The sequence below is a fragment of the Argopecten irradians genome, chromosome 1 (genome assembly GCF_041381155.1).
Source record: "Argopecten irradians isolate NY chromosome 1, Ai_NY, whole genome shotgun sequence".
Taxonomy (NCBI): domain Eukaryota; kingdom Metazoa; phylum Mollusca; class Bivalvia; order Pectinida; family Pectinidae; genus Argopecten; species Argopecten irradians.
In genome coordinates this window covers 54,883,686-54,945,836 of record NC_091134.1, presented here as the reverse complement: position 1 = coordinate 54,945,836, position 62,151 = coordinate 54,883,686, and the positions used below count along the sequence as shown (strand labels likewise).

The 62,151-nt window shown below is 33.2% G+C and overlaps 2 protein-coding genes and 2 long non-coding RNA genes across 4 annotated transcripts in view; 2 read left to right on the top strand and 2 right to left on the bottom strand.

Annotated features, from left to right (window-relative positions):
* Positions 1 to 1,995: 1,995 nt before the first annotated feature.
* On the bottom strand, positions 1,996 to 9,516 carry LOC138333835 (glutamate receptor ionotropic, kainate 2-like). The gene is made up of 6 exons (XM_069282458.1): positions 9,419 to 9,516; positions 8,851 to 8,941; positions 8,106 to 8,433; positions 6,031 to 6,248; positions 5,329 to 5,594; positions 1,996 to 4,837 (listed from the first exon to the last, which is right to left on the bottom strand). The coding sequence occupies exons 1-6, from the start codon at positions 9,514 to 9,516 to the stop codon at positions 4,579 to 4,581; spliced, it is 1,260 nt and encodes a 419-aa protein (XP_069138559.1). The 3' UTR covers positions 1,996 to 4,578.
* Positions 9,517 to 23,363: 13,847 nt separating this feature from the next.
* On the top strand, positions 23,364 to 27,028 carry LOC138333820 (uncharacterized). The gene is made up of 3 exons (XR_011210034.1): positions 23,364 to 23,517; positions 25,313 to 25,516; positions 25,951 to 27,028. It is a non-coding gene; the product is annotated as an uncharacterized lncRNA (long non-coding RNA).
* A 5,322-nt stretch (positions 27,029 to 32,350) lies between these two features.
* Positions 32,351 to 34,275, top strand: LOC138333842 (uncharacterized). The gene is made up of 3 exons (XR_011210036.1): positions 32,351 to 32,506; positions 32,656 to 32,853; positions 33,344 to 34,275. It is a non-coding gene; the product is annotated as an uncharacterized lncRNA (long non-coding RNA).
* A 25,341-nt stretch (positions 34,276 to 59,616) lies between these two features.
* Positions 59,617 to 62,151, bottom strand: part of LOC138333827 (uncharacterized) — an 11,733-nt gene continuing 9,198 nt past the window's right edge. Inside the window, exon 5 of the mRNA XM_069282445.1 lies at positions 59,617 to 62,151. This exon is cut by the window's right edge and continues 4,775 nt beyond it. The gene's annotated coding sequence lies outside the window, so the exon portion shown is untranslated.

Sequence of the window (62,151 nt, the reverse complement as noted above, 5' to 3'; positions counted from 1 at the left end):
TATTTATAACCAATTAACATTTGAATTATTACACTGTTTTGCCTGCAACCATGCATAGTGTAAATCAAGCAATATATGTTGAAATAATGCAATGCAATAGTGTCATCTATGTAAATGTACGAGTCGACGTACACACAAAGAACAATCGTTATACTTTAATTTTGCTCCATTAATTGACACAAATCTTGCATACGTCGGCTTTACACTGGTTCAGTCTCAATATCCTACTCGAATCAACAGGTGTCGTCTCAATTGTTAGGTATAAATTAATCAATGACCGTGTATCACTTCATTTTGCATTCGATAGAGTCCAATGATATCAAGTAAGCAATCAATATCCACAATAGTCTATAGCGAACTAGTGACTGATCCTTTCTGGTATTGTTTCGCTGGCACAAATTAACAATTATATCTTGCTTAGACGCCGCTTACTAGTCATTATTTTTCAATCCATCGTCTTTAATATGTTGGCATTGTGATATCTTGTTTGAACAATTGCTTTTAACCACAATGAAAATGAATAATATCTTAGCAATATTCATATGGCCACCATGCATAAAAATATGCAAAGAAATTCAAAATTATTTGACTTATTATCGATTTATCAAAAAAGACAAAAATAGGTATAGATATTCTGTACCCATTACATTCTTGATTCTTCTCGTTTGATATCCGCTTATTAAAACATATTCTGATTTTGTACTTCTGTGTATCGTTGAGGTTGTTCAGAACACTTACTCTTGAGGAACACCTGGCTCGATTTTTTTCCCTTCATACTGGTCTCTGTATTGATTATATTGTTAATGTTTAATTGGAGTTGTACATATTTCTATTATTATTTCGGTATGTTTCGGATTAATTGTGCATACAAACACTTTAACACTAAATCACGTGATGTTTTATCTGTCAGGGACGTTACTGGGCTGAGGCACGTTTGACAGACCCAATCACAGACGAGTTGAAAGGTTGTCATTCCATGGAATTCTATCTGTCTAGCCACTGAGTCCGGATTTTGGGAGATCTGCACACATCATTTAACCGAGTAAGGATGTGCTATTTTTTATAAAAAATAAAATCAATTGGATTTTAAGCCGGTAATAGCTATCATTTGTAATTATCTTTTTTATCTTAAAGAGCAATAAATCAGCCAAATCCATAAAGGATACCCGTCTTCAAAGACGAATTGAGAATCAACACAATGAAATCATCTCAGACAAGTACACTCTGGTGAAAATAAATAAATTAATAGGAGCTGACTTTAAATACTTTTAGACCAAGGGAGAATAAAATTATATACAGACGTTCGAATGCGCAATAAGACATAAACAATGTCTTTAAAAAGTTCCATGAGAAAAGGACCAAATTAAAAGCATTTTAGTTATTCTACTGTGAATTGATTATTGCATTGCCTGAATCATTTAGAGTAGAGCTATGATATAGATTTATCACTGAACGCTATGTCTCTGGAATCGTATACATGTATATATAATGTATAATATTTCTACCGTTTATAACATCATTCCATCCATAATTTCAGTTTTAACTAAATCATCTTTTCTAATAAAGACTTACTGGTTCTTTTTATTCCTTAGATCCTTATTGTTTAGGAGTTCACAATAAATGTTATTGGTATATGAGGTACAGTCAATAGGATCGAAAAGGAGTTAACATGTCAGAATTGTTTTAATATTCTAAGGATTGATATTATTTTGAGTCGACCTTACCCTTTGTGAAACAAGTACGACTCATTTAATCAGACACATTTCACCACAGGGGTATAATGGGTGTCGTCGTCGATACTCAGAGAGCGCTTTCTCTTCAGAACACATAGAGCTTATTTCTCAATGAATAACAGTTATATAAAATTTCCACTTCAAGAGATGAAATACGATGTAACAGTTATTCATCATGATACAAGAAATGTTATATATTTATCTCTATTCTATGTATAAACTAGGTCAATTGATACCAGTACAATGAATGAATGATCTTTATTTCCTTCATCATGCATGAAGATTAGTTTATAATATGATATATTGAACATTTATAACACAAATATATATATAAAACACATATACATATTCATATAAAAATAAAATGACTAACACAAAATCACTTGCATGCCATACTCCTGGTACATATCTCAAACATACATCTATAGGCATTTGCTAAAGGTCAATTCAGACATTTGGACATTTTCCCTCATTGTTATTTTTGATGGGTTTTAATTTTTTTATTTTAATTTTGCGACGTTCAAATTATTTTTCCCAGTTTTCACTCTATATATATGTAGAAAAAACAAAACTAAAACAAATCTGCCATCGATCTCTAACGTTTTCCCAGCTGCCGCTGTTTTTCAGGAGAACAGCGGCAGCTGGGAAAACGTTAGAGATCGATGGCAGATTTGTTTTAGTTTTGTTTTTTCTATTTAAGTTCCATCACAAGGATATTCAACATTTATATATATATTTATATATATATATATATTGATATTATTTCACCCTCCTTACCAGTAAAAACAAAAGTATTTTGTTGCCGTTTTGATTAAAATCAAAGAACCATGTACATTCTACAGGCAAAATATCGACTTTCATACAAAACAATTGTATTTCTTTCTTTATAAGTAATCTTAGCAGTTCGTTATCAAATGTTTAATGATATCAGCAGATACCATTCCACACAGACGACAAATACCTGGTGTAATGGCCATACAACCAAATACGCATAATAATGTTTCCTAAGATTATCCTGTTTGGATAGCAATACAATCAAACAATGTTCTTTTAATTATGTATGAATTAAACAAAAAAGTTACAAGTCATATCTATGTTTAACTTTGTTTTTCCACGTATTTTCTTCGTTTGTAAATATAACTTACGTTGTTTACAATATTTATATTTTTCCGTGGAAGTTTTGATGGGAAGTATCCATCTTTAATGAATTGTTCTATAAAAAAAGAATCGAGTTTATATTTTATAACAATATACATTAAATTACATGTTATTGAATTTGAATAGGCAGTATGCATTTAGTCCATGACAATGGACCCACAAAGAATATCAATGAGAATATAACAGGATCTGGCATTACATAGTCATTGAAGAAATTGCCCAGAGAACACGAGATAAAATTATAAAATATACTGTGATAGTTGAATGTAAAGTAAGAATAAATCTTCCAAAACACCTTTGTGCAGTTTCTAACTTTATAAATTAGCATTTATTTTCTATGTTTAAAATAACAATCAAAATTATTGTGACGTGATGCTAAATATACTTGATAGTATACCTATTTGGTAATATTGGTTCTTTCGCAAATCAGATACAGGCAGATCTTTTTAAATCTTATCAAGTCAATTAAAAACAATATTTATACATTCGTTACATTTTCTGCAGAGGTATCATAGTTATAATAGACTAATAACTTAGATAAAGAAACGTATTAAGGCGTTAAACAAATAAAAAATCCATGAAAATAAACCCCTTTCATGATTTTTTTTGTAATAAGCACAATTTGATTTTTTCTCTATATTATGCATAAATTTATATTGTGCATACGTTCATACATATTGTGCTTTTCGTTACCAGTTCGGATAAAAGTAAAGTGCAAAGCTTCTGAGGCCAGATGTTAATACACAGAACATACGCTGTACATACATTATCACTGACCGAGATACTCACCCTAAGCCAGAAATAATTAAGGGAACGGCAGAAGTAAGGATTAATCATCCGCATATTAAAAAACCAAACAATATCAGTGACCCAAAGTCACGACAAAGAAGATGTTGTTTGAGATTGCACTAAAGTACCATTAGTAGGCGTTTTTTGGGATCTCGGAGTCTAAGCATTTTAACTCGTGTCTTTAATATTGTTTTACTGATAAACCAAAAATATAGACAATATATATGGAGAACATTAATTAAAGCAGAAAAGTGATACTAATTAAATAAATTTCTTGTGTTTAAGGCTCGGTCGCAAGCCGAAAATATTTGATTTATTTTAAATTCGTTATTATTTTTGAAGGTTGAGACATTATTCAATTAGGATAGGTTTAATATCGGAAAATTTGGATCATATTTGAAAGTGTTTCTGTTTTATAGTTGTCCATGATGGTCTTCTTTTATATTTCTATAACATACGAAAAATTCATTAATAGAAAGATATACAGTAAACCCCCTTTATCTCGAACTGCAGGATACAAGGACAATACTTCGAGAAATACGGGGTATTCGATTCATACGCGGTTGGTCATCGAGAGTCAGAAATAGGCATATGTACTGATTACAATAACTGACCCAACCTGCATAACGTTCTAAGTATTGTTTTTTCGGCATAACGAATATTTATGAGGGAGATTTTCAATTGTAATGTTAATGAACAGAGTGTTTCATGACAGTTAACGTCGTCAAATACTGAAGAGAATATGTATGTACTATTATGATGTACAAGTAAGACACATACACAATCTTACACCTTCCGCCATAAGAGAATATAACATTATTTATGAATACTGTTTATAACGAAATATTTTGACTAATTAATAACGAACGTAAAAAGTTATGTAAAATGAAACTTGACATCATACAGGTAATGCTGAAGGCCCAGAAGTATGCGAGTCTGTAGGTCTAGTACTTAGTATCCTGTAGATGATCCACTCTAGTCCGATTACTACAACAGCCAACACGATGCCTATACCTATCAGGTAAAAGGCACTTTGGACGTCTATCAGGCTGATTACCTTCCGCTGGTCCCATGTCAACTCGTAACATAGTTTCTGACGTGCCCACCATTTTCTTTCCCAAATATTCATCAACCCACTCTCTAAAATCTTTAAGATTCTGAAACACATAACAAAAAAACATTTACGGCTAAAAGACATCACAGCATCCTAATTGTTTCCATTAGCTTTATATAATCACACCTTTGTAATTCAATTGATCGAAAATCGAACGGTTAATAGATAACCGCGATTTAAATACTTTAACATTTATCATTCATTTACATAATGCATATTGATGTTCAGTTATCGATAATGACAAAAAGGATCATTTAAATGCAGGAATTCATCAGTAATCAAGCATCGTTCAAGGACTATTCAAAAGTATACCTCATTAATAGGCTAACAGGTTAGGCATCCAGTAACTTTGGATGCACATTCATCGACATGATTATCAATAGAATAAACAATATGTCTGAAAAGTTTGTATTTTATTTTGTAGCTAAACTTTAGTGTGTCAATCAAAGGTATTGTTTTGTTTCATCAGCTGATCATTATTTCAATTGGCATATGGAAAGGAAAACGTAACAATACAAATTAGTAAAAACATACTTAAGAGAGAAAATATCTGTATATGGTGAATTATTGGGAACGCCAAAAGCATACTGCATATGTAGGAACTTCTCGTCAATGGTAGCCAGGCCACACTGTTTGGCCATCTGCGTGTCCACCTCGGTTTTAGCCGCTATGTAGGCGTAATGACCTCCCAGGACTTTCTGCATGTGCTGGTCAGGGTTCTTGTTAAGGACGGATGGGTCAGTCGAGTTAAACCGGACCATTCCTTGCCATATCGCTTTGTAATCCGGTATCACAGAATCCTGTAATCAAGATCAAAAATAGAAGTAAACACTACATGTTCAATAGTTATCAGGTGTAAACACTATTTTTCTCTCTTATTATTCGGTTAATAATATAGTTCACTGACATTGTCAAATTATATAGTTCACTGACAATGTCAAATTATATAGTTCACTGACAATGTCAAATTATATAGTTCACTGACAATGTCAAAGTAACAAAATTCTTTTAACATAATTGTATATGGAAACTGAAATAAAATACATGTAGTAGCAGCTCAGGCCTTCTTTTTTGTCAAATGAACATATTATATCCTCCAATGATCAGTTATTTTCATGTTCTATTGTTTCTTTCAGTAATTAGATGTTTTGCAATCAATTGAATTATCTGCAAGACAAGTAAAATGCAATATATTCCAGACGGGATTTTGTTATAAATGCGCCGAAATCCATTTACCTTAAACATGGTGACAAACACAGTGCCGCCATATGTCCCCCATTTGAAATTATCCTGAGACACCATCTCTTTGAGAGACGTAAATGGCAGTTTCTCTTTTGAGACAGTTAGCGAGGCGATGAGGTTCCCGCTGTATGTCGCCAGAGAAATGATACAAAACAGCCACCACATACCAACAAACAGTCGGCTAGAGAGCGCATGGGGGGTGTACTTCCCACCTGGAACAGCAACAGGTATTGGGGATAAGACAGGAACACGTGAAAAGGCAAGTAAACAAAAGTAATTCAAAACAAAGGTAAAACTGCAGTATTCAAATTGAACTAAGCTATGATTCTTTTTAAAACAGTTCTACAGACGTGAAAAACATATCTTTGGAAATTATGTTTTATTTGATTTCATACATGTATTTTGTCATTTGTCTCACGTTGTTTCACATTGTTTTCTTAAAACTTACTATAAGATTAATGATTGCAAAATATACTAACACAGTGACTTTTTTTAAATACTCTTTAAATATGTGCTAGTATTATATTATGTCTGTTTGTCCTCTTTAAAAATAAACATGTTTAAGTTTACCAATTCAATATATATTCAGTATACGATTGCAACCATATATGTATGCATTGATACCGGTAAGTACATTAACTAGTACTGAATAATATCTCTTTATAGTAATCAGTCTATATCTTTTTATGTTTGTTTTAATGCTTGGACAAACAGTGTATATAATAATATACCACATATTTCATGTAGACAATAGATATGTACGTATTACTGCATCGAAGAATATCAAAAGATGCGTTGTCACTGTGCATTCCTGAAGACCAAGGGATATAACTCCTGCCTTCTTATAATCATATTAATACAATTTGCTGTCAGAATCAAGTGTGCGAGGAAAGTAAGTATTACTACTTCCTTTTATGTTTTTTTTTGTTTGTTTGTTTGTTTTTTCTTTTTCTTTAGGTATATGATACCAATTTATAACGACATTAATCCTAATGAAATTACGTGCCCAAATTAAATGAAACGTGTTACAATTTAATTATTTGATCTTACTCTCTCGACTATTTGCATTTGCCATGTTTACAAAACCATTATGCGTTCCCCGTCATTTTATTCTTACAATACCTAGTTATCCCGTATACGGAGTTCATATTAAGCAGCATTTTATATTCAAATTACTTTAAAAAGGATGTGAAAATTGTGAGCTGCCGCTTTTATAGTTTAGTAATACATCCTCATGCAATTTTAATTTCCTGTCAGGTTTGCATCAGACCATTTGATAATTGACGTGGGGCAAGTCTAATACCGGAAAATAATCCTCTTATCTAAAGCAGTAAAAACATTATAACCACGCATCTGTGTCGCTTGATGATGCTAATGAACGTACATACATGATTATAATTCAATATAATGTTCCAATGGATGATAATAGAGTAAATAACACCGGAAATTCATATATAGAAAATTCGGTCTAACTTGAATTTTAAGCTAATTGAAATAAAAGTAATAAAGAGTGTATGTTTAGACTGCTAAATGATTCTTAGAAAGACAATATTAAGCTTTCATGGCTCTGTTTATGTTTTTTATGTCAGAACTTTATATCCTACCACAGCAATTATGCTGCGCGGATCACATACATTCAACGTTACTTTACCGTTTATAATTTACATGTATGTGCTGCTATCCGACATGTCTTAAGGATAGTCTCTTAAAGAAAAGTCAAGATCAAGGATTTCTGTATCACCCACTATTTCCCCGTTATTTTGATCTACCATCATAACATTTTTACCATATACCATTTATATATGATTGCCTGCTTTTGAGGGCACTATAGTGTTGTCTTATGATGGCATAGTACCATCGCCTCCGGCTCGGGTACTATGCCATCGATAGACAACACTATAAGACCATAGTGCACTGAAAAAAAGGTAACAATATTTCATTACATAACGGATTGAAGAAAATAATTTAATGATCAGACAAACAATTATGTAATTACACATATATGTCATATATGTATATCTGGCGTTTTGACCGAACAGCGAACAAAAGGAAAAGGATAAGGACTTTACCTTGCGTTAGCAAAGCTCCAAACAGATACCAGAAAGATCCCAGGAAGGAGTTCAGATCACTGTCGTTTAGTTCCCTCTCCTCTCTCGTGTAGACGGGGCTGACGTTTTCCAGGACAACAAGCACAAGTGACGCCAGTGGCAAGGAGATCCCTATACTGATTATAACAGTGTCACTATAGGGGTCGATCAAAGTCCGCCATTTTGTTTCTTGTGGGTCCGGTTTTTGAATTAAAACTACAGAATGGTCGTGGAAAAATGGGTGAATGAAATCCATGACGTGTTCTCGTTGAATAGTTATCGACAAGGGAGCTGCTACAAGATCTACTTCCTAAAGACAAAACCGAAAACAAGGGTAATCTCGTACTTCTTTTCTCATGAACTTCACTACTCAAAGCTTCTGTCATCACAATTGTTATTCTGATACATTTTGTCGCCAACTCGTTGGATGAAGTAATAATTAAAAAATGGATTAATGATGTTTTTAATTTCCAAACTTAATAAAACAAAACAATATCTAAGCAAAAACTCCCCCAAAAGGTGCAAAAGGAGTGACCGTTCTCTGCTTAGTTGACAGCAATCGCAATACTAAGGTAGGTAAAATCAACAAATTATTACATGAGAATAGAATGACAACAGCTGGACCATAAGATAATTTATATAATAAGTAATTTCAGATATTATGATTTTTCCGACATTTATGAAAAAATAATAAAACAATGGTCAATAGTGTACAATACAAAAGAACCTGTCTTTGTAACTGTCCGATAAGTCCTGTCCAGTTACCACTATCCAACATTACTCCGAAATCTCCATCCGGAGGTAGTATCACTTCAAACCTGATTGAACAGAATAAAGATGTAAAAAACCCACCATAAACCTTTACTTTAAAAAAATAATAGCAATCATCCTAAAATATCATATTGCTGCTATTATTCAGGAAACATTTATGCGAGCAAATGTTGCTTGGATAAAATTACTTCCATAACATCTTAATTTGCGTTTCTGTGACCATAAACTTTTTCTCTCGACGATTTAGTTATATGCACTTCAAATTTTTGCAGTAAATAATATTAGCGATTTCTCATCAACAGCGAAATATTCGAAAAGAACAATTGTGAATTGGTATCTTGCAGCCACTAACTGCTAAAATTAATATTTAAATGAAACAAACATGTGTTAGGTGGAAAATAGGTAATGAAGACCAAGGTATTTCGAAATAATTGCCTAAAACACAAATTAAATTTGATAATTTCATTAGGATACCAAAAAGCCATATACATTGTTAGTTTCGATCGATACTGTCATTGACTTACGTAAAATTTAGTTCCACTGCCAACTGAGCCAACAGATCAATACATAGACCTTCGAAGGAAGTGTTGGTTCTGAATTCAAACGGATACACCTGCAGCATATATCTGTCATCGTTAAAGTTGTAGGTTACTTAGTACATGTATATGATGTGGTTTTGACTGTATTACTTTATCCATAATGTCAAGTAAGATAAACCTGTCGTCCATAACTTTGTGATCACTTAAACCATTTATTTACACACATATACAGATATTGAAATATCTTGGAGATTATAAATATCTGAAAACACTAAAAAACAATTAATGTAAACATGTTGATTTTTAATACATCGCTGTAGACCCATGGATAAAACTTTGTAACCAGGTAACATGAAAACATGATTTTTCGTAAGCATGAGGTGAAGTGACGTCATACATAGATTCACTTACTGGCTGCGTAGAAACAATGAATCTTCTTTGATTAAAACCGAAATCTACATTTGGAAATATTTTTGAGTGTAAAATTAGTTTTCCGTTTACGTTGATAGCGCCGACCCGTGACAGTTCTCGTCCGTCGTCTCGCCACATCAGAGTTTGTACAGGAAAAGTGCGACACAAGTTGTTATTCTGAAATTAATAATAATCTTAATGAATTGGTACTAACTAAATGCTTAACTTTTAGCGCATAACAAAATGGTAGGTCATGATGTTAGACCACTAACCACAGGGCTTTAACCCTTAACAAATTATTTAAATAAATAAATACAATAACTAAATTGAAAAAAACGCCATTGAACAGTAGAGCTGTGAGCGAACAGGACATGGAACTAATCGACCTAATGGATTGTGATTTAAAGATATTTTGTTCAGAAAATCAAACAGTGATTGTTATATATTATTATCATAAAGGGAAACGAATCTGTTTGAGTTGAATAGGTCCGATTGTCGAACTCATCCGAGATATTACTTAAATTTTAATTTGCACAAAAGGTTTCATTAAGCTCGGTTAATATCTACTAAAGTTATTGTATTCACAAGCCAAAGTTAACGCACAAAGACTTTCACAATAGATCACCAAGTCCTTACATCATGAAATATCCTCCCAATTGTGTGCTTTAGTGACTCAATGCCACTTAAAGTTCCATGCTCTGGACACTCATCTGCAAGTAGAATACTTTCGATGGATTGGCATGTCTGTAACAGAAACAAGAAAACATTTATTGCATGTAGGTGTAAAATGAAATGCTTACGTGCGTCTTTCTGTTTATGTGTGCAATCACGCCAAAATAAACTATTTTTAAGTATTAATACGATACCTTTTGCTCAATGTGGTCCTCTGTTTCCAGAACAATAAGAGCTAAGTTATCGAGGAATACGTTGTTAAAAATTCTTTCTCCGATGACGTCATTACTGAACAAAAATAACATCCAGTGAGTGTGATGCTGAATGGCAGAGTCTCGAATGTGTTTCTGGGAGTAATCCGACACCTGTAAATAGATATATAAACAATAAGACCGTACAAAATATTAAACTTCCTTTCGATAAATCATTTGTCATACCCGGACAATAGAATTACAGAATCAACATTTTTAAGTATGGCTTAAAATCTTCAATAAATCAACAAATCATACCACTTATTATAATATTCTAGTTCGACCAGGGACGATGAACCTCGTCAAATTGAATACAGTCCTTATACATTAATGCATGGCTTAGAATAAAATATAAGAGAATGAGTATAGTATGCATGGCACTTCATGTGTATATCATCAATTTACTGTCATCCTTACCACGTGCAGAATATACAATGTGAAGTATTCCTCACACAAGACCAAAAAATTGGCCATGCCTTTGGTGATGTTGTGTTCGGGGGTCACGCTTTCAAGAACGGCTACAATATCTTCTTCAGACATTTGTTCGACAGCATAGGTATTGAACATAACGCTGCTGTTTGACCAGTGATCCAGCAACACATCCACGAGATGCTCTTCAACACAATAATCAAAATATAACCATCACTGTCTCACTGTATCACTGTGTGAACAACCACTATGTACACATATCATTTCGATATTTCAAGCAATTTCAATTTACAAAAAAAAAAAAAAAAAAAAAAAAAAATCAAATACGTTTCTGTTTCTAGTATATCTATGACATGGTTTGTAATTAATGCCCAAATAATCAATATTTTAATTGTAATTGAAAGCATAAAACAATGTTAAAAATGTTAAAGGACTATTTATTGATTAATTACTTTCATATTGGTAACACTATGAGAATCCTGGCTGGTCAATATCAAAGCAAAACTGGGCCTATATCGATAAACTGGACCAATACAAGATAAACTGGGCCGATATTCGGAACATTTCTAGACCCAGCATGGTGACTACAGTATACGACGGGTGTTCCGATTAACATAATTTGAAGACGCCTCAATGACAACACACAGACACAGGGGCATGTCACGGTAGAATTAGCATGTTTTTTACGCATCGTGTTGATTTAACTGGGTTCTGGAACATTGAACGTATCGTTCACCTCAACTTATTCATCTGTAATACAAATGCGATGCATTACAGTAGATGTACTGTAAGTCTGTAATGTAACATTACATGTATGTAGTAACGTTAGCTGACACTGTCAAAATCGATCCGTCGTTGGCATGCCGATAAAACTTGATCGTATAAACATATTCAAAGCTGCAATAGGGGTAGCCCTGGTAACATTGACGTGTCTTAGAATGAAAAAGATTAGTCATTCAACGTCTCAATGTCATGTTTCAAGAAATCAAATACTTTTCACTTTGGTTAAAATTTGGTAATCTAGTCAGTTTGTTTTTTGTAATTTATGAATTGAATATTGTTATTGATTATGAAAGTAGTTAATTAATAAAAGTATCATTAATCAGTTAATTCCATATATTGTCCCTGTTTTTCAAATTTTCAAAACAATAATTATAATTTAAATTGTTAGATTTGACATACATGTATATAGTACATTCCTAATTTAATTGTAATGATAGATTTCTAATTTTTCAGCTTCAGTTGCCATGGTAGCCACTCGAAATATGCATGAATTATGAAGATGTGGAAATTTTGACAATTTTGGCCATTTTTTGATAAGTTTTTATTTTAGAAACCATAGAGTGCATCCTTGAACAAACTTTATATCTCTTCTAAAGATGTAGATGGCATACATATTATCAGAAAATATCAAATTTGTGCAAGGATGCGCTCTATAGTGTAGTAGACAACACCTTTGCAAGAAATGACCAACATTGTTATTATAGTTGAACCAATCAAGGATGTACTAAAAATTTTATTTTAAACAAATTAATCAGAAGATAACTGTTTTGAAATTTTATGGATTTGGGGGGCAAAAAAAGGGCCCAAACTATACATACTGTAGTACTTATTAGGGATACTTACGTATACGTATACGCATACGGAGACGTATTTGACTGTGATCGATCTTTATACATGTATGTAATCTTTACCATCAATTCTGTAAAAAAAAATCCTTTACTTTCTATGTTTCAAAATTAAATCAACTACAAGATAGCATTAATCTGTACATGCGTTAATAAAAGTACATGCATGAGTAAAAGTATCACATGTTTGAACACGTGATCTCCGATCGCTCATCAGGCCTTTAGCTCTGAAGTTTTACGGTCATCTTTATTTATTTGTAACACTGTGTCGAAAACCAGCCTCAAAAGATGTAGGAAGTAAAGGGTTTTATACAATTGATGGTAAACATTACGTATAATGATCGATCCCAGTCAAATACGTCTCCGTATGCGTATACGTTTACCGCTTATTGTAAGTATCCCATATAAAATGTATATACATGTATTTCATATTGTTTTCCGTGTTTCATGTTCTACTCAAAATAAAATTTGATACAAGAAATATTTCAAACTATTTTAGCATGTACATGATTTTGAGTTACATTTACAATACACCATACAAATAGACAATTAATTACCGGTATGTCTTTTCTAGACAGCGATGGTAACGTCTTTTGTCTGTCATTTTAGACAGAAGAGTAGGAAGTTTTGAATATGTAAATACACATTTAGGACAAAAATCTTAACCATGTAGAGCAATAAAAACCGCATCGTACCGAATAATGAAAATGTATCATTAAATCATTTATAGACATGATTATAGATAATCTACTTACGCATTTTTTCTTCGTAAAATACATATACAGTTGACCATTTCAAATGCTCGAAAATAGCGTCAGCAAAAGTCATCGCTTGATACGACCACCAGTCTTCGCCCTTCTCGGGGATACTCGAAATTCCAAAATGGACACTTGCGTTATCTGTGCAGGGGAAACAGTCATTGCCGCCATCTTGAGATTGATCAAACATTTGAGGGGTATACGGAGGATTAGCCAGAGCGGTCATGGAAATCACCTCCATAGGTGCGAATGATTGTTGGATTTGGACAGGAAAAGCTCTCATCAGTTTTGACGACATTATCACTAAATCTGTATGGTTTCTTTTTAAGGCCATCACTGTTCAAAGATAAATGCAATTTAATATTAAAAAATTTCAATCGATCCGGCAACTATATTGTCGATACGAGATTATCAAAAACTTCTATATTCAACACAATGAAATTAATTACGGGTATATGTCAATATTATGCAACATGTCTTCATTTAATTGAAGATAGTTTGAGTCCTTTATCAGAGGAAATGTGCATTAGTAAGTACACACTTATTGCTTACAAGATACTTATTACATTTTGTCTAATATATCTGGATCAATGTTTCGCTATAGAATGAGAAAAGTTCTTTCGTCCTCGTGAAAGGACATAGCTCGATAGGGTTCTTCAATTAACATTTAGTGTCTAAACCAACGATGTACTCGATTTCGATCAAAATGTTTTAACTTGTATCTTTGATAAAAATAACATCCATGGTTTTATTAAGTTGGGAGTCCATGTTTTGAACCATACATAAAAAATATATATATATTTGAAAATTGGTACAATCGATATTCAAGTTTTGATTTAAGTTTCATTTATTTTAAAATAAATATAACTGAAATGGGTTAGAAATTACAATTTTAGGTTCCTCCAAGAGTTCGTCTTGACTGGAAATGCTAGCTTTACTTGAAGCAAACTCCATGGCGCAGATTCAGGCATTATCGAAAAGTCTGTTGGATTGGTCTATGAAATAAGTTAGCCTATTTTGCCATTGCGATAAAAATGCTTAATTTGATGCAGGTCTCAAGAAAAAAAATGTGTACAATTTTCTGCAATATTTCGCTAATAAAATAATTATATTTTGTTAATTTTCAGGTATTTTTTTTGTAGTTACCATGGTATTTACATGCATGATTAAGCTTAGAAAATAACGAAATCTTTATCTCAATTTCATATTGCTATTCCAAATGTTGAGAAGATTAAACATATACATACTTTTGTAAATACAATGAAATGACTATTAAGATTTCTAAGGCTTGTGCCTTATTTTCATAAATTGTTCAAATCTACTGCTCACTGTCACCTTGATCACAAAAATTGAGGCTAACGATGTTTTCGAATGGTTATTTTGGGATTAACATAATATTTTCTGAATAAAGGTAAGAAAATACATATCTAACGGCAACTTACGTTTATTCTTAGTAAAAAGGTTATAAAATATATATAACAGTTAGTCTATTCGTGATTGGGATCTGCTGTACCGTGTCCAGTTTGTCAGTCGATCCCCTATAAGCATGCAGTAGGTCGGAATGTCAGAATGTATAGTAGGTTTCGACAACGCCTCGTCATTTTCTATGAATCTAACGAGGATTAGATCATGAAAATAGTCCAATCAAAACAGACGTTATGTCAACATAATTTTAGAAAATGAGCATATTTCTTACGTTGCTTGGCTATCAGAAATATTTCCCTTTCGTGGACCTCTTGCAGTCGAACCCACATGATTCCATTAGGTACGTGTAGGTGATGCGTGGTGTTTGTGAAGTTTCCATTGTAACCACACGGATTCAGCAGAATATCTGAAAGATGTCCAGAATATATCTAAATTGGGCGATTGTATATAATTATGCATGTTTGTTACATTCCCTAATCATCGCATTATATTTAATGAAGCCACTTCTGACGTTATATGAGCCCAACAAAAGCAAAATGTCCAATCCTTCACTATTGAATCGACATCGGAAACAATGCATTGCAATTACAGGCGAGATAACGACGCGGCATACAGGTATCGAACGACTTCGTGCTGGAGCTATGAAGTATGAGGGATACCTAAATGTTCTCTAGGAACGTTTTCGTGTGACAGTGGTAACTTGAATCAGTATAAACATGAAGTGACGCGATACTGCTCAGAGTCAGAAAAGGGAAAAACGAAGGCAGATCATTCAGTATAGTATTGCTAACCTTTGTTGAAGCAAAATATTACACTGCACTGTAGACCGTTACAGTTTCATCATACCGTTCTATGTTTTTTATAGAACGATTCTGACTAAGTAGCCTGAAACTAGCTCGTTAATTTGTAAATAACTCTTTAGAATAAACTCCCTCATCTGATTTGAAGTACCACATCCATGCAGTCCGTGTCAATTAGCATTCCTATTTCTTTTTAAAGAATTGCTTCGAAAAGATATGCAGTCTCTCATAACCGTATTCGTCTCGGGTATTGGATGATTCAAATGTTCTTACTAAGTAATGGAGGGTTATTTTTCTCACAACTAACATTTGTTAGAAGATGTCAATGATATACGTGATCACATTCAGCATATTTTGAATTTCCAGACATAACAAACGTGATGATATAATAAGAGTCATAACACACTGTCGTATAAACATCGATGAATCAACACTATACTTATGATACCCCATTAATTACATATATATAATCCTGACTTACCTGACTTATATCCCTTTGTCCCTGACACATCAACAAAAGTCCCCAGCTGAAATATCACATACGAAAGTATCAGAGAGAACATGGTTTTCTATCCAGAAAAAGTACTCCAATAAGAACACACTACTACATGTAATATCCAATTCCGGGACGAATGCACCTGGACGGATTGGACGATAGGGTTTTGTCCAATTAAAATTACAATACATCATTAGCACGATCATTAACAACAATGCAACAGCATCGTTACATAATATAATTGATGCGGCGTATTTCGTTATCTGCAAATTAATATAGACTACAGCGATTTAAGAAATCAAAGGCAATAATTTATAATGCTAACTTCCTGCAGTTATCTTGGTCTTTAGAGAAATTATAAAATCTGATAAATAAATTTCCTAGATAATGACCCATTAACTGATTACTCGCGTCCCATATGCATGTGTAGCCTCATGGCATCGAACTACAACCACATACTACAGTGCTTGGTAATTGCTTTCATTTGCTATCTATCGTTCTTCAACGTCGCTAAACACGGTGTACTTCGTTTACGTAGTTTTACGTTCGTTGTTACTATTTCTACTGTTAATAAATCATCTTTATTTTTCATTTATTCTCAGTTCAATATCTGTCATTATTATTTCGGGTTGAATGCGTTCACTTTGTTTGGATATTATTGTAAAATGGGGTACATTTAATGATTTTATAACACACTGTTTAGCCGCTTATGGTATTTTAGATCAATCAGGTGTTTTTTTTTTATTTTGATTGATAATTTTACTGTATGTTGACAATGTTGACATTAATTTGGTACACTTACCTGATTGCTTTTAGAGAACAAAGTGTAACCCTTTACTTTATTTATTGATATTTCATATAACGTTATTTGTCAAAGAGAGACAGAAATCTACAATTTAGACCATAAAATACTTAATTCTTTGATCAATGTTTGATTTCATAGTTATAATATGATTTAAGAGAGAAAGTAATTTCCATTGTGAATAATATTTTTGTTTGTTTACACGATATTGTAGTTAAAATAAGAGTAATAGACACAGACAATATATTGAATAAAGATTGAATTTGGAGCTAAGGTCGCGACCATTATTAAAACATGTAGACGTATGTAATAATTAACCTTAATGTGGCTAGTTATCAGTATTTACACCAGTTTCTAAAAACAATAACTATTGCTTTATAGATAAGGTATGTTAGAACATTAATCCATCCCACTGAAAGGTATTGAGTGTCTATGTCCTCATCATCTCGCCAAATTTCAATCTCCAATTCTGGTGTTATTGTTTCTGTTGGTTTTTTGTAGTTATTTTTCTGTGTTATATATATCATGTTTTAGCCACAAAGGATTGTATTCGGAGGTAAAAACCTAAACTCATTTTGGTTAAGCATTTATTTAACAAAAGTTGTATATGCAACAGGGTTATCTTCAATAGGATGATAGTAAAAATGACAGAAAAGCCAGTATAAAGTGAAATTCAATTTACTAACCAGAGAATGGCTCAGCTGTGACCAATATGAAATAAGCCTTGTATTACTAAGTGGGGTTATACTATACCTAACTCCTCATATACCATTTAATTTGGAACTAATCACTGGCTATAAGTAATAATATTTTTTTCTTTAAAAAAAACAACAAAAAAACCATACAGGTAAATGTACTTTGATATCAGTAAAGCCCCAGACTTACATCCAAATAATCAAACTGAACCAGTTCGATAAAAACTTGTGCCTAAATAAGTACAACTATCCACATACTTTACCGTCTCATTGAACATAAATTCAAATCTATTACCCAAAGTCCATAGATTTAGTTTTGTGTTTAAAATATTCATTAAAACATTCAGCTGCATGCGTAATTGCAAATCAGCTGGACAGTTTGCGAGGACAAAGTATGGTTAACGTAAAGCGAAATAAAAAACTTTAAATGAATAATCAAATAAGTTCTTAATTTTCATTGGTGTATATTTCGATCTTGCGCTTTATATTGGCAAACACAATTACTTGATCTCTGAGATATCGACTAAATTAAAAGTGGGATCAATTTACCCCTAGGCTTAAGACGTTTCCACTTGGAAAATAATCCGATAATTTACAATTGAACGATACATTTTAATAATGCATAGATGCATATCAAAATATCACTATTAAACATGTTTCCATTAATCTCATCCATTATATTATTCCAAAAACCTTTTCGGCATAGCGTATTTTACGAAGTTTTTTTTCAAAATCAACGGTTATACGATATAATACAACTGGATTTTTTTTATCATTTATGACAATTTAATTAATGAATTAAGAACAAAATATTATCAATCGTAAGCTATTTTCTACGAAATCGTGCCTGGTTTTCACATATCAAATAACCTTAAGCCATACTAATAAACCTATCCCCCATACAGTTGACTTTTATGTAGCCTAGCATTTAATTGAGTTCCGTAGCACAGCTTTTTTAATTGGGATAAAACTTAGTTTGTCTCTATGCTATTTAGTACGAAAGCTATTGTTAAAATATTGTTTAATATTTAACATACCAATAGGGTTACCACAAATAGGACAGTGTGTAGTTTAAACAATATTTATTCAAGGATAAGACAATACATGTAGAATACAATTCAATGATGTACATTAGGATTTGGTAACAAGCTTATATAGTCTATATAACACTTTCACCTCCAAATACAATCTAATTCTATCATACCATTCACACAAGTCTGATAATATATTCTATATAATATAACACTTTCACCTCCAAATACAAGCTAATTCTATCATACCATTCACACAAGTCTGATAATATTTAAGGATTAACTTGAATAGATTTTTTATGTTATGGAGATATAACACAAAAATCTGAGTGTACTCTAAATAAACCGCGAAGCGGTTTATGATGAGAGTACACTCAGATTTTTGTGTTATATCTCCATAACATAAAAAATATATTCAAATTAATCCTTATAATTCAATTTACTAAAGATAATCTCTTCAATATTCAAGATTCATTTTGGGACTCTTTTGTCTATGAAATCATTACGCCGTCATCTCAGCCAATCAGAAGCAACGTTATAAACGGTGACGCCATTTTTTCCTTTATGGGCTGATAAAGTAAATTTTTAAGCCAATGAAAATGCTCGTAGCAAGCAAAATTGAATTATATTCTATATAATATAACACTTTCACCTCCAAGTACAATCTAATTCTATCATACCAGTCATCAGTCTGATAATATATTCTATATAATATAACACTTTCACCTCCAAGTACAATCTAATTCTATCATACCAGTCATCAGTCTGATAATATATTCTATATGATATAACACTTTCACCTCCAAATACAATCTAATTCTACCATACCATTCACACAAGTCTGATAATATATTCTATATAATATAACACTTTCACCTCCAAATACAAGCTCATTCTATCATACCATTCACACAAGTCTGATAATATAGTCTATATAATATAACACTTTCACCTCCAAATACAATCTAATTGTATCATACCATTCACACAAGTCTGATAATATATTCTATATAATATAACACTTTCACCTCCAAATTCAAGCTAATTCTATCATACCATTCACACAAGTCTGATAATACATTCTATATAATATAACACTTTCACCTCCAAATACAAGCTAATTCTACCATACCATTCACACAAGTCTGATAATATATTCTATATAATATAACACTTTCACCTCCAAATACAAGCTCATTCTATCATACCATTCACACAAGTCTGATAATATATTCTATATAATATAACACTTTCACCTCCAAATACAATCTAATTCTACCATACCATTCACACAAGTCTGATAATATATTCTATATAATATAACACTTTCACCTGGAAATTAGATCAGTCGGTTTTACTGTGATATGCCAGAAAAACCCATGGTGGTGAAATGCGTGTGAAATGTTCAAACTCGCTCGCTGTCCGCCATTACACATTGTGGTCGAACATCTTGTATGCCGAACCCTGTCCCTTGCTCGTAGAGTAATGCAACTTTTGTCTAGAACTGTTCAAATCGCCCTGACAGTAGTGTGTTTACCTTATAAGTTGAGTTTTCTTGCCTAAAAAAATCATTTTATCACCTCCTCAGTGGTTATGTAGTTTATTTGTTTAACGTGCGTTACGTTGGCGCGGGTATGGGTACAGAGTACATATTGTATCTGCTTAATCGTATTGATTAACGATTTGTAATTACAACGGTATCAATTAAAATACTAAACAATGACGTGGAATTTGTCAATATTTTGTGTTATATGTTTCATAAGAAATGTAGAACAATACATTTGTGCCACATTTTGCTTCTTGGTTACGTAAACAAATAACCTTGAGTGAATTGTCCCTTTAAGATAACAAAATATATTTACCTATATTTAAGTATTTAACAGTTTTTCATTTTGTGTACAACTAAATTAACTTTTTAAGATATAGGACTTCTGACTAAATGATATTTCATATATCTTGCTGTTATATATCTGCATTCACATTAAGGGAATACCATTCATCCTCGGTATATCTACGCCAAGGGGATGTCTTGTTTCCATGGATCATTTAACTAATGATAGCACATGCAATCCTTCCAATTCAAATTCTTTTCTAAACAGTTAGTTTTTCAACTTATTTAGTTTTTTTTAAAATATAAAAATAATATCCAAATACGATTAACATGCATACAGGATAAGTGGATAATAGCATTACAATAATGATTTTCTGAAAATAGTTGCATTATATAAATATTTACTCAGTAGATTTAGTTCTTTTATGCTCGCAGTACTCAAAAGTTTGGTTAACTTAAATATAGAAGGTTTTTCCCAATAATGTCTTTTTACAAATTTCATTCTAATATCTTGGTAAATTGGACAAGTAAGAATAAAATTATATTCGTCCTCAATATCACGATTAGGGTCACAAAACCAACAAACACGCTCACTTCTATCTAAATTTGAAAAACGTCCAAATTCAATACACAAGTTATGTGCCGATAACCTTATTTTTTTGTCAATACAATGCGATTTTTGTTTGGGATATACTTTGTCAAAATAAGTTTGTAAAACAACTCGATTCACCAGGTGACGATATAAATAAAACTTAGAAGAGTTTTCTAATGTAGATGACAACTATTGAAAAGCTATATCATTAATTCTTTGTTTGATTATAGGTAAAACATTTGAAGGAACAACTGTATGCTGGTTTACCCAAACATCACCAAAACCATGACTGTATAATATATCTTTAACAAATTCTATCCAATTAAATACATTGTTCGATTTTGGTAAATTCAATAAAACATTATAGGTAGTTTTCAAAATACATTTATTAGAAATTATAGTTTTCAATCAGTATTTTATCATACGATACTTTCTGGTGAAAAAAAAAGAGGAAAACGCCCAAGTTCAAAATAAATCATTACATTGCATGTGGATTTTTTAACGTGTAATATCCTTTTACAGAATTCAAGCTGTATTTTTTCAATATCGGGAGCTTTACAGCCACCTTAGACTTCCAATGCATAAAATTAATTGATATACTGTTAACATATGTATGTGATAAATTTAAAAGAGTAACCAAAATTCTTTGCGTGGATTTACATTTTGAAAACAAAGCAAAAACAGCCTTTCGCCCTTGTTCCGACAACTTTTGTAATGCATTAAACTTGTTCTAAAAACAACTCCCCAATATGTTAATTGGTCTACAACTACCAACTGTTTGTCATCATAAAACTAACAGTCTTCTTTACGTAACTTGACACTTTTCCTAAAACCATTATTTTTTCTACATTCACAGTTGTATTCCACGTTACCGAATAATTATGAATGTTGTCCAGCATGTTTTGTAAATCCCTGGCAGATTCCACAAACAAAACCAAGTCATCAGCATACATCATGAGAAAAAGGTTTAACCCACCAAAGTGGTAATCTTTACTCCATGTTCTATAAAATGGTTTTCAAAGTCATTAACATACAAAGAAAGTATTATCGGTGGCATAAGTTCCCACTGAGCGAGGCCCATATTGTTTACAAAAAAAATCTGAACATCTCCCATTTATGGTTACACAGGATTTTACTTGGCTATACATTGATTTCATAGTTTTGAGTAGGTTTCCTCTGATCCCAAGTTGAAATAATTCAAACCACAATTTGCATCTATCTATAGAGTCAAAAGAGTTTTTTTTTTTTTTAAAGTTTTGCCATACAGCTAAGAAGACTAATATCTCTATAATTGGCAGGGTCACTAAGGTCTCCTTTCTCATAAACAGGTATAATAACAGCAGTCGACCAAGCTTCAGGGAAAAGAACTGAGTTCAAAACATTATTGACTTTTCAATTTCCAGTGGTAATTGGCCATGGCTGATCTAATTTCTCAAACACAGTAGAGTCATTCGTATTATCATGGTGTACATGATCATTATTTATAACATAAATATCTTTGAAATGATCATCAAAATCAGACATTTGTGCTGCTGGGTTACGTCGTTTTCTATGAGATTTGTTTTTAATAAAAAATATCTAGGGCTATATTTCCTTAAATGTTTACTCTGGAATACATCTTAATCCGCTATAAATATCCTAACTACATATTAAATTGCGTGTGGGACGGATACGTCCTTGGTGTGTAGGTATATGCCTCTCGTCAAATATACATGTGTAATGAAATAAAAAAAAACTTAATGTAAGCAAGGATTTATAAGTGAATATATACGTCCTTGATGTATATAAATCCTTGATATAGATAGAGATTTACATTGTAAATACACGTACGTACTATGTAAATTTCTAATTAGAATTACTAAATGTGGTTAAAAATAAATGATCTTTCCTATGTGATGTGTGAAATTATAACGTAAGTCAGCTTAGCATGCCTATAAGTTATCTAGCTACCAAGGCAATAGCCTTTGGTTAATTATTATGTAAACAGCGATAACGAACGGCTAACATACGGGCACCTCTCCGTATGTTCATGCTTCCAGTGCGTGGTCACCGTGTAAAATTGGCCCGATCCGTGTGCAACTGACCGGAACGGGTTCAAAGGTAGATACTGAATGTAAGCACAGTGTATATACACAAAGGCACGTGGTGAGTTCATGATCATGGCATGTGTAGCTTTCCGAACATGCAAGTACACATTATAAACAAAGACGGATTCGGGATCAGACGTAGATGTTAGAGTCCCAGGATCGACACTTTTATGACGGTAAGTTTTAATGTTGCAATTATTGAGACATCAGTATATACATGCTACGTTTTCTTTGAAATTGATTATTTACTGATTCAGGCTATTGGAATTGTTTATAAACATGATAGGGTTTCATCATTCAAGCAATAGATGTCATCATCATTCGGGTTTACACTGTCTACAGGAACATACATATTTATCTGTTTGCGGCATCTGCAAAATGTATTCACTGATGTTTTAACCCTCTGTATTTTTCTGCATTGTTTTATATCAATTTTTTATATACCCTGTTTTGCATGTATGCAAAATATACTTAAATTACAAATAAAATTACCAATCATTCTGTATCTCTTAAAAGGTATCCTAATTGTTTTACATGAAACATGTAGTAGAAGTTCTTTTTATGGTGTTATTAAGAACCCGGTTTATTTAATTATTTGTTAACATCTTGCATTGGCCATATTTTTTTCACAAAAAAAAAAGAAAGAAAGAATTACATACATTTTTTTGTATGTTGTTGTAAGGACGTATACTTATAAATCCTTGGTTGTTGCAAGGACGTATACTTATAAATCCTTGGTTGTTGTAAGGACGTATACTTATAAATCCTTGGTTGTTGTAAGGACGTATTCTTATAAATCCTTGGTTGTTGTAAGGACGTATACTTATAAATCATTGGTTGCTGTTAATGATGAACAATTTTTGATAATCATAATTTCTAGTTTTCATTGCTCATTTTTACCTATGTGCAAAAATTACACATTTTACAATAAACTGAAGCGGTTTGACAAAACAAAAATAAGTATCATGCATGTACATGTATATACCACAGAATTATCAGAAACACCTGTGATATAGTGTTCAAACAATGGCTAGACGGGGCAACTACAGCTGATAATCACGTGCTATTATTACCTGTAACTGACCTTGACTTTTTGGTATACTATTTATAGTACTAATCTAGCTTCATATATTTACGGTATGAGCTTTGAATTAATCAAAGCTCGGTTAGCTTACAATATTAAAATAGAACATCTAAGCACTCATATCTATAAGTACAACGTACACCTCTAATGATAGACATTTCTAATTACTATATGATCAATAAAAGAATTAGCTTGAGAACACGAACAAGTGTTCAATTAAAAGCTTAGCATGGTGAAGGTCGTATTAAGCTGACAATGCGCTAGACACCAGTCTGGTCATCTAAGGACAGACAGTGTTCACGTGTGTATATATAAACGTGGGCCGGTAGGCAGGCGTGATCAGGTGCATGGATTGCATTGTATCTGCTTGATATGTGTAGTTTATAATTATCAATTAGGTAATTACTGCTTGTATCCATATGTTGAAACAGAGATTCTCTGGCTGACAGGATAATTACGCTTGATTTTCTCTGATGTGTATAGGTAATACATATCAGATTGATTAACGAGTATTCCTTTCTATAGATGTTTTCTTTTTAAACCATGCGATATAGATAGCATAATAAATGCTTATACAAAATGTTTATTGATGATGTTCAATATCCTTTTACACGTGAAACAGATCGCGTGAACCTTGACCGTGAAATCGCTAGGTATACCTGAAGTTTGTACCTGTATGTAGTGACGTCACTAACTGCCAGTGTGGTATTATATACACTCACCAAACGCTCTATGTAGTTATCAGTTCGGAGTTTGCCATCACTGTGGGTAGGTGATTTTTCTTTAATGCTTATGATGGTGACAGCCTTTTTTAAGTTTTATTATAAATGATGATACTATAATTGATATTTCACATGTCTTCATGTCAGGATTGTTGTATTTTTCAGATTGTTTTGCATCATATACTTCTCCATAGAACCCGCGTCTAAAAATGGATTGTTCAACAGACAGACGACTTCCAAGGATTGAGCCCAAGGCGGGGTTCGAACTTAAGACCATAGTTTTGACATCAGCTTGCTTCATGTATGCCATAGTGATATTTCTAACGGCAGCATTTGTCAGCAAGGCGGCCGCCTCCGCAATGTCATCAGGTATGGTTTTAAATTTTCTTAGTTATAAAATGAAGGATCCATATATTCATAGAGTTGTATGTGTCCGTAATAACTGAAATCCTTTTAAACATTTTAATAACTTTGCTGATGAGTTGTATGTGTCCGTAATAACTGAAATCCTTTTAAACATTTTAATAGCTTTGCTGATGATCTAAGAAGTCGATATTAGTAATCTAAATCCGGTTTATATAATGGTAATGGTTTAATATAAACCAACACTTCTAAAATAAATTGAGAAGAAAAAAAAACCCATATGTAATGTATTTCCGTTAATTTAATTGGTTAACCACTGATGATTACATAACTTTTTAAGATGGAAAATATTCGGACTGACATATCATGTAAATATTTACTTCATTTATAATTTTAATACTTCATAAGATATACCACATCCCTCGTCTTTGTACTTACAGTTTCCACAACGCTGAAGAGCTACCAGTTCTGGAGTATTGAACAGCAGACAAATCTAGCCGTAAAGCCAGCCAGCGTTCGTACGACGAAACACATCTACCAAGGCTGAGCATCGCTTATGTAACATCTATTGAATCTCATTAGACAGCAATGTCATTAACAGATGACTATTGTCACCAAACGACGACCAAATGTCCCAGGGTTCTGTGACGGTGTCTATCACTTCATTGCAGAAGGACATTTTGGAACTTTGCGATTGTGCGATTCATCTACTCGATGTGGAATTGAACTAACCCGTGGACTAGACGCTCACATGTATGTAACATACACGGTGTTATTTTCTGTGCAATACAAATGCGCCTGAACTCCACAGACTGGCATGCATGATTTAGACAGCCAAGGTTTTGAATACCGCGTCCACTAAAATTGCCCAAAATATGCGGCGACCTTCTCAAAGAAAGTATTCGGCGACATTTGTCAAAACGATCGAGATGTTCTGTCTCAAACTGAACTGCCATATTGTTATAGCATGAATGTAGTTACACTGATCATAATAGTTTGACTGAGTATAAATTGTGTGCCATGTGTTACTATGGACGATACACAACAAGCGAGTTTTACTTAGAATAGGAGCTTGATGTTAATTGTACACAGACATTACCGAGAAAAAATATCTTGAGAGACTTCATTTGTTTTGATCTCTCCGGATAAGTTATTTTCAACAATTTGAAAAATATTGAACAATTAAAATGTAAAATTTATTTGTAAGTATGAGAGAATTACCATACAAAATCCATCGTTTTATCAAGTCTTGATGATAATTTCAATCATTGACATACATCGTGCTTTCATCAATTGAATATTTGTGTAAACCTTTCATTAATTATAAGAGACCCCATGTCATTTACATTGAAAGTTTGTGTGAGAGTATACGAGAATGAAAGACTGTATGGATCATCAAATGTGCACAAGGTAGTCACCAGAGTTCGTGTGTGAAAGATGATGATAATAAATTTTTGTATATTGTTAAATTCTGTTGTTTTTCACAGAGAACCGTTGTTAATAAATTACATAATACTATTTCATTGTTTATGTTTTCTTTTGAAATACCCGGAATATGTCTATTCGTGTGTATTCACGTACTATAAAAATTGATCATGGAGACCTACCAAGATATATAGGAGTTGAATGCACAACTATAATTTATTTTCAACGATCCCGACATTTTCTGTTACAATTGATATACAAGTTATTAAAATGACCCAATTTTTTAGAATTCCTTTAAATTTTCTTGAATTCCTTCGCTGAGATGGTGATACCAAGTCTTATTCCTTAATAGGTATCAAAACCACGTCTGACAAGAAATATACAGAAATAGATTTGATCTAAGATACATTTTGTCAAAACATTTATTTTAATCTGTAAAAGTGGCACGGCTGATAAACCATATCACAATTTGCTGTTGTTCCCCTAAAATTATCTGATTTATATTTATAAAGGATTCTGTAAATGATCAAACCATATAACGTCATCAAATACCTGGATGATCTTTCGCGTTGGATTAGCATTCAACATTAGTTTGTGCAGTTACAGTCGTCAAACCGCAAACAAGGAACGACTGTAGCTGTCTGACTTACAGTTTAGGATCTGACTGCAAAATCTTTTTGTGAGTTAATCTACCCCAGTATAGATTACATACCGACTGATTCGAAACCATGATATTAAAATGTTATCTTTTACGAAACTAAAACTCCACAAACGTAGAGAGGAAACGTGAACGCAGCCCTGAGCCATTAGTTGTTTTACGTTTGTCGTTGACAATCCCATTTAGTAGCTAAAATTTTATAATTTTATACGTAAATAGACTTATTTTCATGATCTGAAAAATATGTTTTGTATCATTTTCTATGATTTGGGAACCAATTTATTACCAACTAATCAGATTTTCATTGAACTGAAGCACCTCTTCTACTTTCTCAGGAACTACAGCATGTCCATTAACTTAAACTTTCGCCATAGGAAAGCATATTAAAGAAGCACGAGAAAAAACCCTAAAGTTAATGACATTAACTTGCCTTTAAATAATGTTTTCCGATGGATCATTTCAAAAAGATTTCCTCAAAGTGAAGGAATGTTCGTGAAATGGGCTCTGGTTCTTTATTTAGTTTGTTAAACTATTACTTTTTATGCTTGGTATCATTGTCTTAAAGCGAATAGTCGGGCAAGTGACTGTAAAATCGGTAAAAATGGTATTAATATATCCGGTATAATTTCTTATGAATTAGAAAAATAAAACTTTCCGTCAAAATCGCTGTACATGCGAAGAAAATAATAATATCTATGGGAATCCTAAAAGTCCTCCCGACCGGCTATGAGTGCAGTTCAACCTTAACGCATGCGCAACATCCACCACTCTCCGTAGTAAACAAAACATGGCTACCGTAGTTTTGAACCAAAAGGTTTCCGCCAAAACAACCAACTGACTCACCTAAAATGCGAAAGGAAAGGCAATGGAGCAGCGACAATCCCAACAAATGACTCGGTAAACATTACGACGCATTGAGAGTGTTAATACAACTTGTTATAGTGAAGAGAACAGTTCAAACGAGCACGCGGCTCCGGACCGCTACTGTACGTACCTAGGCCTACTACCCGGTACTCCCTGCTCAGCTGATAGTGAGTGAGTCTTCGTATTTTGATCATTATGTAAATAGTCCCTAGCAGTATTTTTTTCATAAATGAGTGGTCACATATGGTCACATGTTTCATACCTGTTCCCCAATCGCGTAAAACGTAACCCTGGGGTAAATAGCGGTTCTTTCGTGGGGCCTCTTTAGGGGTAATGAATGCCCTGTATATTTATAAAATGTACCGTTGTAATGCATGTACAGTTAGAATGTAACCGCTAGTGCATTATCAAGCTAAGATTTGTTTCAATTAATCTATAATATTATGCTACCGGTCAATTCATACAGTTCTGATGTATATATTTATAGATTTTTAATTTGTAAATTTTTGTTCTGTACATGTTCTGGTAGTGTTATACACATACATTGTATATAGGATTTACATTGTAGGTTAATTGGTAAAATTGTATTGTATATGTTCTGATATACACATATACATATGTATATGTAGGTTTTAGCTTGTTCTTTAGATATATTTGGAGGACACATACAGTATTATTTCTGGTCATAATAATAAATAGTGTTTGTATATTTATTACAACTGTACCTGGTTCATGTGTATATGACAAACTTTACAGAGTTGAAATGTACTGCAGCCATGTATCATTTATAATTATTCTGAATTTTTGTTGGAACTATAGATAATGAATTTTGTATCTTTTTTGAAACAATATTTGATTCTATCAAATGCATCAGTGACACATTCACAACTTATAAAATGTTTTCTCTAAAATAAAAAAAACCCTGTAGAATGAACCTACATTTATTCATTTATATATATTTGAAATTGATCATTTCAATTTTTGTCATATTCAACAGATATAAAAAATTGTTGGTTCTTTTTTTCAGGCACCATGCATGCATAGTGACATGAATACAGAAAGTTCATCCCTTGGACCTGTATACAAGTGTATGTATACATATACATACAATTAGCATCATATGAAGACTGAAGAATGTTGATATGAGTGCTCTTGAAAGTAAACTTTTCCAATATGGACCTAGAAGATCATGAACAGAACATTTAAACAGTATTAATTCATTAAATGTTCCTTTCAACTGTAATCATTAAATAAAATTATGATGCAATACTTTTTCATTGTTTAACTTTGTAGAAATATTTGTTTATATTAGTCCTCTAGATCCAGTGATTATAATTCTTGCATCCATATGCCGGCCCATTTGTTTGTCAGGGCTTGTGAGATAGCTTTTCAATTACTTTTAAAATATAAGGATTTTTTTTTACATATAGCAATATAGATACCATTGTCTTAGGATTTCTAAATTCTACTTTACAAGAGAGTAGACTCAACATATAAATAAAACCATAAAACTAGCAAGTTATCTGAAATGTTAAAAATCTTTTTGTCTGAACCAAATTTCACATTTATTGTCTATGTGTAACTTGTACATAGACCATTTATGTATTAATACTGTAGTAACAGTGATTACAAACACATAGACTAAAATGTAGTATGTAGTACTATGTACATCTGTCTTTGATTTGAGTTCTAAACAAAAAAGTGGTACCTATTGGGAAGTTGTGACTTGGGCTGAGGGTGAAATACAGAAGAAATAGCTACACATGGAAAAAAGAAAGATATACAGTACCATATGGATTCAAAGTTGCTCCAAAATCAATGAGACTAAATAACCAAAAAAAAGCCATGTAAACCCCAAATATGCAATGGCCAGATCAATGATAAAACACCCTTCCACTTCCAGTTATCTGTAGCTATTTCTTCTATATTTCAACCCCCCACTCAAGTTACAACTTCCCATCCTCATGATTCTTCTGTCTTTTAGCCCCCCCCCCCCCCCCCCCCCCCCACCCCCAACACACACATACCTGATTGATTGTCATGTTATTTCAGGTTCCTATTCAGGTATTATTCCTAAAAACTAAAAAGGGTATACACACTGTGTACTCTCAAAGGAGGGGAACCACTTCATTCAAAAATGGAATTTACAATTTCATCTTAATTTTGAAATTTTCAATTTAATTATTAATTACTGGACTATTAAAACAGTATAGAACCCCTCGGCTACAGACAAAGTACTGTGGTACACATTTCTCTTAATTAATTACTTTTCTTCAACTCAATCATCTTTTTCTCCAGAGCACAAAAATGAACAGGAAACAACAGAAAAGGAAAGTAACATACATGTAGGCCGATATGTTTTCTGGAAATATATATGGTGTGTTAATTCCCACAGCATAGGCCTACATGAATGTGAAGAATTAAATATTATCAATGTTTGAGAGAATTTCCTAGTTGTAATTCTATAGCAGCTACATGGAATGTACGTTTACATATATACATTGTACGATACATATACATCATAAAAGTTTCTTTCCTTCCAGCTGGACATTCATGTCATCTCTCTCCAGAACTCAAATATTGTTTACAAAAAAAAACCAGAGACATAGATAATTTAATTAAATCTCTGCAAAAAACTACACGAATAATTGAACACATATATTGTACTTGTAAAATATCTATGTATGAGCTAATTTATTTTCACATCTTTGACAGCTACATGCATGGACGTTCTATGGAACGTTTTCGTGTGGTTTTAAATGGGAAATTATGTTACGATTATTTGTATTTAACCTTCATGATTCGGTTGATGTAAAATACGACGAATGCGATGCTGCAATAATTGCCCCTTGCCGGGGCCCCATCTCTGCATCGGCCGAATATTTGTGTCGATTTCCATGTACAAGATGCTTTTATCGAAAAATGATTACAAAGCATTGTCATTAATGTAAGAATACTTCATTTGCATCAAATGTATCATCTCAAAACAACAATTTGCATACCGCATTAGTGGTTTATCACACGAAACGAAACCGACACGACTGAGAAACACATGTCCATGTTGACATTTCCACGCAGCCTCGTTTTCAAAGAGTTTGGCGAATTTATATTTAGAACTGTGCTAAATTTACACGGGGCTTCCCCAAAATTTCAATGGTCAAAACTGGACACCGTAAGCAGAACTTGACCATCATTATGGTATACAATGACTTTTGGAAGGCCAAAGAACGCATTTAGACTGGTTTCCTTTGCCCGACTATTCACTTTAAATGTCTTTAGTATACATAATTAAAAAGTCGAGCAGACACCACTGGCGATTCAGACATAATTGCTACAGTTGCATGGTCACTATGTTGTCTAGTTGTCTAGACCTTCGATTATTATCCGCTATAAAATCATCAGTCGTCTGATAAAGTTGAAACCTCTGTGTTAACTGTGATTGCAATTGATGATTTTTTAGAACAGTCAAATTCCACATCATAGATACATGTAATTGAATTCAATACATGTTAAAGTAATATTTCCCCGATAGATTAATAAGTCAAATTGGGACAGGTCAAAAGGTCACACAGACTTTAATTTCATGTATTTGCATATTTTTTCTCTAATTGATTATGCATGTAATTTGTCACTTTGAAGATACAATTTCACAAAAAAAGATGTCCAGGTGAATATCACCGTAAAAACACGACCTGCAATCGATTGACGATAAATTGTGCTGAACGATCTTGTGTAATGTTCAAAATACAAATGGGGACTCTACAATGGTGTTGTAAAACACCTCACGTAGCCCCCACACATTATACTTCCTGCATTTGGCCACCCTCTCGTGATATCTACATGGGACTTACGCGGTAGTGTATTTATAACACTCATGACATGCATGGTCTGCTACCTTGAACTTGAACTTACTCCGGAAATTATCAGCTGATTATAATATACCGTACATGTAGACAGCAGCCAGAACTGGTGACGTCACAATTCACATGTATACCTAGAGTTGTCCCGTAAGCTCTTAGTCCCATCATTCACCTGCTATACCGGTACTGGTAGGTATCGTTTTTGGAAAGTTATCATGTCTTCGATAGATAAAGATCAACACCGCGGTCGAGATTTTTGTATGAATACTCCATAATACATATGAAAGATTTACGCAATACTTCACATTTTTATGTAGTCTTTGCACATTTTATTTCAGATACGATTTCTCAAAGTAAAGACATAAACTAATACAACATGGAATCTCCTGCAGTGAGACGATTAAATAGACTAGAAACAAAATCGGGGTTCGATATCAAAGGCGTGATACTGATGTTGGTATGCATCTTCTATACCATCGCAATGTTCCTAACGGCGGCGTTCATCAGCAAGGCCTCAGCATCCTTAAAATCAAAAGGTACGCTCCAAGTTATATTTCAGTATATTTTACTGAGTATATCATTGCTATAATTGGGTTTGAAACACAATAAGTCATCAACAATTTTAAAACAAGTTATGAAACAGTTTTGGAACAAAGATAAGTCTCAACCTTTAATAGGACTGCATTACATTTTTGTAAAGCAATTATTAATTTCTATTTTTGCAATTGGTTTCAAAGAGTGATGTCGTTTTCTTTATTAACACGTATTCCCTTTGCTGATGACTGTAATCATTTAATTTTAATTATATTTAATTAATATGAATATTAAGTCATACTGAAAAAGATGATAATCTGGCAACAAACGTTTTGTTTAATATGTTTGTAACCTAATATTAAATATATGAAATATATACAGCAAGCGAAAATTTATGTTTGCTTTTCATCTGGAAAATCCTGTTGATATTACTTCTTTGACCATTTTCATAACGTTTAAACACAGGTTGATACAGTTTTGTTTTATTTGCAGTGTCCTTAGTGATAAAACGTTACCAATACTGGAACATTGAACATGTGACAAAGCTGGATACGAAGCCTACGAGGGCTCGGATATACAAGGGTTGAAACAACATTACCCGACTCTAAATATATACATATCATTAGACAGACGAATAACGGTTTAAGTGATTTAGCCTATATTTTAGGTGTGCTTATTTCGCTCCAAGTGATATGCACAATGATTGGCCAAGTTGCAAAAATATTTGCGAAAGGTTGCTGACGTTCCATCGATTTAAGGAATTCAGGACGCATGATATGTAATGAAACGTCAAAGGAACACTGCCGTTCTCCTGAACGCTTGCAAAATCCGGAAAAGAAACGAACGAAGAATGAATGTGCCGAACAGACACTATCCATTAATTATCTGTCATCATTTAATGGCCTATTAATTACCAAGTGGTGTGACACGTACAAGTTGTCTTCAACAGCAATTTAAAACAAATATGACAGATTCGTATTGATGATTTTTTACCATCTGTATTGCATTAGAACAAGTGGTGAAGAACGTGGTTGAAATGTAAGTATGAGAGTTTAATGAGAATGTAAGGACAACATGTGTATGCTACATGTAAATAGCAATAAATGATCTCGAAGTATTTTATATGTTTTTACTCTCTTGGTCAAATTAATGTTAAGTCAAAAATGATTTATGATTGCTATGTATAAAATTATTATTATCAGAATGATGTCATGTGTGAAAGTGATTTTGATAGTAAGAGAGAGAAATGGATGCAAATGTAAGTGTATGATATAGTCAGTTAAGGGTCATAATGCTATGACCATAGGAAGATAATAGTTTTCCTGTCAATGGTCAGAAGTCCTTTGTATACTGCATTTTATTTAATGTTTTACTCTGTTGTTTTTCACAGAGAATTGTTGTTAATAAACTGTATAAAATACTTATACGTGTGTTTATTGTTTCCACAATTTATGTAACTACTTCATTCCTACGACAAAACACAGATACCAAAACAAAAATGAAGGTAGCAATGAATGAATTGCTTGCATTTTAATGGTATACAATTCAAATAAATTATCTGCGTTCATGCCAAAAGTTTTACTACAAAAATGTAAAGTTAAAGTTAAAATTCGTTTAAAGGTAAGATATGCAACTCGGAGATTGAAAAAAGTGCATAATTTTCATCGTGTACGTTATAATTATAATTTATAGTGATGAGTTGAACGTAGCGTCAACTCGCACTTCAATCACAACAGTAAGCAACTACATAATGCACCTCAATAATTTGTTTCTCGCAAACAATCATCATTCCGATTACTTGGTTATCTCTCTAAGTATTATTTCTTAATATGAAACGATTATCTTGAACTGTTTTTGTTATACTATCAGTAAGAGTGAGATTAAATGACAAACTCTGTGCTAGATTTTGGTGCCGGAGGAAGCTAGTAAGAGTACCAATAAACAGAAAAGCTAAAGTATTGGTCAGTACACAACTATTGCCAAATAAGGTCCACAAACTCACGACACAGATTTTCAATGTTCTGGACCTTAATAGAAACTGGATTGGACCATTATGTTATCATGATACGGACATGGACAGGGTATACAGGAAAAAAACCAAATGGTTTAAGAAAACAACATACATGTACTAAAAATACTTGTTAGTCCTTATTAGTGACATGCATGACTATGAACTGATGATGAATTATCTAAACACATAGTTGGAGGCAGCTAATTGCTTTTTTTGCAATGTATACACAGAGAAAAAACTGTAGGAGTACGTCTATTACACATGGCTTTGGGTTTGAACAGGGACACTGTAGAAACATCACTATATTACAGAGGAAGACTCCTTTCATTTTATGTAGAAAACAATGCGAGTAATTATTGTCTTTGCGTTAATACCAAATACTAAGTACAATTTCATCTTGATTGCCAATCTTGGCTTCATCTTAAGTCTATTCGCTCCAAACATCTACTAACTTCATTTCTTATTTGGTAATTGGTAAATTATTATATGTCAGTCTTGTTTTAAAGTAACAGATTTTGTTCATAAAAAAATAAACGTCAATGCCTTCAAACAACGGAGTGAGACATAAGTAACAAAACACAACACAACAAATTTCAGTACGACTTCAGTTTTTTCAGTTATTCGATTAAAATGTTTATACACAATATATGTACATTATATACTCGATCCATGTTTATACACAATACATGTACATTATAAACTCGATCCATGTTTATACACAATACATGTACATTATAGCTTGCAATGAACACCATGGGGAAAAATAGTTTTCAATACAAGTAAAATAAATATGTTATATATAATGGGCTCGAATATTTAAAGTACAATGTAGTATCAACAGTAGTAACAGGATCTAAAACCCTTCAAATGTCAAAGTATTATTGTATCGTTATCAGTTATGAGTCATTTACACGTTATGAATAATAGAACTGGCAGATATCATCAGTCTTGGAATATCAAATGAAATAGTAATTAAAAGCGGGTTCATTTTTGAATTTTTTCACTAAGACAATAGGACTATAATGCTCAGTTGATCTTCTTACCATGATAGATTTCATTCTGATACATATATTAAGAAATATTAATTGACACAATGTTATCTCAATGACAATGCGGTAGTAAGAGTTTTGATGGAATAGTGGTTCTGAGATGTGGTTTTGATTTTTATTTTTTTCTGTTTTTCGGTTTCCTCAATTCATACCGAATTTCACAAAATTCACAAAACTCAGGCTATAGCATTGAGAACAGTCGTGTTCAAAACATGATGTGACCAATCCTTGGTTGTGATAACGAAGACCACATAGGCCAAAAATAACAGGTCTTCAAGGCCAAAATGTCCAATACAAGTCCAATATAAGGACCAGGATCGACTCACCAGCTGGTTGATATAGCCTGTGAATGCAGTTTATCTGTGAGTAAAATCACGTATACCGCAGAAAGGTTACTCAAATTTACTATACACTTTCAAGTATCAAAATGATAGTACACCATTGTTGACACAGTTTCAATTTTTATTTATATTTGTAGTAATCGGAACAAAAATGTTAGAAAAAGATCATATTGTCCCCATCTTTGGTTATCTGACTGACTAATAGCTTGGTCCCTGAACTCTTCACCCGACACGATACAAGCCGATTACTTGCTTCTTCTGGCCTTGGGGGATATATATAACATTGCGTTTGTGAAAATTTACAAAAATGTACACAGGTACACCGTACAAAAGCATTTTGACTTGAAGCAATCGTCATTAATATCTAAAATGTCTATGGAGTTCACAAAGAACTAATAAATATAAATGATTCAACCTTTATTCAAGGAAATTAAACAGGAATGCCCAGTTGATACATAGTGTAGAATTCTTAATTAATAATCATAAGTGTGTAGTAATTAGCATATATTCTGTAGAACTATATTCCTAGTGTAGAATCCTTAGTTAATAGTCATTAGTGTGTATTAATTAGCGTATAAACTGTACTAGAACTATATTCTTATATCATTAGTGTTCAATAAGGGAGGGAATGGGTGTTAGGGGACAGATACAAATTAGGTACGCGGCAGATAAAGGTTGCTGGGCTAGCAGTGCTCTCTGGGGCTGGGAGTGATTAATGAGTTTTAGGTCTGAAACCCAAACTGTATCTAAGTACCCCGAGCTCTCTGTATCTAAATGTCCCCCTCCCCCCTGGTCAAGTATAGATTTATGGGATTTAGGTCCACTCTCTGAGATACGGGCATTCGGTATCTAAAATGTCCCCCTCCCTACTTAGATACAAAAGTTTAGGTCTATTTTAGGTCTAGTTTAGATACAGTTTTGAGTATAGGGGTATATAAGGAGCAAGTAAGATAGTTCGGGGGTCAGAAGTTTTGAGTTTTTGGTCGTTAGTTTTGAGTCGGGAGTTTCAGTGGTTGTTAGTTTTTAGTTGGAAGTTTTTAGCGAGCCGGATAGTTTAGAGTTGGAGAGTTTAGAGTTTGAAGAGGAGTTACTGTTTTAGGACTTAAAGATACCGCTATATTTGATGTGAATTGTGACTGATGTTAATATTGTAAATAAACTTAATTGTACATAAAACTTCTGCGAATTGTTGTATTACCTGCTCCCTGCGGAACGCTACAAATTTTGGTGTCAGAAGTGGGATGAAGGGACTTTAACACGTGTCTTATCAGTAACTGGAAAATGACGATGAATGTCACAGTATTGGTACTACTGTTCCTGTTTGTAATTGTTGACTCTACACTGAACAACAATTTTCTGGAACGAGGAAATAGGATGTACTTTAAAGTTGGAAAACCTTTAAAGATATTGGATTATTCTCGAACAATTATCAATAATTTGGATTATTATTGCAACCAGCTTGTATCAAAACAGTGGGATCCTGGCAAATAATTGAATCAACTACAGGACTGCACTAGCCAAAACGACCGGATCATCAAAATGGACATGTGAATGAGCTATGGTTTGATATTGTTGATTAATTGTTTAATTAACATGCGACAGACAAGAGTTACCATTGGAATTGACCATACGCTGTTCAAGTTTTGAACGGTTTTGATGGGGTTTCAAAAATGTGGATTGGTGCGGAGAAACGTTGGAAATATAGGAACATTGTCCAGTTGTCTTGTGACGGTTTCAATGAGGTTTTGAAACGGGACGTCTATGGAAAGAAATGTGGAAATGTTAACGGTATATTGTCCAGTGTCACCATATTTTGATGGGATTTCAAAATAGGAAAAACTTGAAAGTGTTTGGCATGTTCTAATAGTTGGTAATAGCCCGAAAAGAAGGAGTTTCTTGCTGTAATGAACGTCGTATGTTATGGTTGTGAACACGCATTGAGATACTTTTATCATTTTCGTTGTGTTCCGGGTGTAGAGACTATATGCTACCAAGGATAAGTGACGCGTTCCAACCTTGGCACCCAGGGACTTATCTAGGCAGGGGATCACAGAAATGTGTGAGGACGAAAATGGCTCCTAACAAACGCGTAAAACAGATCTCTGGACTTGAGGTTGTCCGGGGAGAGGCTATATCTGCAAGTATCCAGTAACTGTTGGAATTAAGGAAACGTTGATAAGTGGAAATCAGCGTTTTACTGGTGTGATGGTAGGATGAATCCACATCTTGGACAGTATGTTGTAGGTGCTCCTATGGACCGCCTGGCAATGGATATTTTGGGTCCGTTTTCAGTGTCCAATGATGGAAATAAATACATACTCCTTGTTGTGGATCAGTTTATTAAGGAGGCGTAATGTTGATATAAGACCTTTAGAGAACCAAATGTACGAAGAGTGTTGCAAAATAAAACAGTGCTTGAACTTATTTTGAGGTATGGAATGCCTGTTGTTTAATTGAGAGAGAAACAAATATATATGAATTGATCAGAACTAAAATCAAAAGTTGTGTCCACATACAGAAAATGGATTATGACGTAAGTGAGAAATTAATGGGACACATATGGCTGGTGGTTTGGTGTATTGTTTAAGAATGAGCCTGACTTATTGTTATAAAGCTAGTGACCTGTTATATGGAGTAACTGTGAAAGTGACAGAAAGCCAATTACTGAAGCGACACCTAGACACCAAACCTGACTCTGATCAAGCTCATCATGATGGGCATGAAATTGAATTCATCTGAGATTACTCCACCAGGACTGCAGCTACAGGTGATAAGAACACCTTGAGATGGGGAAACAGACAGAGAAAGCAGCCTGACAGATTAGGATATAATTACTTGAATAGTTTTAATTTTTGGCTAATCATGGGATCGTAGATACGGGACTAGTTGGATGAGTGTCAGAACAATTAAATTGACATAATCTAGAACTTCATAGTAGATGTCATGTGTCAAACGTGGCCGGCACCTCTGAGCAGTGTGGGAAAATGGACAAAATTGTTAATTAACTATAAGACCCAGCGACCATTCCGGACTTTCACCAGTATGAGCAAGACCTTCAACTGTGACGTTTGTGAGAAGAAGTTAACCACCAAACAAGGATTAAGGCGACATATAGAGACACACTTATCTTGGGAACTATCGGAATTCCAGTGTACCACTTGTAAAAAACGTTTCCAAACCAACGAAAAACTGAAAAAGCATTTAGGATCCAGGCTACATAAAAAATCAGATATGTCTTCGGGAGCAGCAACTCCAGTGAGGGATGAAAGGGAAACAGATTTCACCAATACGTTGGCTGATGATGTAACATCTATACAGCCAGTTTCCCCAGCAAATGATTTCATTTGTGGGATCTTGCCTGATCCCGAGTCACCGGAACCACCAACATACAATCTTTCTTTTTTCAAAGCAACGAAAGTGTAATAGAACTGAGTTTAAAAAGTATTGCTGTAAAAATTGAAAAATCTTCTGCAGCTACACACAGCACAAAATAGTCAAGTCTTGGACCAACTAGCAGCAATGGAAACCAGATCAAGGAGGTACAATCGTCAACTCGCGGAGATATACAAGGTGATCTTCAGAAAACATTAACTGCCACCCAGGGTTTAAGGAATAGAGGAGCAATTCCACCACAGCTTTTATGTTCAATCTGGGGACTCATCCAGCAAACAACAGCAGAGTTACAGCGTGTTGCCCCAACAGAGCTAAAGTAGTGAAATAAGTTCTTCAAATACGGAAAAAGAGAAAAATAGAATAATGTGTGTGTGTGGCCAGTTTAGTGCATAATTAATGTTTCTATAGTTTTGGGATATAAGTCAGTTCTGAAAGTGTATGTCTACATTCCGGTAGTGTGTGTTATATTTGGAATTTAAGTTTTATTGAAAAATAAGATCGTGATATATCGATAAAAAGTGCATTTTTAAATGTTGGATTATTCTGAAGGATCATAAAGATTCGACTGATTGGTGGAAGTGTAGAGCAAAAGTTCATATTAGCAAAAATTCTAATTATGAGTGTTAAATAAGAATAAAGTTATGTTCATGGGATATAAGTATAAACCTGAAGTTCATGTAAAAGAATTTGGAGTATATAATGTGCAGTAAGTGAAAATGCCTGGGGCATGAGAGTTTTTGTGTTTATTCATTCTGGATTTACAGTTACGGTTGGGATTTACGTTTACCATTGGAATTTATAGATACGACTGGGATTAACGGTTGCAATTGGGATTTACCTTTACCATTGGGATTTACGGTGGTTAGATTGTGCTGTGGCTAATAAATGAAAGTTATACTTGATGTTCAACCATAAAGTTATGTAAATGTGGTGAAAGTGATAAAAAAGTGTTAGTCGAAAATCACCTGTCAAGGTTAATGTTACGGTATTGATGCCAGTTCGAAGGAGTAGTAATAGTATTCCACTGGGATTTAAAACATATGAAAGGAATTTAAATCATAGTATCAAAGATGCCCAAGGGATTTACTCGGGAGTACCAGATCGCCAACGACATCTGGAGGGATATACGTTCCATACAAAGTCCGAAGAAGAGTGCTGTGGTCAGGCGAAAACGTTTCATCTCTGAAATGTCTTCCAAAATGTCAAGAAAGTCAACAAATCGAATGAAATTTCCAGTGTCCAAGAAAAGAAAGACTGAGTCATTCATACCTGACGCGGGTCGTGATTCCTGTGAACGGTGAACAGAACTTTAACTAGAAGAAAGATATGAAGTCTAAAAGACTCTTTGTACGATCATATATATAAGTGAGCTGACATTTTGTGTCTTATTATAGTATTTGAAATCTGACTGTAATGTGTTTACTAATTTTATAGAGTTAACACCTAATTCTACCAGTGATTAAGTGATAATGGAACATTTTTTGAAGACGGACAATCAAATGATTCTAATGGATTATTGAATTTCGATTGGAGTTATCAGCTTTTAATTGTGAACATCCGTATGCTAGATGATGTAGTTTTATTTAGTTTGTCGAGTAGATATAAACTCGCAGGAGCTCGTATTGCAGGCAGGGGATAGTGTAGAATTCTTAATTAATAATCATAAGTGTGTAGTAATTAGCATATATTCTGTAGAACTATATTCCTAGTGTAGAATCCTTAGTTAATAGTCATTAGTGTGTAGTAATTAGCGTATAAACTGTAGAACTATATTCTTATATCATTAGTGTTCAATAAGGGAGGGAATGGGTGTTAGGGGACAGATACAAATTAGGTACGCGGCAGATAAAGGTTGCTGGGCTAGCAGTGCTCTCTGGGGCTGGGAGTGATTAATGAGTTTTAGGTCTGAAACCCAAACTGTATCTAAGTACCCCGAGCTCTCTGTATCTAAATGTCCCCCTCCCCCCTGGTCAAGTATAGATTTATGGGATTTAGGTCCACTCTCTGAGATACGGGCATTCGGTATCTAAAATGTCCCCCTCCCTACTTAGATACAAAAGTTTAGGTCTATTTTAGGTCTAGTTTAGATACAGTTTTGAGTATAGGGGTATATAAGGAGCAAGTAAGATAGTTCGGGGGTCAGAAGTTTTGAGTTTTTGGTCGTTAGTTTTGAGTCGGGAGTTTCAGTGGTTGTTAGTTTTTAGTTGGAAGTTTTTAGCGAGCCGGATAGTTTAGAGTTGGAGAGTTTAGAGTTTGAAGAGGAGTTACTGTTTTAGGACTTAAAGATACCGCTATATTTGATGTGAATTGTGACTGATGTTAATATTGTAAATAAACTTAATTGTACATAAAACTTCTGCGAATTGTTGTATTACCTGCTCCCTGCGGAACGCTACAATAGCATGGTTACTTAAGGACACAGCACAGAGGTCAGGGTCAGTACTTGTGAATTATCACTGTGTCCAGTTCACCTAAGGTGAAGTCATTATATATAGTATTTAATCACAGACGCTATGATATCTTGTGTAAACACTTGGTTTACACTTAGCATGAATTATGTTCGTTTATATTTTATTTCGGCTTATTGACACCACATCCAACTACACGAGTTTATGACTATACATACCAATTTCAGAACACTTTAATGATGGATTATTAAAATAAAAAAAAAAACCGAAATTGTATTTGAAATGAACATGCCATCGAAAATACGTTCAGCAACGACCTCAAAATTTTAAAAGAAACTGTAAGCATTAGCAAAATAAAAACAAAATTATAGCAAGCACTCTAAAATTCAAATCAAATACCACAATCATTCCGACGTTTTGAACGACCTTGCTGATATAAACAGGTGCTGAATGAAGTAGGTTGTTGTTTCCGGATACGGCGACGTCCCTGTCTCCATAATCTGGCCCAGCCTTAAATGGCCTTGGCAGTTATGCTAAAAAACAAATAAAGATAGCATTTAAAAGTGAAGAATGGAGGACTATACTTATTAATTTTATTGTTACACGATAAATACCTAAGGGCATAATAAACCAGTAAGTTCCGGAGGAAAACAGTATTCTGCTTTATAAAAATGGCACCAGTGATACAATCTGGTATAACCAGATTCGACAAATATGAACCACTTCAGTTGCAGTATAATCACCAGTTACATTACAAAGCGGAAAAGGCGTGAGTATTCTAATATGCAAATAGTATATTTCATCATTAACATGCAACCCCTCCTCACACGTTCTAACTTAGTGCTGTGTTGTTAGGGAGCAGTTGCGCTAAAGTCGGTGAACATGTACAGTCAAACCTCGATGATTCGAACTTCGATGAATCGAATTTCTCGCTGTATCGAACTTTTTGTCTGGTCCCGAATTTCTTCACTATATAACATTACTAACTAACCCATGTATGAATCGAAGTTTTATGAATCGAAGTTCTCGATGTATCGAACTTTTTCATGGACCATTTGTTATAGAATCATAGGTAACAGACACTCGATGATTCGAATAAAAATTTACCTGTACAGATCAGGTGTTCGCCGATACCCCGCGGCATGCTGTCACACCTAGCTGTCTCGCGACGGCCCTTCGCCGGACAATAGGGATTATGACAGCTTGTGTTGCTAGCTTGATATCATCAAGATCATTAATATCACTAATCAGGCCGATACCCGGTGCTTTGTTTTTACAAGCTGCGTTATTAAATCATTAGTAAGGCAAAGATACAGTTGGTCGTTTTTTATGTTCGCCGCCGCCATTGGTAGCGGTTTGTAGAATTTACGGAACGGTAAATAGCGAGCCACATTATTAGTAACTCATACTCAAAACTGTTACATTGCACAACTTTGGCATACTGGACAATTCTGGAGCAAATCGATCATTCTAAATCGAAGTATTTTGAAGGTGTTGTAGCGCTTTCGGTTCCTCCTTTTTAGTTTCGTTTTTACAACGTGTTTTCGTTTTTATATTCATTCCGTAATATTAACCATCGCTTTAATAGTCACCAAACGAACACTTGTACATGGGTTAGGCCTAGTACACGTAAGTCTTGTTTATAATATACGTATGTATTGCTAACGATAGCAATACATGTGATTAATTGCATACTTAGTTTTTATTTTGTTTTGCTTGTGGTACAATGATTATAAAGTTTACGGAACGGAAACGACATGTACAACAACTACCACAGTTGGTCATGGTAAAAAAAAACATAGGTCTAATTTCAAAAACGAATAATTCGAAGTCTCGATATTTCGAAGTTTTTCTGACGGTCCCTTGAACTTCGATACATCGAGGTTTGACTGTATGTGATGGTTATCACGTACCGACACATAATAATATTACATAATATTGTTTGATAACTGTCTTTCTTACAAGTTGTTTATTTGAGCGTCCTATTAACAGCTCTGGCGTGCACTAATAGCTAAGTAAATAAAGTACCAAATATTGAGTACAAATGTACTTCTGACATAGTAAGTGAATTGATAATCAAACAAAATTTAGATATAAAATAAATAGATATTGATTTACGTTTACAGCCTGAGTTCCGATTCATATTATTGATAAAGTCACACATGTTATGTTACTGAATATCAAATTAAATATTGTTTGAACTAGTACCATCAAATCCGTTAAAAATACTGTGATTGTTGTTAGACGTGATACCATATGTTCGCCACTATCTTTTTAATTTATTAACATCAAAATCTTGCTCGAATGACACTTTAACATGTAGCCTTATCTTTGATTTGTTTATTAATTAATAATGTGTAAAATATACTAGACGTTGGTCGATATTTCTTCCTCTGGTACTCTGGCCTCTCGCTATCTTCAAAACATTATCGCACTTAAAACGACCATAATGACGATAAAGATCTCGAAATTTTTTGAACATGTTTTGTTTTCACGAGATTAACAAAATGAGTATTTGTGAAGTCAGTGTCACTTGTATTGCACAGCGTGATTCATCAGCTCTTATCCCTGCTTACATCATGTATGATGTAATAAACATAGAATGTATTGATAAGTCTTTGGGTAAAAAACATGTGAATGTTTATCATTTAACATGATCAACCATGCTTTATATACCAATGCTTAGTCTTAATTACTAGAACATGAAGTTCCATTAAGAAAATGCAATATTTTGATATGAAATGAAATAGAATCATCTGAAGTTTTTGAATACAGTTGGATGTGCGTTAAAATAGATTTTGATTACAAAAGAGTATGACAAAAATCCAATGTTAAGTTATCTAAGAATTTCAAGAAATAAGATAACGCTGTGTTCACCAGGCGTTATTGTCTGATATCAATTGACATTTAAAACACATTCACGATACCGTACGGCGCAAAACTTGCAACATAAATTTCACTGAAAAGCACATTTGAAGTAATAGTACATTTTGTATGAAACATCATATCACATTATATTTAAAACAATATTATATTTCTCTGTTTCCCATACGTTCCCTTTGTTTCCAAATCAAATAATAAATCGATAGTTATTAATATTGATATGACGATTGAAGCATGTGTACTTATTTTATCTGTCTATCTATGCTTACTAGCTGGACTTTGTAACTGGTGGGTAGATATACACTGTCCCTGACTGTCTGATATACATGTATATATAGTCGTACAGTCCGTCTGGGACTAATTATAAAACTACCAGTAGTTCCTTTTGTAGTGACATCATAATGTACTGAATGATCAGTCATCTCAGATATGCTTATCACACCACACACTCTATCGCACTTAAAAGGCGTAATGTCTATTAAACTGCTGTCATAAGTATAAATATCTACTGATATCATCGTTTTTAAATCATGGTTTTTAAATATCTATTTTTTTTAAATCCGTCGACAGACATCCGACATTTGGACCCATGTGCATTCTCACATATAAACTAAAACAAGTACCATAGTAGTAGATTATATATGTATAGCGAACGCTGTCATTCTGCATTGCGCGTTTTACTTTTGTTTTACGTGGGACAAATACAATGTTTAATGCTCTTTATACGCAATACACGTGCAATACTTACGAGAGACAAAATTTTGATAAAACAATATATTGATTTTAGCGGATAATTAATTATTCAGATATACCATACGGTATATGTCCTTATCTTAATGGAATTACCGCCAATTTGTATGACACTGAATTCTCGTTATCTCAATCGAAGTGTTTATTGGTGGTAATTCCACAAAGATAAGGCCATTTACCGTAGGTAGATCTGAATAATTCATTATAAAAACATCTACAAAAATTACAAATATGCAAGAACAACAAGCATATAAAATTTCGCTCTGATAGTACTCCTGTATACTATGATAGTAGTACGGTATAAGTATTGTTAATTTCCAAATTGTCCATATTTTAGTAATTGGTAAATATATATGTTGTCCATCCTGCCACGTGCAGTTAAAAATGTAACTTGTATTTGTATAATCCATGTAACACATTTTAATGTGTCTGGGAGACAATAATAAAATCTTTTTAAAATCTTTTTGAACGTATCGACTATTCAGACTTGATAAAACACTGAAATCTCTGCCACTCAATTATCTGTCACTGATCACCATATAATGTTGGAAGGCTTGTGTTGTATTATGCTTTTTTCGTGGCAGATAACTTCAACCTTCTTTGTTCTTTTAATGGATATTTTTCATATTTAGAATATTTGGTCCACTAACTACTATAAAGAATGAATGGTGTATCCTCATTTATAAATAAAGCGGTTATTTTCGCATAAGTATATATATCTCGAACCTTGTACCTTTTGAACATCGCACTGATATGAACGACCGAAAACGCAATTTGGACTATTAGATGTACTTTTAAAAGTAGGTTATGCTATAATAATGGTAGTGGTCAAAGCTAGTACATTCGATATGTGGTTTCTTTTTATTACAAACTCCTATGATATAATATTCTGTTAAACATGTATATCTGAGGTAAACTCTATGATATGAAAATATGTTGCCTAAAGATATGGACAAAACAAAAAACGTGATAAAAACACGATTAACTAAAATGCGATTAAATAAAGACAAAAAAGAATATACAAGGGGAACCAATGGTTTCGGAAGAGTAACGTCAACCATGATAGTACGTTAGTTCACACGAGGGTTAAATTACAATGACAATAGGATGGGGATAATATAAATAGCAATTATAGAATAGAGTATATACATTAATTGTACCGGTCATTTGATGTTCAAGGAACAATTCATGTGTGTTGGTAAATATATGTTTTCTTCTGTTGATTTTCATTTTGAATAGGCGACTTTGGATCACATGAATATATCAGTAACACATCGCTGGAAACTAAACCTTATATATTACACATATACACTTAATATAACCTCATATTAGTAAATTAACATAATGTCGATAGGATCAATTCTTTAAAAATCTTTTTTTTTCATAGAAAATAAATAAATAAATAAATACCAACATTTCCCCCTCCCTAAAAACGACCTTTTTAAAGGCCAAACAAATCACATGAATGAACAATGCAATCAAAGCATTTTTTCTGATACAATAATAAAATTGAATGGTTAAGGAATTCATTTTTTGCATATACTAATTTCAGCATATTCGCAATCAATCGCTGTTGAGTATACAGTACATGTATTGATAATTATGTTTGATTCAATTATTCGAAAATCATTTAAATTCGCGTGTGAGCTCTCTGTAAATAATTTACAGTAAAAGAAATAAAAACAAAATAATGATAAATGGAGTAAGCTTTTACATAATAGGGATATAATTCTGTTCATGAAATAACACTTGTGACTCATAGTAATGTGTAATCCTGACATTTCTATCACTACAAAGTTCACTGATGTGGCGTGATCCCATTTACGAATTACAACATAACATATACCGGTGATATCTGATAGAGACTGGACATCGCCTTGGACCTGGCCATCCAATGTCTACACTAGTTATCTGGTCAGCACGAAATTTTCAGGTGGCCTTTTACTTGGACTGTGCATATACCTATCACTGAATATGCCAACATTGCAATTTGACTAAAATTTTACGTAATGGTTTTGCCTAAAAAAATTTTCGTAGCATCTATTCCAAATGTTCGTATAAAATTACTATTAAGAAAACATTTGAAACGTTAAGGGAAAAACAAATCGACGCTTACTTTGCATAAATTTGTTTCATAAGCATAATTATTCCGAGAGATAAATACGGACAGAGTTTTTTAAATTTTCAATACGACTGAATTCGTTTCCATCCAAAAGATCAAATCACCAAAACAATGAAATTTCTTTTAACGAGAATATTCTTAGCATGCAAGTATGTACTCTTTATTATTGTGTCATTGATGTGTCGACTCAATATCAAAACGCAAGCATTCAATTATACACTGATCTGACTAACATTAAATCTACCGATATTCTTTAGGTCAATGTAAACGTAGTTTATCGATCAATCACCGCGACTGATCTATCACTTTTATATAAAAACTATATCTAACACTAAAGGACTTCAAAAAATAAATTTAATCACAATAATTTGTTTATTTTTATAGTTTTCTTATATAATAGATCTCGGTTTCTACCAGCGTTACATTAGTGACACTTTTTATAAATATTGCCTACCAAGCGATAGGGCTTACCAGATTGACCTGATGTTCACTGCTGATGTTGAGTGTCATTGCCCGGACATTGTTTTTGGACGGGACACATACCTTTGATCTGAACGTGTAGTAATTGAATCTGCACGTTGCATGCCACCTGACAAGGAAAGAATGGAATATTGATATAACTGTTTTTCATACATATGTGAATCGCAAAATTTTTCTTTGGTATCAAAAACTTTTGAGGCGAATATTTTCTTCCAAAGCGACAGATTGATGTGAACACTCTTTAATCATGGACGTAGAAGATGTAAGTGACCATTCAGCATTGATCTAGCACCTCTCTCCAATTATTACGGATTACAGTGAACACTTTGATTCATTGAAATGAATAACGTGTTTACTTTATTTAAAACAAATCATGCTTAATTAACTTGTTTTACAATCAATCGGCACAAGTAAATGATATATGGAAGTAAAATATAACATCAATTTATCTTCCATTCCATTTCTAACGTGATACTTATCAAGTCACCGACACAAGCTTCCTCATAGACAATGAAATGATGATGCAGTACTTTTACATTCACTACAAGACTGTTTAAAAGCATCATACGAATTCATGACATTCTTTGCAAACAATATTGGGTAATGTTCAAATTTCTGTTCAATTGGAACAGGACATAAAATAAAACATATTAAGCCAAATTCAAATTTTTCGCGCAAAATCAATATTGATTATGACGTATTCGAGCGATCACCAAAAACGTACGTTTTTTTCATCAACATCTTAGACATTACCGCTGAAATATGTCCTTATACAATCTCAAATCTAATTATTCATAGAAATGTGAAGCGAAGTGAGATAAATTAAATCTAATAATGTGCATTAGTTCTATATGAAAAAAAAAGTTTCTCATGCAAATCTAGGTGAAGTCTCAACATAATCTATAATGCGCTCTGGAGGTGAAATAAATAAAAAAAAAACCGTAACATATAAATGGGAATACCAAATGTTTCTAATGAAAGTCATTACGTTGACATGTCATCCACAAACTGGAACTTGTCAGCCAAGTAGGTAGGCTGATATACAAAAGACATCATTATTATTTTGAAAATATATTTAATGCTGTAAACACCGAGATAAAATTCTCTCAATTGGCCTGTGATCAGGTTCAACTTGTATGTAAATACTAACAACATCCGATCAGTAGACGTCCATGGTCCACATTGCAAGCTACCTCAAACATGCGATTGAATAACGAAGCCTGAGAAGTGTCTCACGATAGCTACATGCACTGATCAGGCCAGGATTTAGTGGCGCTAGATATTGAAGTATACGTGACAGTCTTTTTTTCTATTCTTTTTTTATCTCATCATTTTTTGCTTTTTTACATACTTCATGTCATAAAAATGTACTATGGTATCCTCATTGTAACTATAGCACGACTGAAATATAACATCAAATTAAAATTGCATTTTTTTTAAAACATGTTTTTATTGTCGTAAATTATTGACAACAGGGATTGGACACAAGTTTTGCCAACTTAGTAACATCCTCTCCCGAATCATTAAATGCACGCCTATAGCTAACTATTCACTGGGTGATGATCTGTACAAAACTAAATAGGATAGAATATTATATACATGTATATATGTGTTTACAGTGCTTGCTATAGTATTAATTACAATTAAGGTATATGACGACATTTAATTTAAAATGTTTAAAACACGGGGATGAAATCAGTTTACAAATGATAATGCGTATGTGCATGTATCGAATATGGAAATATCATCTAATCGTTCAGCGATTTCTTAAGAAAATCTACATCCTTAAAACGGTGCAATGTAACAAGTTCATGACTACCGCCCAGGACTTGCTTCAAGCTTTTCAAACTTTTTCAAACATACAATATATATGAAATATGAAACTTCATTACTTTTTTAGAAATAGCAGTAACAAACTCAACTATCAAAATCCAAGATGGCTCCACCGCCGATAGAGCATAAACAATATACCCATCGGCTCCACCGCCGATAGAGCATAAACGACTACCCATCAGCTCCACCGCCCATAAGCATAAACGATACCCATCAGCTCCACCGCCGATAGAGCATAAACGATACCCATCGGTACTCCACCGCCGATAGAGCAACTTTAACGATACCCAAGATGGCGCTCCACCGTTCCCGATAGAGCATAAACGAATACCCATCAGCTCCCTACCGCCGATATGAGCATAAAGATCCTACCCATCAGCTCCACCGCCAAGATAGAGCATAAACGATACCCATCAGCTCCACCGCCGATAGAGCTAAAACGATCTACCCATCAGCTCCAATGTTACAAGCCGATAGAGCACTAAACGATACCCATTTAGCTCCACCGCCGATAGAGCATAAACGATACCCATCGGCTCCACCGCCGATAGAGCATAAACGATACCCATCATTTGAACAAAAACTGATGTATAATCGTGTTTATGTGTCTAATTAAAACAAAATTGCATATAAAATATTTTATTTTGCTTTTGGTGCATGCACAATCAGTACGTAATTTCATATATGGCATAGTGCCATGGATTTTTTTCGGGACGCAAGTAATAATTTTTTTTCTATATATTTTTATCTTGACTTAAAATTAAAAAAAAATTCAATGGTGTTAACAGTGTAAAGTAAGTAACTTTTGTAACTGAAGAAAAATTCTTATTGTTCTGATCCTGTTATTGATAGAGAAAAATACCATTCGTCGGCGGCGGAGATCGAATCTTTAACAAAGTTCAGACAATAAGTAAATATGTAATGTTATCTTAAAATTTAAATTCTAATAACCATGTACAACTAATTGAAATCCATTGTAAAATGTACATCAGTGAGCAAGTATTACATTAATTGTTTGTTTTATCCAACTATTTTGACTGGATAGTAAGGACTTGGCTGAAACATCTCTTTAGCATTTCGCATCAAATATGGATCATAAGAGGGAGGCACCACAGTATTGCAATCCGATTAGTTTAGATTAGTTTTGTTATTCCAGATCTTGGACTTGTTGCTGTTTAGAATGACGAAGCACGTATGACCTACTATATTGGTCATCTTGTACCTTTAGAACAAACAGTCCCATAGCATGTGTAGGTTTGCGTGGTTTTATCATCACCATACCGGCTTCCCCTGGAGCTATTGTTCATTGATGTTTCACGCCATGATAGTAGGTGTATATACAGAAAACACGAGTAAACCACGTACGTCATCCGTTCAAAGGGAAACGAGGACACACAAATAAACAAAAGACAATTTCTAATGAATGGGTTGTTTATGACTGTAAAGTGATCGTCGCAGCCGTTGCAATACATACACTTAAATAGGAAAACTAACACGAGACCCATTGGGCTTGTATCACTCACCGGTTTCGGGCTAAGAAAACAAGCTAGCTAGTTAGATTTGAACTTAATCTATTTATTTCTACAGAAGGATTTTTAAGAATTTGCTTTATTGCCTCCATACGACCCCGCCCCTCTGGCTCCTTGCGGATCAGCCCCCCCCCCCCTCACCCCACGGTTTATACAAATTTGGTTCCCCTTCATCCATGAAAGCTTCAGACTTATTTAGAAATCATTCCCTTCACTCCTGCAGAAGAAGGATTTTAAAGATATATTTCTATATTTCCCCTATTGGGCCCCGCCCCTCAGGCCTCTGGGGGACCAGACCCGCCGTTTGAACAAAATCGGTTTCCTTTCACCCAAGGAAGCTTCAGACTAAATTAGAAATCAATCCCCTCATTGCTAGGGAAGAAGGATTTTAAAGAATTTGCTATATTTCCCCTATCGGGCCCCGCCCTTCCGGACGACGGACTCATCAGCCCAGCTAAAAAAGATAGCGTTTGATAGCGTTCATGCAATTGGGCAATGTGAAAATATCAAAACGTCAGAAATTAATGACGGTACATCAAAATTGCAATCCCCTTGATTTTCGCGCAAAAAAGTTTTGACTTACTTGTAAAGATATATTCTTTCTAAGATGTTAATTGATGTTCAGTTGGAATGTTAATTTAACTTGTCACAGTTAAAACGAAAATATACCAATCAATTGTTGTTTGGTCGTTGGTTATGTTTACAGTCGTGTGTTGTATGTTCAGGTAGGGTTGAGTAATTATAAGTGGCGAAATAGAGAATTTATTGTACAAAAAATATTTATTCAAATGTAAGAAGTGGTGTTGATCTTACTCAACGAAAACAAATTGTGAGAGGAAAAGTATCGTCTTTATACCAGATTTATTTACAATTAAAACAGACAGGATGTTTACAAGCTCGTCAGGTCCATTGACAAAGCAGGTGTGTTATTGTGCTCATAAGCAATGTGTCACTCATTTCTGGAAGTCCAAAGTCCAGGTAAACAGGGAAAACGTAAGAGGTCATACACTATGTATCGTGTATATTGTCAGGTAGGGATTCCCTAGTTAAGATTAACATGGGTCAATTTTGATTACGTCAGATCAAACTATTTGGAGTACCCAATTTTAGGTCATAACAACATTTTAATACCAGGTACTGGCTTCTGACAAGTTGTTTTCTTGTAAACATACATAACCAGTTTTATACTATTGTTTGCTGGCTTAAACTCGATTTCATCAATAAGTATTTACTTATTCTCCACGGAAAGTTATTTAAGTTTACTAAGCTCCATAATATTTTAAAACTGAAATCCTGGTATATCAGGTTACATTAGTACAGATTAATTGTGCAATAAATGTTATTATTTTTCCAAACGATGGGTCTCCAATCATAGTATATACCATGCATAAGTGAGAGTGCTCAAGATTTAGTAGTCCATTAGACTTTTTGAATTTTGAAAGAACTTTGGGTACATGCAAACATATTCTGAACTAATACAATCTCCTCTTATTGTGGCGTGATAACTATGGCCATTGACTTTTCACTTTATATCGTCGACTATTTATGGAAAATGTAAATTTTACATGGAAGTTAGATCAAACAGTAAAAGACAATGTAGCGTATTTATATATTGTGGCTGATATCAATACGTCGAATTCGAGATACGAAAACTAAAAGAGTAAAATAAGATTTAACGTCGATTAGTCCCACCTTCCGATGATTGTGACGTGAAGTTAGTGACGAAGGTTGGACTTGTCGAAGGTATATTGAAACCCTCGTTTTATCATGAAAACAAGAAATAACAAATCGATTTATAATGTTATGGCATCAATTCACAATTTACAATCAATAACTACGACACAAAATTATGAAAAAAGAATAAATAATTTTACTTATCAAGTTTTAAAAGTCGTGTTGAGCAGTTTAATTAACGAATTATGATGCAATTCGGTGATGGGGACAAATGAACACCGCCCATAGCAATATAAATAGGTATAACTGACCAATCCTTATATAAAAATGATGATTTCATTCAACATTGAAGACTAGGTCGTCTAATTAGTAAGCACTGAAAACGCAATTTACAAATAATACACCAATCACATTTAAATGAAGACATAAGAGGTAAAAGTTACAAAGAAATTATCGAAAGCTTCTTTCCTTCTAAATCAAACTTATTTATTTACCAATGCAACACAAGACATTTAATCGGCCTTTGGTATACAATGAACAGGATATGTTACGGTATAATAATTTCTAGAAGTTGAGATCGATTAGTTCAGTAGGTGGTTCCAAAGTCCACAACAACATCTGTCCAGACAGGTTACAGACAATGGGGTGAACGAGCTTTCTTAGGCGTTATCAATTACTCTATCTCGGTACGTAAACAACAAGTCACCTTATAAAGGTAAACTGAACTCTCATCTCAAACAACTTTTATATTTCGTCTAGTCCTATCATATTTATAGTATTTATTTTTATGCTACAAAGCAGCTGCGCATGACATGAGAATGCAGAATACAGGGGTCTTCATCAGAACGGAATACATTTTGCAAGTTATAGTTTTTTTTTGGTTTTTTTTTAAGACCACGTCATTAGCGAAAATAGTGTTTGCTTTCCAATTGGTCTGCAAAACGTTTTAATATTTTCATGCGTAACGTATGGCATATAGACATCTGCCTCTTGTACTGAATGATGTATCTTGTCACAAAGCAGAAATAAAAATAAGGAGTCGGTACTAATACAGGGAAACGATCATGTCGTTGGTTTCTGTTCTAAATCTAAACCTCATTTAAAAAAAAAATGTTTCAACTTTCGTTTATTTCAATTGACGCACTTAAGTATTCATTCCATACTTTAATTGTTGATGACAGACCACATCTATTCTCAATGGGGAAAGAAAACATCTTCCGTAATGTGAGACAATGATAACATCGCCGGCTTAATAATCAACAACATTAATCGGTATTGGTCAATTATGTTGACTTTAAATGGTTGTATTAGTTTTCGGAAAGTTTCTTTTATTTATAACATTTGAGTTGAATTTGCGTAGAATACCATCAGAATTGATGCGTCGGAGTTTGTATGTAAAATAAACTGATATTACATATTCCTTTGTTAATTACAAAAAGTAGTTGCTACTTTATTACTATAATACAACTAGATACGACGCGTTTCCTCCATCACAATACCATACATCAGATTTTTTTGCAGCCTACTGTTGTGGCATTACTAATGTTTACGGCAAACCGATACTCATCAAAGACCGTGACTTGACCCAGAACTGACCTAATGGTTGGCGTCAATGTGACCTAGTTATGCAAGATTGGTGTCGCTGTGACCTAGATATACGTGATTGGTGTCTCTGTGACCTAGATAAGTATGGTGGATGTCGCTGTGACTTAGATATGTACAATTGGTAACGCAGTGACCTAGATATGTATGGTGGATGTCGCTGTGACTTAGATATGTACAATTGGTGCCGCAGTGACCTAGATAAGTATGGTGGATGTCGCTGTGACTTAGATATGTACAATTGGTGCCGCAGTGACCTAGATATGTATGATAAATGTCGCTGTGATATAAACTGATATGTATGATGGATGTCGCTGTGAAATAAACTGATATGTATGGTAGGTATTGTCGATTAATCATAACACGGTAACTACTCCAAAAAATTAGTTTACATATGCATTCCCGTGTTTAATAGATGTTGTATTATTGTTATTCGGTTTTTATCCTGTTGTTTAAAATTAGTTAAAAATGCTCCACCGCTGACAAATAGTATTTTTTCACTATCAAACAGCACCAGACGATTTAATATTTTTCTTTAGTTACAAAAGTTACTTACTTTACACCATTACCATCGTGGAAAAGTTTGAGCTTCTAATAATAATTAATTGCATCCCGAAAAAAATCCGTTAAACTATATCCTTTATGGAATGATGTACTGGTTGCGCATGCACCAAAGGCAAAATAAATAATTTTTTATTACATTATGTGTTAATTAGACATATATATTTACACGATTAAACACCAATTATTGTTCAAATTATGAATATCATTTAGGCTCTGTCGGCGGTGGAGCATCTTTAAACATGAACATTATAATTCGTGTATTGCTTTTAGTTTTATAATCATTTTTTTTTAATTCAGTCTACTTCTTTATTATCTTCAGATAAACCTATATGAAAGGTTATATATATATAGCGTTCAGTATATTGTAGCGACATCAGCATTCAGCAAAGCTTTGTGCGATATTTACAGTCCGAATCGTCCTAGGATTTTAGATATTGGAAATACTGTTGTTCTCCAATCCTTTTATATCGTGGACATTTAAGATAAATGAAACCACACTTATATTATCACGTTATGTCTGGTTAAAAAACAAATCATGTATATTTCCATGCATCTTTGCTTGCCAATGCTTCTGATTACGTTCCACTCAAAGAACGTTGGAGTGTAACGTAATCAGAAGCTTTAGCTAGCAAAGATGATTTCCGTGTGACCTCGACATATAGAATTCCACATTCCAGAAAATAATTAGTTATTGCGTAATCAAAATGGTAATGGTGGCAAAATTCGACATTTCACCAATTTTTCAATTAATACAACGCAATGGAATTTGAGACTTTCAAAATCCTATAAAAATATTGTGAAAATTGTAGTACTTGATCTCCTTAAGAACACTGGCATTTCTATCTCTGTGTAGACAGCTTCAATACGTAGCGTTTGCTAAGCTATACTGACCAAACATGCGTAATTTGTTTGTGTGGTGACTTTTACTACCATGTTCACCGCTTTATAGACAACATTGGATGTACTTAGTGACCTTCACCTTGACAAACACTCAAGGTCATTTCCCAGTTTGTGGACAAGAACGTCAACTTTACAAATGTGTTACCAAGGATTTCTAAGTGAGAATATATAAATCCGTTGTGCTACATATGTAGGATTCTTATATCAGATGTCTAGTAAAGTGAATCCTACTTAATTTTAGTTAAGATTTATTGCAATACTGCTTAATTTGAAAATAATTGCTGTAAATGTATCAGCGGCAAGTTAGCGGAAGCCCTGTAAGATTTGTTTAGTACGCATGTGTATTATATTCGGAATTTCTCGCGGCTGGTGTGTAAGAAGAAACAAGTTCCGAATGATAGAAGATAAACTGTGTGCATATATACAAAAAGATATCTATACAGTTTAGTAAATCAATATGTCATGACAGTGGTAGAAAGCCATTTAATAGCATAGAGACCACGTTCCCTTCAGAACTGATATCGACTGAGGAAACATTTAAATCATCAATTAGCACTCAGTGTTAATCTTAGATGTCACAGGTATCAAATTGCCACATAGCTACAGGCGAGGCCGAAACTGCAGTCTGACCTTTATAAAATACCAAGCAACATTTTAATGATGGGAGGGACCTGTAGCGGATTCTGTGTTGACTTACATACTTTGCATTGTGTGAATCTTTTAACAGATACATTATAGGCAAACAGTGAACAGTGAAGCTCAAAGTTTGCTCCTTTAGGTAGGAAGGCAATACAAATTACAAGGTATAAAAACACGATTTTATTGATGAAAATATACTTCACTCAGAAATTCGTGAGGCTAGAGGATTGCGTAAAATAAAACACTACTTTTTCTTCATAGGTTCTAAAGTTATGTTTATTACAGAAACATCAAATCCCAGACATGGGCTCGTAAATGGGGCAATGGAATCCTAAAGATGATATCAATATAGTGTTATGTTAAATTTGATGACCCTGAAATTAACAGAATACTACAAAATGAACATTACAATAATGCTATTGCAAATGATTTGTAACTGGAGAATAATAATTAGATAACAGGTTCACTTAATCTTAGCATGGGCATGTATAGAAAGTGTTATATCAATTGGAAATGAGGTGTTTAAACCAGCCATGGAATATGTGGCCTTAAGAGTATTGATGATTTATATCTTCTTGCTCTCAATGAACAAAAGATTTATCCTGCTATCAAAGATATAGAGAAATGTAGTCGTTGAAGATCTAATTATCAAAATGATGAAGATAAGTATTTCCATGTACCATTAACATGTAAGGTAGATATTTCTGAAAATTATGTGGATAAGGATAAAATATGTTACAATATAGTACAACGGTGTAAAAAGTATGAGAAATAATGCAATTATAAGTGATGTGAATAGTGAATAATGAAATAATGTGTCACAATAGAGTACAATGGTGACGGAAATAAAGAAATAATGCATAATATGTGTGTAAAAATGTGAATTTTATGTGTCGCAACACTATCAATAAATACTTATTAAAAAGTTCAGTCCTGGAATAGGAGTGATGCTCATGACTCCTTTTCTAGACAAATACTTCAAAATAATTTATCATCATATTAGTTCTGCTTTAAATATTGGTGAAATATATGTATAAAAAGTATTATATGTATTGTTAACCAAGTGAATTAAAAAAGGACCTAGATATAAGTCAGCATGTTGCATTTGGCAGTTTGAATTTACTACAGTTTTCATGTCTTCAGGCATTGATTTCTTGGCTTACAATGGAGAATGATGACAATATGTATACTATTTCAAGTTTACTGTGTATATTATTGACATTTACACCGGAATGTTTATTTTCTGGGATAAAGTGTCTTCCAAATGTCAAATTTTAATTGCATTTGATTTCATATCATGTAGCCGTCTTACATATAAGAAAATCGTTATTTCGTATCATGTAGCTAGCTTTTTTTCGATAAAAACATTATCAGTCACAATGTGTTTTAAGATTTGCCATATATAAAAGTATTGAAAATCTTTATTTTATTTACTGAATTTTATCTTTTTGTACCGTATAATCACTTATCTGAAAAATGCATAGAACATACTTGCTCAATGTATTGATATATTTGATCTGTGAAATGCTGTTACATATTTAGTGTATATACCATTCATAAGTGGTATTGATGGAAAGCATTTGCATTATATGAAGGAGACGTTTAAGGCAAAATATATTTAAGGTATCAATATCAAGATCCCAAAATGTATTTGGTGTATAAACCTCACTCTAACAATGGCCTAAGTAACACCATTCATAACGTAGGAGATGTTGATCAATCCAAAGATATACATTATAATCAGTCAATTTAGACCAAGACTTTTACATCAAATTGCCGTTTCGAAATTAATGGTAATTGTATTGTTACAGTGTAGCGTTTTGTAAACTTCTTCATAAACCAATGGAATGGTTCTAATCATAAGCACACCGATAAACAATTTTATATTTCATTTATAAAGGCGAACTTTAATGACATGAAGCCATTTTAATCAATCTTCATAAAAAATAAAAACTACCATGGGTCCACGTATTGCTTTCCTTTTTTTAAAGGAAAGCAAACTTGTATATATAATCTGGTTAAAAAAGCGGCGTACTAACAGGAACTATCACCAATCCGATATCAGTTAACTTCTTCACATAGAATTCCAATTCAATGTTCAGAAGTTGAGGTCTTGTGATAATTTGATGTGACATACCGGTAATTGCAACCACTGGGCCAACGCGACGCTGCTTATCTTAGTACACGCAGTTGTTCTTTATGATAAACAATATTACATCTAATATAAAAAAGAGAGTATCGAATAGACGGAAATCTATGTCATTATGTATAGCAACTATTAACTAATTACTATGTATTATAATGAAATGAATGCAATTATTTTTTTTCTAACATCTTTGATGCCTACTATTACACAGTCATTACTTGTTTGTGTTATGTTTGGATATTAGTAGCTACTGTTGTAGCGGAAAAGATAACACCTTCTGACTGACTTTTCCTGCTGACTGATAAGTCAGTCAGAAGGTGTTATCTTTTCCGCTACAACAGTAGCTAGGATATTATATAGTATCCCACTTCTTCTGTCACCTCCATGAGACAATGTTCACTGTGAGGCTGGATGTGTACCATAAACAATAAACACTTGATCAGAGGTTACCATATATCTGAAATATATTTATTGTAAACAATATCTAATTTTGGACTTCTGACCACCTCCTATACACGAAAATTGGCTCGAAAATTTACAATATACAAAACTGTCTCACATTAATGGTTTTATGACCAGCATGCAGATATGTTTTGAAGCAATAACATAACCTCAATGATTCACATAAATGTGTATATATGTATTGTGACAAGGACATGGAATTCAAGAGAATCTGATCAACATGATTGATACATCAGACAGAAAAAAAAGTTATATAGTTTAAATATATCATTTAGTTAAATGGCATTTAATTTTGTAAAGTAATAGGTCCAAAGTAATATGGGATTTTCTGACAGTTTGATAATTTGATAATACAGTTCAACCCGGTTATAAGGTATAAGCGATACTACCGGTAAAATGTTAGTGGTATCCACTATACCATTTTAAATTGTGCCTTTACATGTGTGTATATGCAGTAAAAAGGCACATTACAATTTCAACCGTTTATTGGAGCGATATTGATACACTAAGGGAGGTAACTCCTACATTGAAGTACACTTTATCTAGTTAGCTTGATTAGAGTCTCAACATTATACGGGTATTCCATGACAAATCATACTTCATTAAAGACTTCATTAAAAAACACTTACTTCAGATAGAATTGGAAGTATAATATTATCTATGAGATACTGTGTACGAGGTTATTTTAGCAATTTGTATGCCAAAATATTTGATTTGGTGACTTATTGAAAATCCTATTTGTTTTGGGTTTTTTTTAGTACATAAGCATTGATGTCACGATTTTTTTAATTAAATCGGAATATGAAAAAAAAATTGTTTGCAAACTGTGTGAATCCGCATAGTGACACCAATGCTTATAATCATTTTATTATATATTTGATAAATATAATGTGTTTAAATGTACCATTCTAGTGATTTTTTGAGGGATTATTTTTCCAAATCAATACGTAACATCAATGTTTCTATTGTGGTGTCACGATGATGTCAGGGTTTCATGCCGTTCTCGAATTTTTCTTTTTACATGGTATGCAAAACAGCATCGGCCAATCAGAAAGATCTGACCAACCAGAAGTATCACAAATTCAAACTGAATCCAAAATTATAAGGCAAAGAATGATTGATTATTCTTTTAAAGTCATAATTTTTTTCTTCTGTCATTTAAAACTTTTCAGTTATTACTCATTTAGTATGACTACAAAAAACTGCAATATCATTCTACAAATATGAATAATTAATTTGGTATAGATATACAATACATTATAATTCTGCATAAAATAATGTATATTCTCACCATTTTGACAGAACTACCGAGTACTCATGAAAATCTCAAATTTGCCAAACACAACATCCTTTCATGACTCCAAAATACAAACTAATACCACATCACAATATCACATACGTATGGAGACAAAATTTTATCACAAGAAATTTTACATGTAGTCAAACACTAGCTTCCCTGCATCTTGACACTAAGGTAACATGTTTCATAAAAACAAATTACTGTTACAAATCACTCCAGCAAAATGAAAAGAGAGTAAAGTAAAATTATCATTATAAGTGGAGTTTATGAATGGTAATCTAACATTGATTTTGATAAAAATAAGATCTTAAATGAGTGTTTATTTCATATGAAATTTTATGAAACAAGTCTAAGAAATTTTTATTTTTGCAAGCCTTGCCGGGCAAAAATTTAAACCTCGAGATGACTTTATTAGTTTTAGCATCTAAATCTTTTATTGCAGATAAATGTACAATGTACTATTCCGAATTTCCATATTACAGAGTTATCTGCACTTGCGGGTAGGTATTGATTGTGATGTCATGTGTTTGTGAGTGTAAAGTCAAACGTTTAGGAGAAAACAAAGTAAATTGCGCTCACAATATAATGACGTAACAATCTATACCTACCCGCAAGGGATATAACTCTGTAATATTTTCTGAAATTATTCTGGACCAATTATTTTATTTTAATTATCAGAAATATTTTAGGCAGGCTAGAAAATGTTCATGTTGTTAAATTTTCTTGATTAAAATATCAGAATTAGGAAAAGTTTCTATAAAACTGTTTTTTGTATCTCATCCTGTGTACACTAATTGTTATACATGTACAAGATATCCTGAACTATAATAGAATAGTTACAATATTTACATTAAAATTTCTAAGATAAATAGATAAAGTAAAACTGATGTTTCAAATTTGTATTTTAAATATCAAGAAAGAAATCATAATATCATATCTAACAATATTTACATAACCATTGAACAGTACCTATATGTTGCTACTAGGCCCAATGCATGTTATTTTCCAATATCAACATTGGCAGTTAGGTTCTGGCGTACTAATACCATAATCAGACTTGAAAAGGTCACAAAAACACTGGGTATAGGTCAGTGTGAGAATTCAAAGCAAAAACTGTTAAAATATTCTTAAAATTGACCAATATGAAAATATATTCTAATTAAAATATTTGAAATGGATTGAATTATTGTATCTATCTTTGTATATCTGGTTTA

What these genes read in the sequence shown, in the direction of transcription:
- LOC138333835 (XM_069282458.1), bottom strand. Translation starts at nt 9,516, where the DNA reads ATGCTGCAGGTGTATCCGTTTGAATTCAGAACCAACACTTCCTTCGAA. An exon ending in TGGAGCTTTGCTAACGCAAG is followed by an intron (nt 6,249 to 8,105) that starts GTAAAGTCCTTA and finishes TTGCTGTTCCAG; the next exon opens with GTGGGAAGTACACCCCCCAT. An exon ending in ACAGATATTTTCTCTCTTAA is followed by an intron (nt 4,838 to 5,328) that starts GTATGTTTTTAC and finishes TATGTGTTTCAG; the next exon opens with AATCTTAAAGATTTTAGAGA.